Source organism: Lytechinus pictus, chromosome 15 (genome assembly GCF_037042905.1).
Source record: "Lytechinus pictus isolate F3 Inbred chromosome 15, Lp3.0, whole genome shotgun sequence".
NCBI classification, from domain to species: domain Eukaryota; kingdom Metazoa; phylum Echinodermata; class Echinoidea; order Temnopleuroida; family Toxopneustidae; genus Lytechinus; species Lytechinus pictus.
Genome location: NC_087259.1, coordinates 10,250,713 through 10,322,801, shown reverse-complemented (window position 1 = coordinate 10,322,801; position 72,089 = coordinate 10,250,713). Strand labels below are relative to the sequence as shown.

The 72,089-nt window shown below is 38.9% G+C and overlaps 1 protein-coding gene across 1 annotated transcript; it reads left to right on the top strand.

Moving 5' to 3' along the window:
• Positions 1-20,619: 20,619 nt before the first annotated feature.
• Positions 20,620-55,508, top strand: LOC129277248 (LIM domain transcription factor LMO4.1-like). Its single transcript, XM_054913452.2, has 2 exons — positions 20,620-20,882; positions 55,235-55,508. Exons 1-2 carry the CDS (start codon positions 20,620-20,622, stop codon positions 55,506-55,508), a joined length of 537 nt encoding a protein of 178 aa, XP_054769427.1.
• The last annotated feature ends 16,581 nt before the right edge of the window (positions 55,509-72,089 follow it).

Here is a 72,089-nt window from a genome sequence, read left to right as displayed (position 1 = left end):
ATAATTATGAACTATGAATCATAGCACTCGTCTCATCGACGTGTGGTTGGTGATGTCTACATTGGTTGCAAATCGTCTTTCACCTCGAGTGAGTAGGTTAGTAGTTCAGTACGATCTTAGAATGGCAAACCTCAATGCATACTACTACTGAGTAGTATGCATTGAGTGATTCTGGGCTTTGGTCTGTGGAGCTTGTTCTGGTTGAACCATTTTCATGGTCAAATGACGAGATTTATCCCCCTGAAATCGATTCGTGTATCGCATTTTTTAAAATCCACTTCTTCGAAACAATTGTCAGAGTTTTTCTGCATATTCCCCCCTAGTATAAAGTGAGAGACCAGGGCCCCGTCTTACAAAGAGTTACGATTGATTCGATCAATCGCAACTATGGACGGCCAGCAACATCAACATATATTATGCATGTTTGTTCCAAATATTTTCTAGCTATAATGTATGTTCATGCATTCATTATTTTCTTGAAAATTCACTGCGCTTCACTTTGCATACAAAGGACATCTGTGCAAATTTTCGTAGAAAAAATTATGACACTGATGGATTTCCATAGAGTTACGATTGATTGGATCAATCGTAACTCTTTGTAAGACGGGGTCCTGGTCTTCTGCAACAGACGAATTACTGACATTTCGCGTAACAGCATCAGACTCGAGAACATGGAGAAGGCAAGGCAAGATAGCAAAAGCTGCATCATCTGCCTACATTTTAGATCCGTGGCAAAAAGCATGGTAGACACAATGCGGTGTCGTTGCATGGCGTAAGCGCGAAGCGCACCTGTGACGTGAGTGGTAATTGCTACCATTGTGGATTATAACAATGCCTTGCAAGAGACTGTTAGGGTCCGACTGGGATTCGAAGTGTTCGAACCAGGGACTTCCAGATTGAGCATGTTGAGAGTCAAGTGACTGTACCACGATTGTACTGCGTCTCATGATAAGGGCATGGAGTTGATAAGAGGTAGGCTTTACAGAAGTTGAATTCAACACAAAGTAATTACTGGCGCATTGACTACCTGCATTTTGAATCTTCTGATGGATTTATTGGCTCCTGCAAAGAAGCGATTAAAGATATCGATGTCATTATGGAGTTTTCAAGAGATGATTAACCAATATTGTAATGCAGCATGAGGGCACATTAGAATTATGTATATGTAAATGATTCTGCAGCCCCTTACCTTTTAAGAGAAGACCAAATGATTTCCGCCTGTTGACACGATATACTTGTTGGCATACCATAGAAACAATGATTGATCTTTACATTTTTGTCTCACCTGCATAGCAGAGTGAGACTATAGGCGCCGCTTTTCCGACGGCGACGGCGGCGGCGACGGCGACGGCGGCGGTGACGGCGGCGGCGGCGTCAACACCAAATCTTAAAGGGGAATCCAACCCAAATAAAAAATTGTTTTTATAAGGAAAAGGAAAATCAGACAAGTTGATAAATGAAAGTTTGAACAATATTGGACAAACAACAAGAAAGTTATGAATTTTTAAAAGTTGTAAATATTGGTAATCACTGTACCCATGGAGACTTCAAATTGGCCGCATATGGAATGTCATAGTGATGTAAGGCAAGGACTACTCTTCCATGTACTCCAATTCATATTATGGCGAAAATGTGATTTTTCCCAAAAGTTTTATTTCAAATTAATATTTTTCGTTCATGAGGACATAAAACAATATACTACCTGGGTTATATTTAGATTACTGCCCCAAGGGAATGGGTACTTAGGAGAAAACCACTAATCCCTGATAATAAAGTACATGGCCTATGGGAAAGTTGTCCTTGCCCCTTGTCATAATTTACTTATCCAGTTGCCAATTTAAAATCTACATAGTATTAGTGATCTCAATTTTAAAGCAGCTATAACTTTCTTATTGCTTGTCCGATTTCTTTCAAACTTTCACCATTCTGTTTAATTTATTTTTCTCCTTCCCAACACAACATTTAATGGCCAAGGCTGGATTCCCCTTTAACCTGAGGTTAAGTTTTTGAAATGACAGCATAACTTAGAAAGTATATGGACCTAGTTCATGAAACTTGGCCATAAGGTTAATCAAGTATTACTGAACATCCTGCCTGAGTTTCATGTCACATGACCAAGGTCAAAGGTCATTTAGGGTCAATGAACTTAGACCATGTTGGGGGAATCAACATCAAAATCTTAACCTAAGGTTAAGTTTTTGAAATGTCATCATAACTTAGAAAATATATGGACCTAGTTCATGAAACTTATACATAAGGTTAATTAAGTATCACTGAACATCCTGCATGAGTTTCACATCACATGACCAAGGTCAAAGGTCATTTAGGGTCAATGAACTTTGGCCGAATTGGGGGTATCTGTTGAATTACCATCATAACTTTGAAAGTTTATGGATCTGATTCATGAAACTTGGACATAATAGTAATCAAGTATTACTGAACATCCTGTGCAAGTTTCAGGTCACATGATCAAGGTCAAAGGTCATTTAGGGTCAATGAACTTTGGCCAAATTGGGGTATTTGTTGAATTACAGCCATAAATTTGAAAGTGTGTTGGTCTAGTTCATAAAACTTAGTCATAATAGTAATCAAGTATCACTGAACATCCTGTGCGAGTTTCAGGTCACATGATCAAGGTCAAAGGTCATGTAAGGTCAAAGAACTTTGGCCACGTTGGGGGTATTTGTTGAATTGCCATCATATCTCTATAAGTGTATTGGTCTAGTTCATAAAACGTGAAAATAAGAGTAACCAAGTATCACTGAACATCTTGTGCGAGTTATAGTAGTTTTCAAAATCAGCACTGCTGCTATATTGAATCGCGTGATGCAGGTGAGACGGCCAGAGGCATTCCACTTGTTCCTGAATACAGTTTGCTTCAAGTTAGAGCAAATTGGTTCTTGGACATGTTAGAAACTGCATATTCAGTTTCAAATGTTGAACAATATACCATGCAAAGATAATATCTACTCAAAATTATTATCGTCGTACATTGTTAAGAGATTTTGTCATTTTCCCGATATAGTCGGTGTCTCTTTGTTTAGATGGTGGTTACCAAGGAGAATTGCAATTGCATCATCCCATTTGGATCTTAAGTAAACGCTCTAAAACAGGAATGCAACGAGGTAGTGCGGGCATAGAACCAATTGCATTTGATGTTGCATTAGAATGCCCTTTTCCCCCACTTTGCCTTACGGGTGACATTCAGTGTCGACGTTGAAAAGTATTTTAAAATATTTATGGAATTGGACTAATGGCGTTTGGGTGTATTATTACAAACAGAGTTAATGCACCTCTTCTAATGTGGTGTCTCTTCCTCCTGAAAAGCATTGCGATACAGCGCTCGAGTACGCCAATTTAGTCTCGCTTATTAGACCCTTGCAGATTTGAAGCGTCGGCCAGGCGCGGTCATTCGTATTTAGGTCAGGGTAATAGCCATAGTGCGTCATTGAAGGGCGCTAACGGTGTGTCTGGAATATCAACGCGTGTAATGTTCCAAACGTACCTTTCGATTCGACTTTGTTTCATTCCAGGGCTCTTTAATCAATCTCTTTGTAAAAATGTACAAACGTCTGGAATATGATTATTGCTAATTCAGTTTCTCAATCAGTTTAATTCTCATGATTAGCTAAAGTTAGGAATATGATTAATATATATATATATCATCAACTGTCACTTGAATTCAATATTTGGTATTTGTCAATAATTGATAATGATCATATGGAATTCTGTCTCATTTTGTGAAAACAATAGGGCAGAAAATGTGAATTTACAATGCGTTCATGATCTAGTAGGATCCATACATCAAAGCTGTACGAATTATTTGTAAGCGACCCCCCCCCCTCCTTCCACTCCTTTTAATAGAAATAATACCTTCAGAATCCATATCAATATAGGGTAATCTAGTGGTAACAAACTTGCAATATTTTGAACACCTCAAGCTGAAAGGCTGAGAATGAGTTCCGTCGTGGTGGGGCAGTTAGGCCTATATTTTCTGCACACAATTTGCCGTGATCAGCTGGTATCGCCTTTGAGGTTAGAAAGCAGAGACTAATGTTGAAATTAGGAAATGAAAGCGCTCCTTGGCTATCCAAATTGCGCGGTTTACGAAAAAATGAACGTGAAAGCAGCGTTAGGGTCATCCACACATTGAAATATACATTTAGAGAAAATCTCCCCTTCTTAGCAGTGATGGGGGGGGGGGGTGGATATGGCTTTTCTTGTAACTTCACTCAAGAAAAAAAATCTGGTAGTTATGTTTCATTATACCCCCTCCTCTCTATCCCTCTCCGTATCTGTAGAAATTGCTTCATAAAATGGGTCAAGAGTATCAATTGGGTTTTTGTTGATAGACCGAAGAAAGTGTTCCATGTTAATGTCATGTTTCTAAACATGCTAAAGATTACCTTGTGTGGACCGACCTCCATCGGAATGTAGAAGTGTGACAGAAAACTGTTTTTTCTGTTTTCATCAGCAGTGTGAATGCGACGGTTCGGAGCTCACGTGGACCAATTCCCTAATATCATTTATTAAATGAATTCGAACCGTCGCCACCTCGCAATAATGGACACTTACTTAATTCATCGAGTCCAGGCTAAAGTGGATTTTTTTTCGTATAGGGGACGTGCCTTGTCAGAGGAGAATGGCATATAGAAAGAGGTGGGGTTTTTTTTTTTGGGGGGGGGGTTAGAAAGGCCCGGAAAGACACGGAGAATAAAACAAAAGATGAATTTATAGACAGACAGATACAAAAGGCTTTCTTTTTCAAACATCGAGCACTGATGTCGATCAGTATGATGCCCCCCTTATAAAATTTTTATTTTTTCTAGTGTTAATCGAGCAATGTCGGTGCCATATCAACATGATGTATTCTTTCGTGTCATTCTTTAAACATATATATGAATTAATATAATTATAACACAAACTGAAGAAGGAATTACAAAATTAAGGACGCTTTCTTACACAGTAAAAAAATATTATACAACGCTGTTTAATATATGGACTTTACAGTAATTGTTTAAACAGTTTAAACAAGTGTTTAAATCTAATTTTCAATAAATTAAACATGATTGTTTAAACGGTTAAACAAATATTGTAAGGTTCATATAGTAAACAGCGTTGTATAAAATCTTAAACAGCGTTTTTACTGTGTATATAACGTTTTCCTATATAACACAACTTAAATATCTCATTCATTTTATTCGTTTACCACAATACTGATTAATTATTTGAAATGAAAAATATTGTATCAACGGAACCGCACGGGCTTTAATAACTAAACGTGTACCATTTCATCAATTGTTTCTTTGTACATGTGCTACTCCATCTGGATTTGCAGGTATTGTCGTTTATACTGCCTCGAGACGTAATTTCCAGCCGAAACATTTTTGTGATTAATCTCAAGCTTTTAAACTGATGAAGAAGAAGAAAATGAAGAAAGATGTATTCGGAGCGTGCGTCCCGACTACTACATAACAACAATACTTAGGGAATAGGATCTAGATACAGGTATGATGAAAAGCGTCGTAATAACACTGGCATAACCAGGAAAGCAGTGCTAGAGGAGTCATTTGCATGATCATGTGTGGTGGGTTCCAGGACATTTGCTCCGGCGACAATTGCTCCTATTCCACACACTGATTGAAGGACCAACATTAACCATGGGTTTAACAATAATACCCTACCCTAAACCTAACATAAAACCCTATTGCAACACTAACCCTAACCCTACATCATAGACGAAATTAAGCCCGGGGCAATTGTCGCAGGGGCATATGTCATTTTCACCGTATGGAGACATTGTGAAGCAGTATACCATTAACCTTGAAGATCTTAATTAATTTCCATTATGAGAGAGATACATGTATGCTTAACGGGTAGTGCAATCATGTAGTTATAGCAAGGAGTTGGAAACTCCTTGGTTATTATAGTTAGTTAATTTGAAGTTAGTTACAATGAAAGATGTGGTTTCTCCCCTTACCCCTATGGCTACTCCCTGCTGTCGACCTATGCGTACGATAGCAGAATAGGAATGAATGTATGAATTCCCAATAACTGTGCGTGATTAATTTCTTTCTGCACTATTTACATTTGCACAGGCCTGATGAGTTTGGAATTCCTGATTACTCTGCGTTTTTTTTTCTTCTCTGTGATCTCTTTTTTTTTCTACCCCTCATCTCTCCCTCTCTCTTATTCCAGTAGTAATTTCCTCCCTGGATCAATTACCGTACCCATGTTATTGGGCGACTGGACGCAAAGAGCAATCTATCTTGTGCAGTGTACACCCTGTTACGTGTATGTAATCAAGTTCAGTGGCATACTCATTGCTGAATGGTCTCCGATAAGTGTTCGACTAATTTCCGTTCTTTAATTGAGGAAACCAACATATTTCCATGACGTTTATGTTCGAGTGTGGAGAATATAAAATCGAATGTGAACGGAAATTATGTTCCAAATAGCTATGAATTATTACCCTTTTTAGGCCTACGTACATGTAGTTAAACACTTCTTTTTATTAATTTGTTTTTACAAAAATATAGCAAAAATACCACTTTACTAATTTGGAATAATGATTCACAATGATGTTTTGGGCCACATTACATCGTGTATATAAATATATATAATACGTTAGAACGTAATGTACATACAATTGCCTTTTAACGATATATACCAGATCCAGCATTTTACTCCGGGCACTGTAGATCAAGGTAAATAATCTCAATGACATACTCATTTGCTGTAAGTAAAATCACTTCTTTATAACGTAATTATCCATTTCTGGTGCCAACCCGTATATCTTTGCTATACTAATTAAGCCAGGTGTTATTGCAGTAAATATGAAAATAAATTGATTACAAATCAGGGTTATGGACCAAATCGGCCTTGGCTGGGTATACTGTAGGACCACGAGACGCAAGACAAATCTGCCGTGATCCTTTGTTGGGTGGTGGTAGGTTTGGAGTGGATAATGAGAAAAGTAATGAAAAGGGGAACCAAATGCAATTTGCATGAAGTAATTAAATGAAACCAGCTCATCCTGAAAGGTATACCTTATTGCTTTTTTGCGGGTGGTAGTGGGGGGGGGGGGGTGCGTGATGGTAGAAAGTGAGCAATATCTTTGATCTGTGATAGGTAATACCACACGTCATTCTACCTCTCTCTCCCAGACGATTAGCTACCGTCCACATTGCCAAGTTTAGCGCACTGTTAGAGGGACTCCCCGGTTAACCTTCGCCGAGCACACGTGGTAGCTGGTAGGAGGGTATAGGTTACCCCACCCATCATCGTGGCGCCGTGTCGTTAATCAACGGCAGTGAGGAAAGGGGCGTATGGTTTAATATATGGAATCTCTCTCCCACACACACACACATCCACCCCACGTCTTCTACTCGGTTTTAATCAGCCAGCCACTCTGATTTGACGCGATTCCAAAACATTGCGCCGAATTTTTTTCATTAGCCCACTGCTGTCTGCGCCTCGTGCTCACTCGGATTATTAAAGTGTCCAACCCCAGTTTATTGATTGGAGAAGAAAATGAGAAGGCTAGGTAGAAAGATAGAGATTGAGGGAGAAATAGGGAAAGAAAGGGAGAGAGAAAGGGAAAGAGAAAATGAAAATGGTGACGTTCAAGACACGACAAAAAAGGCGGGAAATCCAGTTGATTAAATTTACTCGATTGTGAACGGAGACGAGGTTGGGATACTCTGGCATTAAACTCATTGGATAAAATGATACATCGAGTGCGTATTGCGAATCAGCAAGAACAGATCTTTCCTCTTTCTTTTATTTTCCTTTCCCCAATCTCCTCCGACTCTTTCCCATCCCTCTTTTATACGCCGTTCCGCTTTCGTGGGTGACAAATCTGACGGATGAATTTTCTTCATCTCTGGTTCTTTCATAAATCAGAGTAAAATGCTGTAATATCCTCCTTTCTCTTGACTCGGTTGGAGCAAGGATGTCTTCATTTCCCTTGCGATAAGCGCATCTTCAATGGGTGATCTTTTATAAGGAGAAATACAACCAACTCTGTTGGGAAATCTTCAGAAATGGTTGTCGCCATGTTTTCCAATGTTTTTGCTTATTCCCCCCTTGACACGAAGTCTTTAATTGTACACATGTTTTTCGTGAAGTTGCTTCCGGAATTCAATGATTTATCATCGAGATGAAAACATGAGTATATGAAATTATTTTTCATCTGATCATGACGGTAAAACGATTGAGAAAAAAAGCAATCGTGTCCAAGGATGTGGAGTCTTTGATACCGTTGTTATATTTATCATCAGGCATTTTGTTCAGATTGACTCTGATAATGGAGAGATATTTAATAATAAAAAAGAGATTGATATTTCCGAAACGAAGGGCAATCTAAATCATATCGCCAGCTTACTAACCACTTTAGTAGGCAATATTTGGTTTATGCTTGTAAACTACAATTTCACAGAAGCTCGCAGAATTAAGGTATCGACCATACCTAGTCCCTCATACTGATATTGAAGTCCTTTCAAATGTAGCATTGTTCCATTATTGATTGGAGAACAGGAAATCTCCCAATCAGAATTCTTCGGTCTAATCAGTTTTTCCATTTGCGGTATTAAGGAAGTGCATTAGCAACTGTGTAGGTCTCCATGTCGGTGGAGTGACTATGTACCCTCAAAGAAAAAAAAAAGTAGACAATAAAAACCGACACGAAATAATGTATCTGTAATTGGATACCTGTGCACTTTCGCAAATTTCCCCTGTTACCTCCAGATGTAGAATGTAGAAGGAACGGAAGAATGAAATTTCCCCTTTCGTTTTTTTTCCATTTCACCCTTTTACAATTCGCTCAAATTCCCCTAATAGCTTGCACTCATTTATCAACGTACATTATGTACTGGGCAGCATACTCAACAAATGTTTTTCACACAGACCCTGACAGTGCATTATCCCTACACGTCTCTCAACAATTTTGAATCAGGAAAATATATCTGCCGTGTCCCGGGGAACTCAAGTGTTGATATTTTTCCCTCCTCTCTTTTACTTTTTTTCTTCTTTGCGTCGTATTCCTTGTTTCTTGGTCTGTTCATCGTGATAATACGATCATGCATCGATGCGGTTTAATCATCCCCGTCGTTTCGTAATGAAATTAAAACCATGAACGACATGTTTCAAGTTGGCTTCGCAGCGCCATGCATCAATTGCATGTGTATGCCAACGAGAAAGACAAATCGTTGATTATAGCCTGAGCTCCAGTCTGTAAGGCTTGATGCAATATTCGATGATTTTTTTTAATATGATGACACTGTTATAATGATTTGTATAGCTCTCTCTACATATATGTATTTGAAAATGAGCCTACCCCCTAAATGAAAGAGTGATTTTTTTTCTTTCTCTTTATCTCTTAATGTCAATTTCCGCCATATTGATAATTGATAATTTTTGTGGCACAGTTTAAGCCTTATTTCAAGCCTATGTTGGAAAGGATGGTGCGTAGATCATGAGTAAGGTGGAGACACAGATGGAGTAGGCGAAGGAGATGCATCCATCCACGTGTCTCGGTAGTCTCCATTCCAGACCTCATTCTTTTCATTTCTACCTTAATTCCGCCAAATCTCTTCAATATCAAGAAAGGAAAATCGGCCCCGTGAAAACGGAACATTCCATTCATTTTGTGTTCTGATTGATGCGAGGCTGAAGTGTGACACTTCAGTCCGTGGAAATATTTAGAGGAGAATCAATCCACGGCGTCTCGAGTGACGATTAGTTTGATTAATGTTCAAAGATACAAAGCGGGAAGGGAGAAGCTGTCTTACAGAACGGAGTTAATTTACGCCAACGAAACGTGGAAGAAGACAGACGAGGCGCGAGTATTACCGACCTTCCCAGTCACATTGGAAGGGCGGCCATCTCATGTTCGATGATAACCTAAAACAATGATAACCTAGAAAAGGAAATCCATATACGTCAGGATCAATTTTAGGCTCAGGTAGATTCACCTGAGTAGTTGGTGGAGAATGAGACAAACCTTGAACATGGATAGCGTGAATGTATTAAAGATCAGGTTCAGTGAGGGCCCTGTGATAGTGTCCCGTCACGGTGCTCCCAGATAACTTTCACAAAAAGAACTAGGCCATCGATTTGGTATTGGAAGACAGTTGGTCCTACACTGCATCTTCTTCAATACTTGAGAGTTTCAACGCCAGTTTAATCGTAACGAAAGTCCACTAAGAATTATTTCGAAATTGCCCCAGGTGTTGGAGAAACAACTTGAAATCAACCGGTTATTATGTAAATATGCCAATCTGCATAAAATCCCAATCATCCAATGGTGATTGGAAACATGAAACACGATTTCAAATATCATTGTTGAATTCGAATACCCTGTATCAAACTCGGAAGTTTGTTGGTTCGATTATTGATTTTGCTTGAGTTGCATGTTTTCTTGAGAAAAAAATATTTCCATTAGTTTTTAACCATGTGATAGAACGACCAAATAAACAGGCATGCCATGCCCGTATCACTCAAATCCAAATGCACATCTTTCTCAAGAACACAGCACGTAGCATCACTTCGAAATCGACAATATAAGCATGGACATACGTAGGTCCATGATATACATGATATAAGTGAGTGAATCTTAAGTGTTACCTGAACGTGAAGGTTCGGTGAAACCCAAGTCTTCGTCTTCAGAGATAATGTTTTGTTTCAAGATCAAGATCCGAAGGGGACACTGTTACTGAATGTACCCTGTTACCAGAGATGATATAGGTGATGAAGAAGCCGAATGAAGACAGTGTGAATCTACCTTGTGCTTGGCAAGAAGCATCGGAAACCCCTGATGACTCCTGACAGTCTGATTGTCAGATCATTGCAGATGATGTGTTAATGAGGTCAAGCAACCACCCCAGTATGAACTGTTTAGGAGATGACTTCAGCGATGTCCTCCGATCAGGGAGTTACCAAAATCATTTTTGTTCTCCAATCAAGATAAAAAGAAACCAAAGATTTTCCCAACCAAGGTGACTACTACTATTACGTCCCTATATATTATTAGCTAATTATATACATTCCCGTGACCACGACTACCATTCGAATTCCCAAATGTTAATGTTTATTTATGGAGTAAAACTTAGAACAATCTCAGAGGACCAAAATATAATACCAAATCCTTTTGTAAACAAACCACACCGACTCCTTTCAAATAGATGGTGTGTAACCTTTTAACTTTATTGTAAAATACTCCTTTCTGATCATTAATGTTACTTTGAAATATACTTTGAAAGGCTTCTATTATTATAGATGCTGACTTTAAAATAAAGCTGCACTATGAAAATTAAAGTATGAACGAAGGCAAATCGGAATATGCCAACATGGTCTGAAAATTAGTGACGAGAAATCGACCACTTTCGGTTGAAGTTAGCCACCATTTTATGCGTTAGGTTCTGTAATTGGAATATGATTTCATATCGGAGGAGTTTGCCGTGACCTTCAGTCACCATCTCAGATGTCGGAAATGAATGAAAAGATGGCAATCTCTCACCATCGGCCGGGGAAAACCTTCCAAATTAGCAAGTTCACTCGTTATTATTACCTGCCCGAGTTCTTCGCTCAATCGCTCCTTGAGAGATTCGCAACATTTGTGTCTTAAAAACTGTCGAACAGACGTCATGAGCTTTCTGCTTTTACTTACATTTTTTCTTCTGATTTTTGTTTAATCAGACATCTGTTTAAACAATCTGGTATTACTCTATGTTTCAGAATTTAAGGGGTGGAAGAGAATTACTTAACGTGTAAAGGTTTTCTATTATTATCTATTGATAGCATGTTTAGTGTGATGACAAATTTTTGTATACATGATATGAGACATGTAATACTTTGTATAACCATAGGATCCGTGGTATAACTATGTATGGGGTAGAATACGACAATAATATGTGTGTGAATCTGTGAATCGTGAGACGGCTATAGGGTCGAGTCTTTGGCATGTTCAGAGTTTGAGAAGGGGCGTTGACGGCCTTTTATTTCAATTAAAAGGACACAAAACTGCAAAAATAAATATAGTGATTAAAACGATAATGAACCAAACAAGACCTACATCTTACCTTTTAAACTGAGTCGTCATGTTTATCAAAGAAATGACTCACACAACGTTAGCAAAACATTCCGCATCTAACTTGTTTAATTTATCCATAAGGACTTCTACGTATACAGTTACAGGGATACTAAAAATGGTAACCTTCATGGTTGTGTTTATTGTTGTCAAGTAGAATTTTGTTGTAATTTTTGGTATATTTGGATTACTCAGGAAGCCCCAAAAGCAGACACGCCAAAAACAGGGTCAAGATATTAAAAGATTGTATCTATGTAGTCACATTAATACTAAAAGATATTTATTTCCATATTTGTGCTGCTTTTCCTTATACGTGGTGCATAATTGGGATTTCAATGATTTGGATAAGTGTTATTTTTATGATATTATGCCCTGTATCTACCATTAAAAGAAATAATGCTTTTGATGTAGCGAATAAATGCCACTATTCAGAGAAATATTTATGATACATATACAAGTACTCACATCGTATCCAAATGAATTAAATCAATCTATCAAATGATGGGCAATTGCTATATAAATATACATTTTATATGCACATATTTCCTTGACCGCAATAATGAATAAAGCGAAAACACACCCACAACAAGCGTTAGGTTGACCATATCGAAAATATTTTAGCTATGTCACGGTGGGGAAAATAACCTTCATCATTTACCAATCTAAACTCGGTGTCAAAATATTTCACCATCTTACTGCGGACTCTGCTTATGAACTTTCTTTTCGTATGTTCTTCAAGCGAAAAGCATTTGATTTTGTGAGATAACTTCCCGGTACAGTCACAATTTGTCTCCAGATCTGTCGACAGGTTTTCATTTGGACATACAACCGGTTCGAATAGGGTCCCGCGACGTGTGGAAAGACTTCTCCACGTGTTATATCTTACAAACTTTTAAGACTTCTTGAACACTAGTCATTTGTCCTCGTTAACTTGTTTTTTTTTATTTGTATAATCTTTCCGTAAAAATTAGATTAGATTATTCAATTGTACGTATTTGAACACATGGTAAATCGATCACCAGTCTTGCTGTATTCATGTCGCAGCAGATGTGTAGGTTCGTAACGCCATATCTTTAAATAACTTAGTGCAATGATTGTTTCACCTTTGTCGGGTAAGCCACGCCTATTTACCACATCTTCCAGAACTCCAACCTATTCGTATGTTCACATCTACAGTTGATGACAACATAATACTCTGATTGTGAATGTAACATAATCCTATATGTAGTAAGGACATAATCAAACTGTGTATCGAAGATAATGCTTATCTAAAACATACTTAAAACATCCATTTGCGTACGATTTTGTATCGCCTGAAACATGTGAAACAAGTATATACAATATGTACACATGTTTTTTAATCATAGGAACGATGTTCAATAGCGGAATAATCAGTTAAAATCAATAATTTTATCAGCATATTTTATAATTATTCATGCACGTATGGTATCAACTATGTGACAACCTTCACTAATTAAATCTCAATTTTCCTAATTGATTTCATGCAATACCATAGTTAGCCTTTAATGTGTAATTGCGAGATACACATTTGTTTTTTTCTTTGGCTTCATATACAAGGATACGATGGAGTGTAGCCATTTGTAACGCCAATAACTCTAATCGTCACTCGGGTACAAAAATGCAAATATGACAGAAATGCAATTACGCGTTCCATAATGTTCTAACTGTGGTAAGGAACACCAATCGTGCTCGTTGAGTGAAGTGGGGTTTATTAAAAAAAAAAAATCTTTGTGACAGGCGGCAGCCATTTTGGAAATCATTATGAGCTTTGCTTTACGAGATGGGAATGTGTGATGGCAATGTGGTGGCGTGGTAGGAATGGGGACTGATCCAAACAAAGTTTGGTATTTTAACGCTCATTTTTAATAATACCATTAACGTTCTTCACGGCTAGTCGCCCGCAAACGGGTACAGAGATATTGCATTTTGGGTGATCATTCACCGGGCCTCCCCGCAGTCACACGTGAAAAGAAGAACTAATGGAAATGCCGATCCGGTTGCATGAGGAAAATAATGGAGGCGAATTGCAGAGCGTTAATGATCGATGAAGATTGTGCGAAACTCCCCTCCTTCTGGAAAGCTATTAGTATGGGACGCCATGCGTAACAAATTACAATGATGTGAAATTAATTGAATGGAAATACGATGGCTAATAACGTGTATGATACGAAGGAGGGCAACCCAGCACCCATATCGTACTCCCACTCCGACGATAGAGACGGGGACGTCCATGATGGGGAAGTGGACGTATGCATTTGATGCAATAGAATACAGAAAAACCCACGTATGTCAGAACGTCTGGAGCTACCTTCTAAAAAACCACGTGCTTAATGAGTTTTCATCGCCTTGACAAATGTGATTAAGTGCAGCTGTTATTTGCAATAATAACAGCGTGGATATCATAGCAATACATTTGAGCGGGCTACCAATACCATTCATTTCAAGAGGGGTTATATATAGAAATGCCAGGCTTGGGTTAATTGCTGGTTGTGAGAGCTCTTCGAGCCCGTATTGTTGTTCGATATTACACTTTATGAAGGATCAAACCTGATAGGTTTATTAAAATCGCATTGACCAGACCAATAAAGCTCGGGCTAAAACCATTTTTTGATTCATTTCAAATCTTGGCCATGACGCGCTGCATGTAGAAACAACAGCAACTGATTGGCGATATTGAACTTGAATGCAATAAAATCATTATTACCTGTCCTTCCTGATTGTAAGCAGTGATTGCCGGGGAATCAGTACAATCTATATTGTAAACTATTATTTTGTTTGATAACGTATTATGAAAAGATGAATAATGACGGCAATATCCAGGTGATAAATTTGCAATTTAATGTCGAGTGTATTCTCATAAGACAATCGCATAATTATTGGGAAAGTCGTTATTGGCTCTAATATTTTGGGTGAGATAAGAGAAAAAGACAACATTTTCTTGTATAAAAATATTAAATATTTATTAAAAAAGTATCCGATATTGGGTTTTAAAACGGGAACGCACTCGTTTCTTCGGTGAAATATCCTTTTAAAAGCCATTCATCATGGCTTAACATTTAACAGTCACACCTCTCCACCCATTGGTTAGGTAAACTTTCAATTTGTGTCTAACAAACATTCGAAATAAATATGAAGAGCTCACTTGCAAAAAGGATTAGGTCCATTTTTCATCAAATTTGATTTTTTGGTCTCAATGTATAGATTTTTAGTAGCTCTATAAGATGATACCAAAGAAAAGTTGAAATTCCTATTTAAAAGTGTTCAAAAATGGCAAAGAAAAATCTTTTTTTTTCAAAAAGGGTTATGTCCATTTCAGTTTAGTTGCAAAAGGGATTAGGTCCACACCGAATTTTTGGAAAAGAATATTTAAAAAAATATGAATAAAGGCAGATTTCTTTTATACCCAATTTTATGTTGTCATTGTAGGGAATCTTGAAAATTTAGTTTCGCATAAGAATATGCAATATAGGAGAATTAGAAAAAATGATTTTCTTGGAGTGGACCTAACCCCTTTTGCAAACAAACTCTTCTGAAGAGCTCATATGTCAAAAGGGGTTAGGTCCATTGTTCATAAATTTTATTGTTTTCTGTCTCAAAACCTCTAAATTTTTTGTCGCTTTGATGAAAACAAAGAAAATTTGAAATTTACATGAAAACGTGAATAAAAGTGGCAAAGAAAAATCACTTTTTTAATCAAAATAGATTGGATTCATTTCAGTTTACTTGCAAAAGGGCTTAGGTCCACAATGATAATTTTTTAAAGAATTAATAGAAAAAAATTGAAGACAGGTAGATTTCTTTTATACCCAATTTTATGTTTACATGATAGGGTAGTACATCATGACAATTTAGTGTCTCATAAGAATATTGCAGTAAGTGAGAATAAAAAACATGGTTTTTCTCAGAATGGTCCAAAGTGGACCTAAGCCTTTTTGCAACTAAACTTTTCATATGTTGTTATATCTTTAACATTCTGCATAGCCTATGAATGTCCATTGAAAATATCGATGTATAATTTCAAAAAATTATTGAAGTATAGTATACATACACAAATTAGAGCAAAGGAACACTAATCAAAAGATGAACATGATGAAGGAGATGAAGAAGAAGAATTGCTAGCAGAACAAGAAATGGAAATAGAAATGAAATGATCGAAAATGAAGAAAAGGAAAAGAAAACATTTTTAACAAATCTTCATCAGTTCATCGAAGCTCTTCATACACTCCTCCCTTCCGATCAATATCAAAGTCGATTCTTAATTCATGAATATAGATATCCTCTTTTATGAGATGTCATTTATCTTACTCGAAACACTTATTAAAGGCAACATGCTGATATTAATGTCTCCCGTCACAACGAACTACCTCGATAATAAATTATGGTTTGTATTGAAATCCGATAGATAGAATAAATATTTCTTTTGTCGATGTTGGCCCATGTATGAAATTCAAGGATAAAACAAAGAGAAAACGGTTTCGAGAAATTCCAAAGACTCGAGTCGATATCGCAGTCCTATGAAGAGTTCGAGTTTGCTCGTTACCCCCAGAAAACGTATTCAGCCCGGCATTTCCAAAATTGATAGAAGGACCTGAAATTACACAAGATAAATCGAACCCGTCACGCCACTTTATTTTTCTCTTGATTAGTTCCCACTTCTTTGTTTCAAGATCGTCTGCATCAAAGCAATCGAGGTATATTGTATCGTGCTCTGAATTTCAAACCCTCTTTGATTCGTTTACCTTTTCATAAAAACAATGAAGGAGGTATACTCTCCCCAAAGGTGTGAGCAGCACGCAACGTGAGTTGGTTTGGCGAGTTTTCCACACACAAAAAATAAGTATAAAAGTAATTAGTTTGACTAAAGATTCGGCCAATTCACGCCTTGCGAAGCTGGTCGAAAAAAAGATATAGGACTATTTCTGTTTTTGTTCATCTGAGCATGATACCTGGAGATATCAGTATTACTGTGAAAGTGTAATCACGATTTTTCCTGGACTGCACAACTTGAAATAGTGTGGCAATTTAAATTCAAGGTGAATGAGCGCTCGTCTTGAAGATATATTGGAATAATATATAGATTGGGGGGGGGGGGGGCATTACGAATTTCCGAATGATTATTGTGTCGGAAATATGAAAAACAAATAGTATATCCGGGTTTTTATTATGCTATATGCGTGATTGCGGCAGTCTACTGATCGATCTCTAGCATCGACACAACGATATTTGGACTGGCAAAAGTTCACATCTTATTAACTGTGGTGAGCAAAAAAAACCCCGATAACACGCAAGAATTAATATGAAGCGCAAATTTCATTCCCAAGTTAATTACATCTTTGTCGGTAATATCATCTTGTTGCTACAGGTAGATAAACCAGTCGACATGGTTCGTGCAGTTATATCTTGCAATTACAACAACAATAACACAAAAGATCCAATATCTATAATGACAGTTTTTGAATATCATATATTCTTTTTCAAACGCGGAAATGATAATTTGTCAGGTCTCAATTTATAGTTCAGCCCGGGTATTTCCCGCAAAAGGGTCCGTTTTGTGTTTGCAACGTTGCAAGCCACTTGCCCCTTTTTTAAGTACTAATTTAGTTTAGAATGTCATGCTCTAGAAGTAAGCATGCTTAAAGCGCACAGGAATGGATTTGGACGGGAGAGAGGAGGAGAGAGATTGATGAGTAGATCCTGACGTAGATTGAACTGGGTAGAGTGCATTACGATTTCATTTAATAAATCAACCAAGCGAATTCATTAGAAGTAATGGAGTTTTGATGCCTGATTAAGGCAAATACAATATTATGACGGCCATAGTCTCTTGTCTACCTCGAAAATCACGCTGTCCTGTCGTGAATGCTTTCAAACTTCAATCCCGATTCCCCCCAATAATATCGAAGTGAATGTATCTCACGCGTACCCCTTCGAAATTAATCTTTCCAAAATATCTCATAAAAATACGATCAATATTTTCATTACATTCAGAATTCTACGCACACTCGAGTCGAGCATTATCTTGCCATTATTGAAGAGGGAGAGAGAGGGGAATGGGGAATGTTCGCCGAACATCCTTTAAACGAAAGGCTTAGATCATGTTGAGATATTAATTTTTGAACGGGAAGGAGAAGCATGCATGTAGTCCTTCATCCAGGTAGCTCATTATCTGAGTAATACCCGAGTGATTGAGAAATAAATTAACTCTAAAGCCCTTACGATGTATGGTGGTCGTAAAAAGCAAAGCTCTTCAAATTACTTTCTGATTTGATATGTGTGCCATGCGAGATCGAACTTGTATCCAATGCTGTTACATTTTCTCATTATGACTGGCTATATGTTTTCATATCAACGTGTCCCGGGCAATTATTTTGATTGAGGTTCAGTTGGTTTATAAACTACAAGTGGGATTACTTGGATGAAATTGGTGTAATAATGAGGGGAGGCTGCATCTTGTCTTGCCAAGACGGTATCTTTGCAAGAGAGAAGGAAAGAAAGAAAGGGGTATCTTAATACAGTGTATTTGAGAATTGCACACAGCGCAAGTATCACTTTAATGTATTGGCTGTCATGCGCGTGTGTCGCAAAAAAATTTCATTAGATTGTCACACAGGTATATGTTTCAAATCTCATTATCTTTGTTTTCTCGGTTTCAGCGCAGCAGCATGACGGGATGATGAAACTAATCTTGCCATCTCTCGCCATCTCTCCCCCGAGCCCGCACTTTAACGTGTTATTAATCAAGCCTTATGAATATTCCAATGAGATGGTGATGAATATTGATAGGATGCGCTGGATTTGTTACTTCGGTCCCCGTCACATCTCGCGCCCTTCAGTGGAAGGAGCAGGAGTTGGCACGTTAAATTGGCTGTCTATCTCACTATCTTACACCGTTGATCCCTCCCAAGGGGTTGTCCAACTGTTACCAATATTCTATCGTATATCACCACCATCAAACAGACCTTTGCCTTATTATATCTTCATAAATATTCGGTTAGTTTCAGCTCACCCGACTTCCTCGATCTTGAATTGACTGTATCACCTAGCAGTGGAATCGCCCCTAGAGGCTAGTTGTAGAATTTCTTTAGTGGTTTCCTTTGAAGCGCATTTGAACTTTGCCAGTCACGTCATACCTGAAGAATAGAAGCTTGTCATCGTTTGAAGCAACGGCACATCGTAAAACATATAGAATTCCATCTAAAACGGAGCAAATCATTCTTGTTTTTGTAAGGATATATTCAATAACATTAGTAACTACTTCATGGTTGTGTTGAATGGGATGAAAAGAGGGTAATATAACATGACCTTTCAGGGAACGAATTACTTGTTCCCCCTGATTCTCGCTTTACCAATCGAAGCGCGTCCTGTGTGTGGATGGCTATAAGCATTTCTTCTCCTTTTACCACTGATTTGTTTCCCCGGCAAGCTACAAAATATTCCATTGAGCAGACTTCTCTAAATGCCCCATTTACCCCGACTCAATTATGAAATTAGACGCCTTTAGAAACTCAGTTGAAAATCGATATCTCTCAGACTGTTGTCTGAAGACAAATAAGCCCGACACAGCAGACATGAGAAATGATAAGCACACATTAGATCTTATATGTCGGTATAATTCAAAAGGAGAGTCATTGGAGCTCCATAATACGATCCGAAAACGCTAAAATGCTTTGGTGAGTTTTATGTTACTTCCTTTTATGCACAAACTGCCTCTATGAAATATGGAATAAACCCATTTCTCACGTGAATAACGTCATATACTAAAAGCATTAGGCGAAATGCATTATTACGTTCTAGCTTTTAGCGCGCGCAGGTAGTATATTTGATTACATTTACTCTTTTCTTTCACAGAGCTGACGTGCCTCTGTACCTTTCATTCGAGTGAAGTCGCATTAGCAGAGTAAAGTGTTCTTTTACAAAGCAAGCAGACCTGAAAATGGAAAAGGTTGCTTTTTCCCACCCACCCCCCCCCCATTTTTTTTTACGCTAGAGGTCAGACACTTGTGCGTGGTATTATCTTTGTATTCGAATCAATGTTGTCCAAACGAGTCGTCAGTGATATAGGAAATATAGTTTCTTTGGTTTTATTGAATGACGTCCGTTTCCGATTGTTTAAACAAAGTGTGAACCATGTTCAAGGAAACGTTTTGAAGGTATCGACAGTGGTGTGAACTGTTGAAAAAGAAAACATCTATCTTGTAATTCGATAAAATCGATTGTCATTGCAAACCACCATTAGTACTACCATGGACCCTATTTTTATTGTTTCTATCTGATATCTTGGAATGAAAATTCAATCGTCCATATTCATTCGCTATGTAACCAACAACTCACATGTTCGTTCACAGATATCCGAAGGGGGGTCTAACCCAAATTGTAGTAAGAAATCGTCCGTAAACTGTTTTTTTTAGATGCAAAAATACATTTTTAAGATATCCCTGCAACCTTTAGCCACCGAATCATCAACTCTTTACATGTTTTATTTATCACTTTTATTCATTGCAGCTAACAATATGGACAGCACCAAAGAAAACAGACCTGCACCAACCACGAACAGCAACAACAACAACAGCAACAACAACAACAACAACAATGCTGTACGATGTTGCGCGGGGTGTGGCGGCAAGATCATCGATCGCATATTGCTGCATGCCGTAGATCGATTCTGGCACACGGGATGTCTAAAGTGCTCTTGCTGCAATGTTCAACTTGGCGAGATCGGACACTCGTGTTTCTCCAAGGCAGGAATGATTCTCTGCAAGAAAGATTACCTCAGGTTAGTGAGTACCTTTCACGTCAGGTTATCGATAAGATGGAGGCGACACGGGTGACGGATGGCTCGGGAGTTTCGAGTGGGTGGGTCATTTTGGGGCTGGGTAAGACTTAGAGTTGGGTATTTTTCTAGAAGATTGATTTTAAAACGTTGGCAGTCGGTCGCATTTCTGATGCGATGTTTTATGCGCTCTACGCGCATCGGGTAAAGTCTTGAAAAGTAAAATTAGTATACGCGCATGGTTACTCATGGCCGACCATTTCCATTTCTCATTCCTTGATTTTTTTTCCGAGATCACATTCAATTTGTGGACTCAAACGAGTCGAATCAATTCTTGACTCTTAAAAATAGAATTTCGTTAAAATCTAACCCCCCCCCAAAAAAAAAAAAAATAGTAAACAGTGAAAACGGAAGAGTTATGATGAATGAATAATAACAAAACAACCACAACAAATTATATAGAGTAGTAGTGAAGATCTGGAAATGTTATTGTGGACGCAATAATACTGGACTGCAGGGATTTGTCTAAGACTAAGATTTAAGTACTGACCTCTGAAACACCTGTACTAGGATTTCATTTGTATAGATTGTGCCGTTGAGTGCTGCAGGGAGATAAAGGGTATTGTCTGTCTATTTGTGAGTCATTACCAAGTTCCTCCTTTGGAATCGCAAACGTTCTTAGCAGAAAATAAGTACTTAGTGTTCAGGTCAGGCTGCATTTTCGTTCTCTGGAGTCGGGAACGGTGCCCTGGCATCACAATCCATCTCGGTGGCTTCACCTTGTTGTGATATGCCAAGATTATTATGGAGTCGTGTCAGAACCTCTTGACGAACGGGAGCCAGTGGAGGCATTATCCCTCTTCAGACTGAATGGTTTCACTTCCTGTCCTGGCCCGAGCATCCATCGAATCTCGTCTCTGCCTCGCCTTCTCCTTTTCTTCTCCCGTCATCTTCAGGAGCGAATCAAACTCTCATCCCGTGATTAGTCTTTGCATCGTGACCCCATTCATGAGAGGGATCGCATCAATGATCATTCATCATCTCCCCCCCCCCCCCTCCACATCACAGTCGTGACAGTGGCAATACATTAGGTATTTTATTGCAATTGTTATTATCACGCAATGAATGCATTCCGCATAATTATAGTCTAGTCTTGTAGACGCGTGTGGTTTGGGTTTAGTAGCACGACTAGTACTGTTCATATTGTATTTTTTGATCGATTGATTGATTGATTGGCAATATATGGCTTCTTATTCACATCAAGTATAAAGGCATAATATGGTAAGGCGATAATTGATATACTACTGTATAAAGAGGCAACAGATGAACACAAAGGACAATTTAAAAGATTTAAAATGACGAATAATAGCGGTTATTGGATGTGAGGACCAGCAAAGACAAAAAACCAATCAAGGCTATTCACCTTAGTGAATTTGAAATGAATCTACATACACAAAATAGTGTAAACCCGTGAATAGAAAAATATTCAGGCAAAAAAAGGCCTATTGAATAAACGATTTATTAATAAGAAACGACTTAAATTGGTTGGCAAGTTTCTGTTCGGATTTAAAAATATTCCTTATCAAATGTCATCTGTAATCGATACGATATGAAGGAAATCATAGAAAGTTGTCGCCATTCAATTGAGGTAACTTTAAGCACATTTATACTGGTAGGTATATATTTCATGGCAGTTTTTTTTAACATCTTCAAAGTGAGACATGACGAATAGACGAATTCGGCATTCAATAATGAAAGATAAAAATACAATGCTTTTATATTTGGGGCTCACAAAAATATTCGTTAATTGAATTCTTTGAGGAATGTATTATTCAGAATATATTTAAAGCCAACATTAATGTATACTGTAACGCTGAAAATGAAGAAGTAGCACAAGGGTTAACTAGTAGAGAGCTGCATATTCCATTGTTTTGATGCAACCTTGTTTTGAGTGTGTGCGTGAGGTTGGCATATCTAACATTATCTCCGGATATTATAGGATATTATTAGTATTGACGCCTATGTCCGATTCTAACCAACGATATCAGTGGGCAGACATACGAAAGTTCACGGCATCCAATGTCCAAGGATCCCCTTTAATTTCCGAAATTTGAGGAAGAAGAGATAAATGGTTGATTGTTCGAGTAGTGATCCCTGCAGACAGGTTAAACGACAAGCTATTACTTACTTTGTCCGAATCCGTGAATGAAAGTCTGTTTATGGGGATTGTATACGCAGGCATTTTCAATAACCATAACTCGAGAAGTATTAGAGATTTAGGGGATATGCCATTGCTAAAACTCAGCAGAAATCGGGGAATGAATGGTTTATTCATGGATATTTGAGGCATTCATTTTGATGGTAAATGTTCATTCATCATATTTAAAGCAATTTAAGGGGATTGCTTTGCCTCGAAATGGATCTAGTGTTTGAATGTGGGTGTGGGTGCTGTTATAATGGAGACCTTTTTGGGCGGGAAAAGAAAAGAGTGTCGGGTGCATCCAATAGCAGGGCAGATGGCAAGTGCGTAAAGAGACAAGACGGTATCTCCGAATGTATGACTTGTCTGTGAAATGTCTTACCCTTAATCTAATGCACTCTTTAATCAATCAAGTTACAGTGGATCCTGTTGGGGGACTAATTAATTAAGTCGCTTCTCCTCTGATCAGCCTCTAAGACGTCCATACGTTCTTCTCCCAAGAAGCGTCGGGAAGATCAAATGAAACATCTTCTTGGCATGTTGGAATTAGCGGTGCTGGTGGTAGGGCTCGTTCATGTATCCATAATGCACAGATGTAGAATTCGTAAAGGAACGCGATGTGTTTCTGTCCCAACATTTTGAGCGGTTTTCAAGCGTGGATGACATGGCAGTCTTGCAAAGTTGATCATCTTTAACTAAAGTATCTCCCTGTGATAGCACCGTGCTGTTAAAGTCGTTTGCTCTGAGTCTAAAGGACGTGAAAACATTTACACGTCATGGCAATTTGGCTTCCAATCATGTTATCGTTGACTGTTAGAAATAAAGCTGCCCTAGAAAGATCCATATTCCCTTATGTCTCTTTAGCAATGATTCGATAAAGAATAATTCGATTGGTACACACAAAATTGAATCAGTTGCTTAATGTGAATGGTTCTAACATATTGAAGGCGACGTAAAACCTGTGATTACTGAAGAGATTGTCGAACATCATAACTTAATCGAATGTGACTGATAAGATCATTTTACCACCATGAAGGTGTTTCCCAGGTGTTGAACCACGGGGAAGGAGAGGGGAGTAGACCTTTAGAAAGTTTATGATATTTCCTGGAGTTGAGATATTTCTGAAGTTTCTTGGACTTGAGATTATGTTGTGTCATGAACACGTGAAATTGAATTCAGTAATTGAATCACACGTTTGCTCACAGTCTTCAATCCGCTTATCACAATCGTATGAATGAACTGAACAAGAATGATTCGTTTAAGTCAATATGATTTGAGTAACTAAGTAAATACCAATTGGAATTCTTCAGGCAGAACTTGCAGCATTAAGTAAACCAGTCTACTTTGAAAGTCGCATTTAATTTCATTTGTAGTATGGAATACTATTTTATCGTAAACTGTGACGATCCCTGTGCTTCTATTTTTTATACCACCCAAATCATTGGTAAATGATTCATGCTAATTGGTTGCAGATAAAGCTTTATTATTTTTGGAAATAAGTAACTAGTCATAAAGTTCTGTTATGAATTCATTTTAAATAGTTGTTCCATCCTAAGTAAGTTGAGAATGGAGTTACAGCTCCTTTCGTTGTATAATTAATACCCTTTCGTATCTGAATATGTTGATATTGGTAGCCTCTGTATCCAGAGAGCCACGTTTAGTGATTCAAGCAACTTGCACAGGTAATTGGATTTCTTTCACCTGATATGTGCCTGACTTTACGTGGCATACCCATTCAGAACCAAGTTCTTTGACTGAACATATCCAATTGAGACACAGGCAAACGACAACATTTGCGTAGGTCCAACTAGAAATATATTCACCGCAAAAACCCTAATACCGACTTGAACTAGAGAGCGTACTTGTATCGAACCTTGGTGCACCCGAGCCAATTTAGCGAGGGACCTCTCTCTATAGCGCCCCTCACTTATCGGCCGCAGTAATGGCACCCTCTGTGAACAAGAGGGCTTTTTCGCCCTACTTGTGCACCCATTAGCCACGACGTACTAATGGGTCCATCAAAAAGCTGGGAGAGGAAAGAGAGGCATGGCAAGCTTTTTCTTTTCTTTGCATCACTTGGAATGTAAACACTCTTCTCTAGCAGCTCCACTCGTCATACCTTTCTCTTCTCTAACTGTTATTTATATTCCCATTTGCCCTTCCATCTTCTTCCCCTTCTCTTCACTCTCCCTGTACAGTCATCCCCCAACTCGGTTTATTATCATCGAGATATGTAGCCTGTGTTGGGTCATCTTCCCGCGTATTGATTTCCAAACCATTATCATAATTGCGATGCATTACCACGAGTTAATAAAAACCCCATAAGGAGTTTTGAAGAGCTTCAAAGTTGGCATGGTGCTGGAGGGTGCATTTTCGAGCTCTTTGCATATGGACGTTGACTACTTGTGTACATTTTCTTAATGGGTTTTCAGGAAGACAACCATTCATTCGCCCAATTTTCTTCTATACCCGGACGGACGATGGACCGAACAGTCTGGGACCCACTTTATTCATTCGCATCATGACGTTAGCTCGTTAAGTTGCCATTATGATATTTTTCGAGGATTCCTCCTCATTTCTTTTTCCCGCACGTAGTGTTCCCGCGGGACTACTCTGTGCCGTATCAGAAGCAGTCCCTTGACATAGGTCCTATTATCTAGCTGAGAGTGCTTCTTTTACATGCCTTCCTGTACCCCTCTATATCAAATTCGACTTCTGACCCAGTGAAAGAATTTCATCAGGAAACAACTAAAATACAGCAACTCTAGTCTAGTCAAATGCGAATTAACCTATTCATCTTTATCCATCTTGAGGGATCGACCTTGTTAAATTTGAAAGAAAAGAAAAATATATTGTCTGGGATTGATAGTTGTTTTTGTAATTCTGCCATTGCCACTGCAAAAGAGCGGGGGAAATATGTGACATGGGTATTTTCAGCTAATGTAAAACAATCCCTTCAAAACGCATGACATAAATGCATTTTAGAGTGCCCAGTATTGGGGCCATATGTTTCGCAAATGAAAATATACTGCTGAAGTTTAATGGTATGAGTTATGACAAATGCAGCGTTATCGAAAATGGGCTGTCAAGATGACTTGAGTACGTCTTCGATTGTTTCCAACCGAAAAAGCTGGTCAGAAAAGAGAGACAGGAAAAGAGGAAGGAGAGCGAAAATGGGGCGGAGGGAGAAAAGTTGTTCCATTAATGGTTCTTTGTTTGTACATTTGATGCATTGCCCTGACACGTTTTCCATTTGAAGCGTCACAATCACTCAACGTGGCCAATAATATCGTGGTTGCTTTTATCATTTAATTGGCTGTCGTATCTTTAAAAGGATTACCCTGCTTCAAACGTGAATTTGATAATAATGAGACGCACCCTCACACTCACGCACACATAAAAACGCACGCAGCTCAACCCTCTCACTCTTAATGGCATGCATTAGGTGTTCCGTGGATGGGAGCTCACTGTCTTGTGTCAGAAGACATATTCTTCCACATAAACATGCGTTAATATTCCATTTGCTCGCTTTTATACTTAATGGTTAGCGTTCTTCTTCTATTACCAGAAAGTGCACAAGAAGGCTCCACTCAGCGATGAAGGCAACAACTACGCATGGAACGAAACACTCAGGCGCATTTTGACATGCCAGAAAGTTTATCAGAGCGTACGTACATGTCTTTCATTCAGACAATATTTGATGGCGACAAGCAATGGATTGCCGAACCATAATTTGCTCAGAACGCATCTCAGCTAACTTCTTTAATCGAAATAGATGGACTCACTCTACTTGTATTCTCGCTTTTTCATGCCTCCATTTTCCTCTCTGTTCCAATCAGCTTCATTGCACATCCAGCCCGCCAAAAATGCACGGACATACATGTATGACATATTCAATTAAGTGATGAATGCATTGCATTTTGGAGACCCCATTGTGTATCAATTGTATATTGTGCTAACCATAAATCTCTTGATAATGTGGGCAGCTATCAACCTGCACTCATGTATGTAGTAATAGCTTTATGCATCGTAATATTCCATAGAAATGGCTTCATTCTTTATTTTATTCACTATAGAACGCGACAGATGATTTACATGATAAGATTTAAACAAAAACCGCCTTTCAGACAAGCACCCATTAGCGAGAACTCATAATGTATTCTTGCTCACTTCATAATCACTCTGATTTCATTTTGTGTAATAACCCGTATATCATTAAAAGCGGGGGAACATTATAGATCTGTAAGACACGTTCATCATGTTCATGTTAGGAATTCGTTGACTACATGTTAGTGAACTGAGGGCATCCAACGTACCCTAAAGCACGCCATACAGAACGCTTGCATTGATTTGCCAAATGACCGAGCCCCCCACGGGCTGTCTGTAAAAAGCAATCTTTCCATCCAATACCCATTCAGTTCATTGATCGTTAACCACTCACTTAAAAAACCCGGGATCCACAAAATCACTTAATTTCTCATCTTTTAGGCCCATTCCATTAAATACATGAATACAAATACCCCCACTCCCGTTCGCTTAATGTACTCGGGTAGGTTTTGAAAATCAGTGGGGGAGAGTGGACGGAGGGGTTGTGCAATTTGCGCGCTAAAACGAGCGAATGCGTGGATAGAGAAAGCAAATGAGACATATCCTCGTGGATCGGCGATCGATGAAGAAGGAGGAAAACTTTTTAGAGGATGAATTTCGAAATGACTCGACATATGCTGTGCTGGCACATGAAAGGAAGGTTCCATCTCAAGTGCGAGAAATCATGAGAAGTGAAAATCTAAAGATAGTACAGCGAAAGAAAGAGAGACATATTTCAGAGTTAGAGCGTGCTAGAGAAAAAGGTTTGAGATTTGATGGAGAGTTGGGCGAGAATCTAGAAAGATGGGGTTGGAAGGGAGAGGTTTCGACAGTAAAAAAAGGAAAAAAGATAATTATCGTCATTCTATGAAAATAGAGAATACATACAGAAAAAAGGGAGATGTGTATGTGTGGAAGGGTGTATGTATTTGTATGCGATGGTGTGTTTGGTAAAAAAAAATAGTTAAAGGTATGTGTGTTGGTTTTTTTTTGGTAAAGATAATGGAATTAGATAGAGAAAAAGTCGTATAAGATGTGGAATGCTTTTATGGTAAGAAGCGACAGATATGTTAATAAATAGACCCAGTGAAGAGAACATTAGAGGTGCAAGTTATTCGTTTGAAAACCAGCAAATTGATAATAAATAGTCCATTATGGGTAATTATCGGTTAGATATTGCTGTTAATATCAGTCTAGTGTGTCTAAATCTACCTAAGATAGCCGGAATTTAATGGCTGACGTCATGTCCTCATAAAAAGTATTTGTTTTCACACAAAAAAATGGAAAAAGGTCTCAAAGTTGAGTGAGATAAATTTACTATGAGGTGTTCAGTGTTCCACTCCTCTTTGAAAATCTCTTCCACTATATACTGTATGTATAATATGTCGCCTGTATACATTTTCTATTGAAATAAATTACATTACATGAGATAAAAGAATGAATGAAATGAATGAATGAGAGAGGATGTATTAGAGAAAGTATTGACAAGGATGACTTAAGCGAGTTAATGTGAAAGGAACATGTTGACTACTTTAATCAATGAAAGGAAACATGAGAGAGAGTTGGGGGGGAGATAAAGAAGGTGAGAGTGAAATTGAAAGATGGAGAGAGAAAGAAAAAGAGAGGCAGTGAGGAGATTTAGTTAGTGGAGAAAGTAAATGAATCACATCTAGGCATAATTTGGTGTGAGGATGAAATTACAGAATGAGAATAGTGAGTGCATCTCTCAGAAGCAGACGACATCGTCGAGCCAAAAGGGCGCGAAAGTGAGGCAAGGACGGAGTACGGAAAAGGTGAAGGTCAGCCGAACGCGACTAATTGAACATCAGACGGTCAATCGCTGTAACCGTGTCAATGACCGATTGACCATTGGAATGGTCAGTTCAGACCAGTCGGTCGCAATTACTGAATGGAGAGAAAGTGCGAGTTGGGGGAAGAAGAGGAGGGAGCTAGAGTGATGTCATTTTGCCAACCAAAGTACTGACTATCGCATTTTTGTGAGCTTGTGTGCCATATTGTGATCTTACATATTAGGAACTATTCGATTCTGTTTCATGTCGAAAATAATTATATTAACAATCACGCAGTAATATTAAGTTGGATATTTTCAATCAAATTCTAATGTAACCTTAGGTATATTACCTGAGATATTGTCATGTCCAACAATGACGCCTCGGCTGTCAGCAGCTGAGTAAGTAAACTCGAAATAACTCTTTATTATAATAATAAAGAGCCATTTATGGTCTATTTAAGTATACCGTCCAATACAAATATTTTCATTTCCAAGCTAGAAAACACGATTCTTTGGATTTTTTAAAAAAAAATTAGCTTTTGCTATACTTAAACATGTTAAATACGATAGTAAGTTCTGTTGCGTTTTTTTTTCTTTCTCTCGGTTTTTTTACGATAGTCCTTTTGTAAGATATACACCTTCCTGTCATGTACATGAAGATGATTGTAGAAGAATGAAGTTAGAACCCATTTCTGGCCAGGGGTTACGCAAACCTCCAAGTAACCCGATCGGTTTAACCACTGACAATCTAATATCAGGACGGGTTTCCATTTCTCTGCTCAAGGGCAGGCCGTGCCGGCCTTGTCATTCAATTTTCAATTTTCTCCCATCATCGTCATCTTCATAAACAAATATAGGGTAGCCGGGTATGACTTGTAGCCCCGCTGCGTGCCCGAAGGTCAGTGATCTCGATACCTCTACCCCAACGCCAGCCGTGCCCTACAGACCGAGGTTCTAACCTGTCCCCTAGCTACTAGATCTCATATCTACCGTAGATTTCTAGAGAAAAGTCAGCCTTCTTGCTCGACACCCAAGCGATTAATTTTCAGCCTGGATGACTCGTTCTTACCTATTTGACGTTTGCGCGAGCAAAGGTTCGAACTTATTAAAACTTAAGCATCGCCAGCCTTGCCCCTGGTGGGTTGTTCTCTTGCCCGTTAGTGTGAGGTAGGCGCGTTGGAAAACAACACCTCACGTCTTGGAAAGCCACTCGATTCTGTGGTGGTTTTCTTTTACTTTGTTTGGCTATCACACTGGATTGCCAAACATCAGGACACGCAACGTATGGTAAACGCACCTTGTGAACCTGGTGAATATTCATAGACACGAGCCTACGTCACCCTTCAACTATTGCGTTTCCTGTGCTAAGCGCGCATCTTGGTCCTACCGCGTGCCAACTCAAGAACTCTCCGTTTAATGAAGGACCCTCTATTATCGGATCTCGTCGATAAAACAGTTCCGCTTTTCCTCGCCTGTTAAACTCACAAATCTCCTACTCGGGGACTTGTTGTGGATGGTAATGCCTATTAATGCAGCCCGAGGGACCGCTGATGGAGAGATCAGAGGAGACTAATGGCTTCTTTATACCAGTTCGGATGGCCTGGTCCCTACCCCATATCTCCCACTCCAATATCTCTCCTCTCCCCCCGACACGCCACCGTCTTCAGGTCCTTATGAAAATGAAATGCTGTGAGAATCTTGCTCGTATATTACCACGATTACGAAACCCTTTTCTGCTTATTCCACCAACTGTCTTTCTGCTAATGGTGTATTCCCTAGAATAAAGTAGAATAAAGATGGAACGGCGTCTGGGTTGCTATTAAAGCAATGTAAGCTCACGATCTAATCATTTCGATGACAGAGTTAATGGATTCTTCTAGATCATCATCTTTTGCGCAATGGGAGAATGGACCTCGCACTGCGGAAATGGCCGTGCACTTGTCTCCCCGCTCTTTTACTTTACCCATACATTTTCTTTTCATCGATAAACCTTAATTGCATCCCGCAAGTTGGAGTAATCCCTAATCTTTTGACAGGCAGAGAGAAAATATGGGAGTTGCTATGATGATTTTGCCTTCTAAGTGCATTAATGTGCATCGTCAGGACTTTGCCTAAGAGCTTTTTAATGCATTCCCATTCCTTTTATCTCATCTCATCTAGATTTTTGTTTTGTTTCTTCGCTTTTCCATATTTTGGTCAATCAATGCAAACCTGACAAATAAAAGTGACATGATGAACGGCCTACTTTTATCATACTGTAGTTTTGAAATGTGAGGCCTTTTAAGAATGCAGTTCTTTTTGTTTGTCTTTATTTCTTTATACAACACTATCTTCAGGATTTGATGATCATTAATCATTTTTTCTAGGTAATAGGAATTTGAATTACTCAAGGTTCTAATTATTCTGTTATAAATCCCTCCAGACTGTTGTGATTAGTTTCGATGGTGTTCATAGAAAATGTCCTTATTTGGAATAAGTTGGGATATCAAATGACATGCTTCTCTTCGATTTTGTTGAAGCCCTTGGCTCTCGACCTTGCCTTTCCAGAATGCAAGAATTGGTAGTGTTACATGTAATGAGGATTGTAAACGCGTATTCTCGACCTTGCCTTTCCAGAATGCAAGAATTTGTAGTGTAACGTGTAATGAAGATTGTAAACGCGTATTCTCGACCTTTCCTTTCCAGAATGCAAGAATTGGTAGTGTAACATGTAATGAAGATCGTAAACGCGTATTCTCGACCTTGCCTTTCCAGAATGCAAGAATTGGTAGTGTTACATGTAATGAAGATTGTAAACGCGTATTCTCGACCTTGCCTTTCCGGAATGCAAGAATTGGTAGTGTAACATGTGATGAAGATCGTAAACGCGTATTCTCGACCTTGCCTTTCCAGAATGCAAGAATTGGTAGTGTAACATGTAATGAAGATCGTAAACGCGTATTCTCGACCTTGCCTTTCCGGAATGCAAGAATTGGTAGTGTTACATGTAATGAAGATTGTAAACGCGTATTCTCGACCTTGCCTTTCCGGAATGCAAGAATTGGTAGTGTTACATGTAATGAAGATTGTAAACGCGTATTCTCGACCTTGCCTTTCCGGAATGCAAGAATTGGTAGTGTTACGTGTAATGAAGATTGTAAACGCGTATTCTCGACCTTGCCTTTCCGGAATGCAAGAATTGGTAGTGTTACGTGTAATGAAGATTGTAAACGCGTATTCTCGACCTTGCCTTTCCGGAATGCAAGAATTGGTAGTGTTACGTGTAATGAAGATTGTAAACGCGTATTCTCGACCTTGCCTTTCTGGAATGCAAGAATTGGTAGTGTTACATGTAATGAAGATTGTAAACGCGTATTCTCGACGTTGCCTTTCCGGAATGCAAGAATTGGTAGTGTAACATGTAATGAAGATTGTAAACGCGTATTATCGACCTTGCCTTTCCAGAATGCAAGAATTGGTAGTGTAACATGTAATGAAGATTGTAAACGCGTATTCTCGACCTTGCCTTTCCGGAATGCAAGAATTGGTAGTGTTACATGTAATGAAGATTGTAAACGCGTATTCTCGACCTTGCCTTTCCGGAATGCAAGAATTGGTAGTGTAACATGTAATGAAGATTGTAAACGCGTATTCTCGACCTTGCCTTTCCAGAATGCAAGAATTGGTAGTGTAACATGTAATGAAGATTGTAAACGCGTATTCAAAATCATGCAGAATAAGAGATGCAGGGTTCCTTGCGTTATAACTGCATGGATAATTTTTCGCCTCCCCCCTCTCTCTATATATATATCTCTCTTTCCCTTTCTGAAATTATCAAGGAGGGTTTGAATCTTTGAATGAGCTTTCAGCTTTGCTCGAGAGAGCCACCCTTAGGCAAGACTCTGTTTAGATACATTTGTGCTTTCTTTAAATTTTGTTTCCCCGTCCACCCTGGTTGGACTGTCTACTTGAAAAAGAAACGTTTTAAATGTGAAGTATGAGCTGAGGGATTTGTATTGTTTATGAGACGTCTAAATGATGGCAAATCTCAGGTGTATATTTGGAAGCTTCCCAATTTAACCCCTCGCATTCTAGAGAATGGTATCACATTGCTGAGTAATATGTGGATGGGGTATGGAGGCGAGAACGGATTGATTAAGATGAAGGAAGGTAAAAGCACGTTGAAGTGTTGACGAAAATCGCGCGACTGCCCGCCCTACGCTCGGGGCATGTTTGTTCAACGTTATGTAGGATTACGGTGACATTGTCTGCTCCCGCGATTGACTGAGGGCAAACGACTATCTTGACTATGTCTTATATGAGCTTGAAGAATGCTTGTCCAACAAGCATTTGAAGCCAACTGGGTAACTGACAAATAGACTTGAACGTCGACGCCCATTTACACGTGGTCCAACCATGGAGTTATCGTTGCTGCTGTGTTCGAATGTCGGGAGCTATCAAGTAGCCTTGCGGTGGAGTCCGGGTCGGCGCACTCTGCGATTAGTATCAGAAAGCCTATGATTGGTTAGATGGCGTCGTCTTGCTAACCACGAATCTCATAAATCAGTGGTCTTTTTAATTGGCCGATATTATGCAATCTCGGTGATCAGCACGCCCCGGTGATGGGCTGATGGAACGGCGGACTCAGAACTTTCTATCGCCATCGTAGAGACCGTAATCTCGTCCTACATGTCATACCGAAATCATCGACTCTAATACGTTGGGCGGGACGTGTCTTAATCCGCCAACGAATAATGCATGAAGCCACGATATGAAGATAGTTACATCCAGCAAGTTCTTAAACGTCTTACCCTTATCTCAATCTTAAATCGCTGAAATCTTGTGAAGAAGATTAGGTCAGAGACCCGCGTCCGAAAGTGACATTCCAAAATGGCGCCTAAAAGCATCTTCGGATTTTGTATCTCCTTTAGCAGCCCCATGGGTACATGCACATAGAATATTGAATATTAAAATCCGGGTTATTAGCCTCCATGAACAGGCTTATATGAAGTTTTATCACACTTAATCTCTGCACGACACATTAAACCAAACCTCCTTGATACTTATTCCAACGAAACGACTGTACGCCTGAGTGCGCGAAAAGGATCTTTGAATACGATGCGCAAGATAATCCGATTTTGTCCCTTATGCATATTCAGAAGCATTATTTTCCGTCAGTTCTTTTTTATATAAATCAATGTAGAGAAGCCAGAGAGAGGTGGTTTATGTTTTATATTCACCGTCTGGATTCGCAGCATTCCCTCGCTTTTTTATCTTTTTTTTTTTTTACAAAAACCTTATCCTTGAAAAATAACTTTTCTGGTTTTCGATTACTTTGCTCGATGATGATTGCGGGGATGGAGATAGAGATCTGTCATTCGGAAAGCTGAAGAAATACTATATCAGTGATCAATATAATTTGGAGGGAGACAATTAAGTGAGAGAGATAGAGAGGGGGGCGGGGTTGTAGAAAAAGACATACTTACAGAAATACATATTAAGATAAAGTTAAAAGCAACATTTGCATTTGTTAATTAATATGTTAATTCTTTTTCACTCAAGTTTTGGTTGGCTAAAACGAAATTAAGCTGGCTTGGGGTCAGAATTCGCTTTCAGAATTGTATATACTTTTTTTCTTCTTTTGAGATAACATCAGATCTCATAGAAATGGAAGGGCCTCCAATGTCAATGTCGGAATTCATTTAAAGCAATACATTCTGTTACATCGACCCCCATGTCAATCTAAGTACTGAGAGAGAAAAAATGACAATGTTCAATTTATGATATGGAGCGTGGTGCATGCTCACGTAGTTCATTGAATCGCATACAAAGGGTCTGCGAACCCGGCCGACCAGCATGCATCGCTTCTCACTTACTTTTTACTCACCCATCAACTATGCGCTTCGTCGTTAATTTTTTTCTTCTCTCCATTACCCTATGGAATTACGCTGAAATAGGCTGTGGGTATACATCGCCAGCCCCTAAAGACGGGCTGAGTTTAATGAAGTAATGATTTAACGAAATATCGTCCACGCTTGGTGAAACTCAATTTGCGTTGACAACGCTACAACGCGCCAAGTTTCACAGTTTTAGAAGCGTCACTCATCCGGAACGCGATTGCGTCCTCTAATGTAGCCGAGAAAAGATTGGAATTTGCTATTCCAGAAAACAAGACCCTGTCTAGGAAAATACCACTACAGCATTTTATTGGAGCAAAATTTGATTACTGTGTGTTCTGAGAATACTTGAACAAATGGTAAATTGCATAAATTCTGTTCATTGATTTTTCAGGACTTGCAATTTTAGACTTATTATTTTTTCAACATGTCACTTCGTGTTTATTCATGAAAAGGTACTATTTAAAGTATTTATATAATATGTATTATTAAAATTTCGTTTCGTATATTTAATTCTAAAGAAATATATCTTTACTATCTATAGTGTCCCCCCGCCCCCCCATAATCTCACGGGAAATGAAATTATTATACTAATTTTCTGAACTCTCCCTCCCTTTCTTACACAAACTCACTCTCTCACTCTCCCTCTCTCTATCTTTCTGCAATCCTTTCCCCCACTTCCTTTCCATATTTCTTTCCCTACACCAATTTCACGCTTAGATTGGCAAAAATAATTTTCCCCGCAAAGAAACTCATTCTGCTTGCGTATCAAATTGCACTCATTTACTTAAAAGCTTTAGGGAGCAAAAGAGTGTTATTTTCATATGTAACAGGACAGGAACGGAAGCCTAATTTCCCTTCTCCCACATTCTATCGCCAGAGGGAGTATCATTACATATTCCATTTCAAGCTAGATATTAAATGGCCCTTTTCATATTATGCACCCTACAAAGTGACTTAGAATTCTACTCGCCATTTGGTAACAAATTCTTTATAACCAAGACGACATTGTGCGAAAGGAGAGAAAAAAGTACATTCATAAAGTTGCAGAGTCATATTTCAAATATTCAATCTGGAAAGTTTTAAGTATGCCGCCTATTATGTGTGTAGGTCTTCGTCCACTAACATAATGAACATGCTATTCTTAGTGTCCTCGTGTATTTGTGTTAACTGTTAAGGAATAACTATTGCCAATATACATATAGTCGGTTAAATAATAAAAACCTGTTATAAAGAAAATGTGGATAATGTAGTCAAATCTATATTATCGCCTCACTGCATACAGACTTTAAAAGCTAACATATGGCCCGTCGAGTGTCTATGACGAGGATACTTAGAAGATAATAAATGGATTTTATAATGTCATTATTTGACAAGATATTCTTCGCTTTTTGTCAAATCCAGTATCCCCCTAATGCATCCCGAATTAGCATGCTTAGTCCTAAGTGTGTCGTTTGCCGTAATGGCTGGCGTTATAATCATCTTCGTTCTACTTACCATCCCATATTTCTTTCTAATTTTCATACGTTATGTGTAATCTTCTGAGTTTATATCTCTTCTTTTTATGCTCCAAAGCCGCCCCATCAATTCAAGGCCTGCGCTTTAGTTTTGGTAGTAAGAGGAGCACATTCCCATAGCCAAATCAATATCGGGGCTTTCCGAAGGTAATTTGCATGTGTGTATAGTGATACCACCCATACGTGCGTGTGAACATCTCACAAACTGTACGCACAAACTTGTCGAAATGCATGTGGTGCGTAATGGGACGCACACGCATATTACGATGATCATTGTCACCCGAGCTTTATGTAAGATAAATATAGAAAATGAGGACAAGCTAATTACCCCAACTACAAGATATAATTCATTTTTTTCGTAAGAGCTATATATGTATCCCATTATGCCCATTATAGAAACTTTCATTAGATGCAGTATAATCGCAAAAAATGTCAGGTTATGATTATCGTTACAAAAATACAAAAAAGAATTTCATTTGATGTTCACTTGCTAAGATATTAGAAACGGAAAATTGCGGGGAACAGGGCTTAAAGATAACTATTCAGTGAACTAAAGATTAAGATGATACCACAAAAAATAGAATTAAAGAAGAAGCATATTCACCAGCCAAGATTTGGCCAAAATCAATCAATAGAAACAGAGTTTAACAGACTAAATTTTCATTTGTAGTAAATGAGTTAAATGTCCTTCAAAATGTACACTCTTAAAGGACAAGTCCACCCCAACAAAAAATTGATTTGAATAAAAAGAGAAAAATCCAACTATATAGCATAACACTGAAAATTTCATCAAAATCGGATGAAAAATAAGGAAGTTATGACATTTTTAAGTTTCGCTTGATTTCAGAAAACAGTTATATGCACAAAGTTTTATTTTTACCTGAACATGTGGAATTACCCCCGTTCCACATTTTATGGTTCAGTCAAGTTGGTCCTTCTTGTCAAATTTGTAAAATATTGTATAATCCAAAGAATGAAAAACCAAAGAAATAATGAGTGAGGGACATCATCGATTCTTTCATTTGCATGTGACTAAATTGTGCATATCACTATTTTGTGTAAAATTAGCGAAACTTTAAAATGTTTTAACTTTCTTATTTTAGATCCGATTTTGATGAAATTGTCAGCATTATGCTTCTCTGATTTTTATCTATCGATTCAAATCAACATTTCCTGGGGTGGACTTGACCTTTAAAAATGTTGGGCAACATACTGTCCACACAACAATCGGTTAAAACTTTATCCAATTCTGGGTAGTTTTAAATCAATAATGTGTGCTTTGGGTGAAATCTACACAGTATTGGTTGAAAACTTCCCAGAGTTTGATATCATTTTAACCAATTGTTGTGTGGACAGTATGTTGCCCAACATTTAAGAGTGTATGATATCCTCCATCTCATACTAAATATTCCAATTCTGTTTAAAGGAAGGCATTTAAAGATTATGATATTTTGCTTACAATACATTAAAAAATGCATGGAGAGTAACTTCCACCTGATATCCCACAAAAAGGAATCACTAAAGGACAAAGAATCCCTTGCAACAAGTCAGCTTGTATAAAAACAGAAAAATCAAACTAAGGATATAAAGGCTACTTTAAGTTTGAGAACAACTGGACCAAGTATAAGAAAGGTATATGAGCATTTGAATCACCAATTCTATGGTGCTCCTCCCATTGGCAATGCAACAACCTAACCTTTTCCACGGGGGTTTCATTCTCCGTTAAATAATGAACTTGTTGCCGATTTGATGAGCAACGTGCGATCAATTAAACTTAAGTTAAGGAAGACAGGAAGTCCATCTGTAAATGTCTCTTTCTCCGACTTGTTTAGCAGTGTTGGAGATCGTTAATTAGCAAATCAGCTCTCTACATTAAAACACTGTGCGCGAGGATACCTATTGTTCTACCTCTCCAAAGCATTGCAAATTATCACACCCATGACCTTCCTCTGTAGTTCACGCACTTTCCTACCGAACATTGCCCTCGAATCTACGGGAGCCAATGTATCTGAAAGTGAATTACAAATGTATCATTTTTAGAAGGATATTAGTGTCATTAGATATCAATAACTATGTCTGATCGGATTTTGAACGGAAGGGATCAGTTTGTTATTTGCGAAGGGCATGCTATGTCACGTGTTTTCATGTCGGGATTTCGTTTTAATGCATGTAGTCACGGAAATATAATGGATCACTGATGTAATTATACAGCTATGTTTACACTTTCCAAGGCACTATTTGGCACCAATGCTCAAATTAGTTTTTTTCCGTTACCAGGGTTACAAATGGCATTTTACACATTTTAGTATTATGTATTTTTAACGTATCACGTTTTGCAATGTGGGTGTAAACTTGTAGATGCTTTACGAATAAATATATATTTACCTTACTGTAAGAACACTGTGCAAACACATTTTGTTTCATTTTCAAATTGATATTGAATTACTTAGGAATGTCATTAAGTTTTGGTTATAATTGCTATTACGTGAAAATGTTTTTTGCAGCATTTCCTTTTAAAGTATACACTGATTGGGATGGATGAAAAAATGAGTTATATGGACCTAAATATACGAAACGAAATATCATTTAATGAAATCCTGGTGCATATCATTTTGAAAACGTTGACGGGCTTATTTTTAGCCTAAACTATACATAGCTGGTTTCTATATACATTTCAATTGGAAGTGCATGGAAAGTATGATTTTTGAATGGGTGAAAATACACTATTAAAGTAAAAAAGTAATTTAAAGAAGTGTGACTCGAGTGCTTTTAAGGTGCAAAAAGAATGGTAGTGGTAAAAGATGACGATGGCAATGATGGTTGTAGTATCGCCGAAGTGGCTACCATATCGCCGCTGTTACGTTGTTGGTGATGATGATGGAAAGTGTCCTGGTTCATGTAGAAATTAGCTTATTCTTTCCATCTTTTGGAATTATTCTTAGTCTTGTGTCATACATACTGTATTAATTCTCCACCAAAGACTTCAGTGAGAAGAAGTTTTCTTTTATAGGCACCTTGTAGGAAGACTAGTGAGTGGCATGTAAGTACCCATGTAAACGAATCATTTAGATGAAAGTGCCTCGACCTTGTTGGCTCGCGGTAATTCCCGAGATACGAAAAGAGATTGGAGTTTTAAGAAGACGGAAGGGAGAAAAGACAGAGCAATAATGTTCTCTGAAAGCGAGGTGCAATTTACGAAGGTGTGTCAAGGCTTTAATTTGATTTATTTCATCTCTCCCTCTCTGTCTACCCTACCTCTTATCCCTCCTCTTCACCTCTCTCCCCATCTCACCCCCCCCTCATTTTTTGTGGTCTTTCAACACAAGAGCATCTTCTCGATTTGTCTCCTGCTCCAGAGTGGTATTATTTGAGCGTTTTGAGTGAGGGCGAGTGTCTGATTAAAGTGATATAGTGGAATCGGGCTCTTTAAAATGAAGCTCGGCTCCGAGTATGGTAGGTCTAGAAGGAAAGACGTTAATAGGGTTGGGACTCCCTTAGCCACGCATGTAGCACACCTGCGCAATCACCATCCTCTTTACCCTGTGTTGTTGGCTCTCTGTCACTCTCCTCTGAGCTGACTCTTTTCATTAATGTTAAGGTATATAAAGTGGCGCCGCGCACATCTATCTTCTTGGCATGGATGGACGCACGCGTTAATAGCTTATGCTTTCCATTCGATTACAGAATAGATTCATTTCTCCTCCTTCTCCCTCTTAACCTACTTCAATCGTTCTTCAAGGCATTTTCCTCTTTTCTTCTTTTGCCTAATCCCCTACTCTCGACTCTCTAATAAAACTAGGGGTCTTCCTCTTGTTGGAGTCTCGTGGGTAAAGTTTAATATCTGGCGAACAATAATTGCGAGGGACCTGTGAAGTTGTTTCGAAGCTCGGTTTTTGATGAGAGAGGGGAGCGGGTCGTGGGGGAACCTGTACGATTTCCGGATGGTTAACGGAGAGCGGGCTTATATCGTCAAGAATGGTTTAATTGGAAGGTTTGCAAGTAGAGAGAGGAAGGACAAGATGCCGAACTAGATTATATTAAAGATTTGCGCCCCCCTTCTTCCCAAGCATAAAACTCTTCGTTAAGAATTAAAAAAAATCTAGCGTCATATACCACTTTTAGAATTGACGAGACTATTTTCTACCTTATCATCGACCCAAAATAATATTAGTATTTTTACTTTTTTTCTAATTTTTGAAATTTGTCTGAAATGTTCTTTACCTTTCTTAAATTTGTTCGCTTTTCATTCATTTCACTAGTTTTCTTCCTACTTTACTAATAGTATTTCTGCTACTACTGCTACTTCTACATCTCACCTTATACTTGTGCCACTAATACTCTAAAAGCTACTGTCACTACTGCTGCTGCTGCTGCTACTACTACTACTACTACTACTACTACTCTACTACTAATACGTACTACGAGTACTACTACTACTTCTCCTTCTTTTTCTTCTTCTTCTTCTGGCAAAACCCTTAAATGTCCTTGTGAATGTGATTTGTCTCTGTATAGTGTATTTCGCTACCTTTCTAGCACATCCGTATTATGTCCGATATAAGAAGGATTTAAAAAAGTCTTTATACATTGAAACGTTGCTCCACAACTCATGATCCGATTCCATTTTGATTTCTACCATCCACAAATTTTATGGGAAAGACAATATGAAATTGAGTAATACAAATGCACCCTCTGTTTATAAAACTGTCACACAAGCTCTTCGTCAACAAACGAGCTATTTGTAAATGGGGGTTCATCGATCCCCCTACGACAATACTCGACCCTCTTTTATTCCTACGCTCTTTTATCAAAATAACAATATGAAACCTAGTACTTATAACATCTGTTTCCGTCATATCGCTATCAGTACATCGAGGTCGATTCATATCTTGATTTTTAAACGAGAATATCTTCATATTGTGTGCCCGGTTCGGCCTCTTTTATTTCAGATTTACGTGCAATGAATGAAGGTTAACTAGTTGAATTTGTTTTCAAAGTAATATTTGAATAATAAAAATCATTTAGGAAGATTTGTGCTCTGATATTTATTTCATTATTTTTTATTGATATAGGAGAAAAAAGGCGAATGTTGTTGTGCGTGATGTCTTCAATTTGATTGCGTTTTGACACAGTCACATTGTCGAACCGCAGCCACACCGCCGAAAAACCAATACGTTATCATGGTTATATCCAATGAATAACATCGTTCGGTTTGGAGTGGAATTTTTAGGTGTGACTGCACCATAAAGGGTTAACTGAAAAGTGTGAAATGGATCCGGACCGCCTGATGGCGGGAACAGAGGGGGGAAAGAGGAATTCCTTACTCAAAAGGTAAGTGAAGATGGTTGACAAACGATTGATATCATGTTATCTATCATCACCACCGCTATTAACCGGCGTCACTTTATGATGAGTGTTGTAGTTGCTCCCGTTTCGTCAATCGCACGCCGGGCGAGATGTCTATTTACTATACTCAGTAATAGTATTTACATCAAGGCATACCTTAACACAAGGGAGGGAACGATGGCAGGGTGTTTAGACAGGGTACTCAAGGGGTAACCGTGTACCCCTGTGTCTCTACAACTACACTCTCTCTATTTTCCAGAAAAGTACCAGAAAACGGACATTGTTTCAGAGAAGGTGTTCAAGGAGGAATAGTGTGTCTCGTACATGAACATCGATCTTTTTTTACCCATAAACCCTCAACAATTTTAATTAACTTGATGTATAATGAGGTAATGGAAAGTAATCATTTTAATCTATGCGGAGTTCATAATAGAGTTCTAAAATATGAAATGTGGAATTATTGGAAGTGCGTGTATACGTAAGATTTCATTTTGGTCGAAAGAGGGGTGCAGAACCACACCCCCATTAAGGTACAACTTTGCCCCCATTCCTCCAGAGCGCATCGTATGCCCCTAAAGGGTCCGCCGACCACTATTCAATATAGCACGAAATATGAAGGCATCTCTTCGACTCCATTACAGGGCATCTAATTGTTGTTGTAAGTCTATGGTATTATGACAAAGGAGTGAGAGTGGATGGACAGGCGGGACCTAGCCAAACTCGACGTTCCTGCTTTTCCCATAATAGTCCCATCTTTTACCTGGAGGGATGATGCTTGACAAGAAGATCGGTATTATCATGATTACAGAGTGGGGACATGGATGACACATACGAGGGCTAGTGGCTAGGGAACGATCCTCCCCACTTTTTTTCGAGTAATACGTAAGTGACAGAAATAGGATAATAAGAAAGAAAGAAAGAAAGGAAGAAAGGGGTGTTGAAAATAATAAACCAAATTCGTGCAGCTATGTAGGCCTATATTTTTATTTGGAGGGGAAAAAAGAATCACATTTAGGCCGCACATCGCATCTACTTGATGCTACTCCTGGGTGTGATAAGGGATGGCTTGGTGGCCTAATAAAATGATTGCCTTCTTTGAGAAGGATTTTTTGTGTGCATTGTTTGAATATTATCTCCCAATCCCAATCTCGTTTAAATTTCAAAATTTCAACATCAAAGTGATAAGTCAATATTTTCCGTAATGAATTATGGTTGACAAAAACGACAATGCTTACGCAGTTCAGGGAGAAGACACTTATTTTACACTTTATCGCAGTAATGAGAATTTGTTAATAGGTTTCGAAATTTCGTCAGGCAAGTTATAAAAGACCTGATTTTGGTGATTGAATGTGTACTTTCTGATCTGGGGTGTTTAAAAAGAAAGAATTACACGTTGCTTACGAGTGCATGCAGTATTGTACATCGTATTGGTCAGATCGTGATCACGTAACGCGATTGAACGCGTAATCACCAGATATACGACAATCATGCGTTAAAAGTATGTGTACGAACGCGTTACTACAGGTCGCACTTAACTCAGTTTGAAACACCCGAACTGTAATTACGGTTATAATTATAGTCCATTATAATTTTTCTTGCCCGTCAACGCTTCCTGAAGTGGAATAGAATATTTTTGGTTCTGGAGCTGCGTCAGCATTATTTCATGATTTTCTGAATATATTTTTCAATCGTTAAACCAGTCGCTTGAAGTTTAATTGCCTTTTTATTTTAAGCTCTGATGTGGCAGCTTGCGAAACTAAAACGATATCATATACTCTTCTTGTGATCATAAACAGGCGATTATGGACAGGACAGTTCTAATAATATAACTTGCTCCGGGCAGAATTTAGGTTTGACTTTCACCGCTGTTTATTATTGATAACCGAGGAATATCGCATTGTTTCAGACGTGTGGTTAAATAGGTTTTAGTACTTTCGAAGACTTAATGGATTTGTTCTGCAGTGAACTAATTCCCACCTTTTCTTAACGAGTCCTGTTTGTTGCCTAGAGAAGAAGGAAGTCACATGAAGAACGATAAGCTTGATAACTTCATAAATACAGGCATGTATGAAACCTACCTTGCGTTAACCAATTCTCAGCGCGTCACGTAAAAGAGACACATCGAAATCATGCCACAATAAATTACCGTCTCTTGACGATCGGTAAGCGATAACAATGATCTCTTAAACGATAACAATTTTTGCTTCGCGAATCAACACTAGTTGTTAATTGGCTGCACATGTCTTGTGACATAGTCAGGGGGAGAAGGCTGAATGGGATGTCTGTGTTGCTTTCAAACTTGAAAACAAACATATCCTCTTCTTAGGAGTTATTTCAGCGATGAATTGAATATCAAGATTTATTTCGCAATTTTGGATTTGATGTTCAATGTCTTGAAACAAGTTCCTGCATTTATGAATGATGCTTTAGACATTTGAGAAGACGTGATGATATTGTCTTGGAACTAGACTACCCCGTGCAGTGATTCATTCGTCAATTTCGTATCAGATTCACAATATGGACGCGTTGTGACGTCACTAATTGCGTATAATTTGAATTTAACGTCTCGCCTCGACAAAACGGTGCCTTCGGCGACGAAAGTAAGACATTTTGGTCTTGCGTTATCAATTAGTATTGACTAGATTCGTTGGGACAGTTTTAATGGGAAATTCGATTTGAATATTAGGCACTTTCGATATAAACAGGCAGGCTGCAGAATATGGGATGCGGGCGCAAGTAATGGGCAAAATTTCTTCATGGAGATTTTTTTCTTCTTCTTCAACGTCTTCATTTTTCTGCCGAGCATCGGGTGTCTGGCTTGAATCTATAATGTTCATATCACTGATCTAATAAAAGCCTAGTTAGCATTTTACGATGAACGAGGGACTTTGAAATGGGACATGGGAGGGGAAATACATCAAGAAAATTAGCATTCACTCTGCAGGAAGGTTTTTTTTTTACGTTTTGGTTACTATCAAGCAAAAACGTCAAAGACAATTATCACAACCGGCATCTGCGAAATGAAACCAAATTATGCATTTCCATATATTTTTTTTTCTTCATGCTATGTCATTATCTATTACGTGAGACAATAATGGCTCTGTTTCCCCCTGTTAATGATGTCATTATAATTCACATTCATCTTTCTTATGGATCAGAATTTCAAATCAACCTTTTTTTTCAGGAATTCCTTGCCTCTTTACAATGATGCAGTATTTCCCTTTGATTTTTATGCATTTTATAACAATCCTATGATATTTTCAAAAATAAAAATAAATGGGGGCGCTAATGACAGGACGTAATGTATTCGCTTTGACATCAACAGAATGTTACACTCTTAAAACAAATCAGTCAAATTGACCAGACCAGTAGTCAGCTGTGTGCAACTGATATGACAATCACTGATAATCACATTTCTGACATATATTCTAGTCAGAAATAACTAGTAAATGTTCTAGTAAATACGACTAGAAAATTGTCAAATATGACTTTAAAAACAGTTGCACCGAGCTGACCCTTTTAACTAGTAATTTTTACTGATTTGTTGTTAAGAGTATAAAATTGCTCTATTAGATAGAATTATCATGATTATGCTATAAGATAATCCCAATGCGTGCAGACCTTGTCATTAGAATGATTCCTAAGATAAACCTTGTTCATTTTTACGAGTGTTGATTGATGTTGATCGTTTTGAACAGATTAAGGAAATATTACTACGAAAGAGAAATTAGTGTATGGGTGTTTTTGTGATTTTTTTTTAAAAAGGAAAATGTAATATATCATAAGAATTAAAGCCTTTTTGGAAAAGATGTGAGAACTAACGTAGGCATGACAAACATAACATGGACGGATAAATAACGAAGGACTAAAAGAAGTACAAAGGAAGAATTTTAGATGCCACGATACTCGAGATGAAACCATTAAGAGTACACTTGACAGAAAAACCAGCATCTGCCAAACCTCAATCGATTTCTTCCCATCTCCTTTCACTCTCTTTGACTCTTTCTGTCTCTATATGTCCCTCTCTTCCACACCTTTATATGCCTTTAATACATCTATTTTTCCAACATCCTTTATTTCCTCTGGCGACGACTCCCACCCCCCCCCCCCCGTCTCATTCTTTCTCTCTCTTTCTCTCTTTGTTGATCCTTTTCCCTCTATTTGATTTTTGTGTCTTTCACCACTTTTTCCAATCCTTTTCCTCAATCCTCTTCTCTCTCTCTCTCTCTCTGTCACTCTCTCGTTCTTTCCCTCTCTCTCTACGACTGTCTTTTCCCACCTCACGACCACCTCCTCAATTGCTGTTGACAGCCATGATCTCAACTAGAAATCCTAACACTTTTCTCCCATCATTGCGGTCCAACTGTGTTCCATAAAGATTTTTCACCTGTTCCATCCGGCCCGTTGATTCTCCCATTCTCATTTTTGCAATCTTCCTCTCAGCGCACTCACCGTTTTCTTTTCTATTCTTAAGGTTCTGCACTCACAACATTTTCCCTATGATGATGCATTTCCCTCTTTTTTTCCACAAAAACATAACAATTGCACCCCTGGGCACGAAGCCGCCGCGCGATCTCGTTCTTGTCATAACGCTCTGTCTCGAATAATTGTCCCGCGAGGAAAAGCAGCGCGGGCCATTAGCCCCTCCGCACGGGCGGCTATGCAGTGTCGACTCGTCCATGCGCGCGTAATACGCGGGTGATGGTGCGCGCAGTGATGAGCACGGCAAGCAAGTATGTATCACCCGCAGTGCCTTTAAGGCAACAAACCGTGACAGCATTGCAAATGTTGCTACTCTAACTTTACTGTCATCATCTTAATTTCTCGCCCCTCCTCCCACTTATCCTTTTTTCTTCTTCTGTTTCTGCTTGCTTGGATTTCCATTTACATTCATCGACTTGCTTCTAGAGTGACATTGATTCACCCTTTGGTGAAAGGTGTCGGGGAAATTGCACCTGCGCATGTGGGTCTTGGAAAGATAACTGTTTTATTTATTCCACAATGTACACTTGACAGCTAGGATGGTGTTCCACAATAGGAAGGAAAAAAAAGAAAAAAAAATAGAGGGAAACTTTATAAGAGCGGGTCAAGAGTAAAGTTTCCTAAGGCAGTTTTTCCAATAGATCATTTTACTTCTGCTGTCATCATTTTATGTCTGTATTCAGGGAAGTTGGCAGTGTTTCCCAACATCTGTAAACTGTAACATCAGTCATCACTTGATCGTGAGGATTCACTTCATTTTATAAATGCTAGATAATAGACTATTACCTTTTCTCGGGTCGAATAATTTTTCTTTAAAAACTAGCATGCACAATTTTATATTTTTTCACTTTAAAAATCATAGTGACATATTGTACAATGTGTAATTTCTTATTTTTTAACGGTTTGCCCCCTTTCTCGATATCCCATCAGTCGTACTTTCAAAGTGTTATTCAATCAGATCCGACGAGGTGACTTCTCTTCGTACCCTTCTTGTTCTACAGAAGAACAGCAAACGTTATTTCAAAGTAAATCAATTTCTCTATCTTCTGTGATCAGGTGAACGGTGTACATACTTAACCCCAGATAACTGATACTTTCTTTGCGTTAGACATGCCAGATAAGGACTTGGAATGAAACGGGGAGTGAAGATGTAGCTCTCGTGTTTCTTTAGACGCTCCGTGAAATCTTAGCCAATGTGATTTAACGTTGAGGGTGTGCTACCAAGTCGATGGGCACAACTGATGAGAACGCAAGACCCCATTGCCCATTGGAACCTGGTGGTCCATGTACAAAGCCTGTGGGAATTAGAGAACCCAGTAGTCAGCAGAGTAAGATGTTCATGTAGCGCATCTTAGAGAAGGATTCGTAAGTTCATGATGTGTTATCTTCTTTGCCGTGTTTGCATGGAAGATGATCATCTTGGTCTCACGACGTAACTGCCATTAATCAACAAGTATTTGGGTCTATTTCATAAAGACTCACGACTATCATCATGGTAAATTTGCCATTATTGTAACTACCATGGACAGATGAATACCTTGATTATCATTGCTTGCCCTGTTTCCATGTTAACTCCCTTAACGGCAATCTTAGCACAAAATTGCAAGCACTAGGTCTCTGATGTCCGAAAGCAAATTTTGTCTTCTGCTTGAATCGACTATCTTTTGAAGTACTAGAGCAATTTTTTTCCGGGACCCAACTGTACTGCTTTCTTTGGCATGTTTGGGCACAATATCCAAATCTTGGAGATGCGAAAAATTGGGTGAGTTTGGATGTCATTTTCGTTTTGCTTTCTTGTTTAACATGATGAAGAAGAGACATTAACGTGAGAATTCCGATTTACAAATGAATAGTGGCTTCTCTTGGTGGTATTACCTTCGCGTGAAATTTGGTTCACGTGTGAGGCTCAGGGATGACAAACTCGTTTATCTGCATTTTCTGTTTTTGTGGCGACATTTCACGAGCATGAGGAGTGGCAGTGAAGATAGGGAACGTGTCTTTTTCTGTCATCCTGCGGTGAATACGTCCGATTACCGTCAAACTCGTTGGAAAGCATCAGTCGTCATGGTCGCAGAGAAGTCGGCTGATCGAAATGGACCATCAGTGTTGGTCAGGTTTCCAGTAAATCACCGCAACTTGACTTCTCTTGAACTCGATTTGTCCAAACTTCACTCAGATTAGCCCGATAAACCAGGGCGAGAAGAGGAGCAGATCAAAATGTGTCTTCGCAGTGCAAACCCGACACTGTCAGGGCTATCCTTGAGGCAAACCGAACTCTCTCCTAGGTTCTGTTTCTTACGTTGTTATTTGAGCACCCTCCCTTTCACGTCAATCCTGATAGAATTTTTTTCTGAATTTTCCGGAAGTAGCAATACATGTTAGGGCATTTCCTCTTCGATTTCCTCTTTGCACTGATGATCAAGAAAGGAGATTTTTGTAAAGATTGTTTTGAATGGACAATGAAAGAAAATTTGATATTGAAGCTCAAGTGGTTTGCTTGTCATTCCCATTATAATCTAAATATAAATTGTTCTCTGTAATTAGTATCTAAAGTGTACTCATACTCTGCTGACTACGATAGTCGGAAAAAAAAAAGCGCAGCATATAATTATCAGTAGATAATTACCTTTAACCGATTGTCTGCATGATCAGCTTGGGAAAATATCATGTGCTGTTATTTTGCTTTAAGATGAAACGAAGTTGAGCATATACTGAATAAAAGTATGTTATCATTTCGTAATTTGAGAAGAATACACAGAGTGGAGTACTTTTGAAAGCCTCATGTTCGTCTACAACTAAACGGTTCTGATAACCGATTTCCGACATTTTGACTACTCAGGACTTCAGCGATTATACGAAACCCCTCTTGGATTTATTGCCTAAGCGAAAAGAAAAACAGAAAATATCATTTGGTCTAGTTCGAAAATAAATCTTTATCTGCATGTCCTAAGAAAGCAGTGTTATGGATGGGAGGGAAGTGCGATAATCAAGACTTCTCTTCTTTTGCCTTCACCAAACAGAGATATCAATCCAACACTTATTATTCTAAAATTAGATAAGTAGGACTAGTTTTGATTCGGTAGATTGCACGGAAGCTAAGTAGGGTAATAATTGTCAGGGGCTATGCACTTCATATTGCAGGTTAAAAGGAAGTAATCGAGGTTGGAATTACCGAATTGAAAGTACGTCATTGATGTCGATTTTATTGTCAGAACTAAAATAACGAAAAGGTCACAATTACTTGAAGGGAAGAGCCTAGGCCTCCAAACGACCAGTTGGTTGCGAGTGATTGGTTACGAACTGACGAGAAAAAATGTAATTAGGGTGGATTATAATCGTACAAAGAGATCATAACGTCAATTAAGATGTAATGGATAATCTCTCATGAGTCGCCCAGTTTTATGTAGACTGTCTTCGAAGTAGATGGGAGAACATAGCGACCTCTTTTTCTTTATATTTCTTTAGAGCTATGTGGCGCCGGTGTTTTCCTGTTAACGATAGCAAACTCTTACACTGTAAAGGGAAAACATGATTTGGAAGGCACGCGACACCATTTAACTCACTATACCCGGGAGCAATATACTGATTTTCTTTTACTTATTTGCTTGCTTTCTTTACCACTGAGCATGGATGCTACCCGTTTCTTTTTCCTTTTTTTCGTGTGCCTCTTTTCTGTCTAAAGTATTCAAAATTACTGCGAGTGAACTGTATAGGTGATTGAGGGTAGGCAGCTGAAGTTAGCGACAAAATTATCGCGGCGTACTTCCCCTTCATCTGTTGCTCCTAGAACCTATGTATAAGGCTGGTGTGCACGCTTTGCAATCGATTTTGTCCCCTAAGGGCCACCATACATTTCAATTTGAAGGTGTCGCGTCGTTGTCAGACGAGCGGGTGCTATCATTAGAGAGCTGCTTTATCAACCCCATGTTGGGCAGGCGAGCTCATAACCGAGCAACCCCTTGGTTAAAATATCTCTATTTATTCGTCCTGTCAATCGTCTATTGTTGCAGACAGCTTACATTGGTCCGTGACAGAAATGGGCAGCAAACACCCGTCTGTTTTTTCCTCTTTTTCACCCATCAAATTTTTGTTTTCATGGAAACAGGAAAGAATGTGATGAGAGGAGAAATCAAAAAGAAAATGTTGAAAAATTTATTCCTCTCCTCTCAAGAATCGCTATCACCTAGCATGCGAATGCTTACATGGTATTACTCTCTTAGATAAACGATAAGTTGAATAGTGAAGATTACCCCCCCCCCCGTCTCCCCTCTCCGCCTCTGTCCCCCTCTCTCCTCAGGGAAGTACGAGAGACCTCATTTATCTTAATCCAATTTTTTTTAAGTTTTCCATGATCCATCGCAAACTTGCAACGAAATGATGAGAGAGTATTTCCTTTTAATTCTCCTTCCACAATTACTATGGCAACGCAGCTGCTTCGAAAGCGCGGGTATATTAGCTTCGTGAAGGCGGAATGGGCTGAAATTGGCGCACGCCGCTTTTCAGAAATGAAACCATTACGCCAAATAAAGGTTTCAAAAATTTAGCGTTTTAATCATCGTAATTTCCACTAATGGCTTAGGGACTGGGGATGTCGTTGTGTCGATATCACTAATATAGAATGGCGCAAACAGCAAAATAGAAATGGAAGCGAGATGACGATGGTTGTTTTGGGGGTGTCCGCCAAATCCTGAAGAATACTTAAGTGATTTATTCTGGATGATAGTAATGTCAAATCGTGCTATTTTCTTGAACTTGAGCTGTGCTTCTTAAAAAGCTTTCAAATAGTCTCTCGTGTCACGAACATGTCTCGCAAGGAAGTGATATCCCATTATTGCCGTGGTTATCGCATTATGATGACTGCCATGAATAAATTCAATATGGAAGCTGATTTTACTCCGGAATATTCCTTTTGAGGAGGAAGAAGCTTTCTGTCAAATTAAATCTCCCTCACTTCTCCTCCTCTCAAATTTCCATCTCTTTTCTGCGTCTTCTTACATTCTGCTTATTTCCACCTCAACTTCCATTTATTTTTGTTCCCTTTCTCTCGCCCTTGCTCTACCTCTATTTCTCTTTACCTCTCTTCGACTATTTTTCTTTCAATTCTCCCTTGATCTCTTTCGCTACCTCTCTCTTCGTCATTCTTTCAAGCCATATATTTCCTTTCGTATCCATCCCCCTTTCTTTTCATTTTCTTTTTCAATATCATTATCGTCAAGTTCGTCACTCTCTTGTTGCTCTAGATTCCTTACCTTATCTCGATCTCAAACATGTAACCATCCTTTTTTTCAATTTATACAGAAGTATAAACACCTCCCAAATCCTTTGTAAATTACTGCAGGGCGGTTTCATAAATCTCTTCGTAAAATTACCCTCATCTCTACCTGTCTACGAATGACTGGTTCATGTAATGCCACTATTGAGTTGAAAGTTTTTTATGCCATAATTGCAAACTATGACTTTTTTATTCTAATGATTTTGATTATGTGAATGCAGAAACCATACTCTGCCCTAAAAACTAAGTATTTTCGTCACAATCACTTTACCTACAGCCAAGATTAGATTTTGTGTGGGGGGGGGGGTAGCAGAACTATTTATCAGCCTATATCAACTTCATTCGTTGGTGCGACCTGCGCACACATTAGCTTGCTATATCCAGTTGTTTGTAAGTTTGTTCGTAACTTGAAGAAAAAAAACAGTTTCATGAAACTATCTTCAGATGAGCTTCTTATCCTCTCATACAGCACCTTAAATCGGCCTCATTTTACTTGATCCAGGGCATTAACATGATTAAGCTGTAATTTCGTCCCATGTATCCGCATCTCAATTCCTTCTAAAAGAAAAGTCCATGAATATAATGAATACATAATTCAGAACAACAATAATTATTTTCATATAATTGTCTGTGGCTCGTTATCCCCCCAAATCTAAACATTGATTGAAAATTCCAACCCTAATTGCCCTTGAATAAAAGGAAGTTTTCTTTTTCTTCTTATTTTTGTTTCTTCGTATTATTTGTATTTCTTCGGTTAGAAGAAGTATATGTTATAATATCATGCATCACAAGGGAAAGGTCTGGTCGGATTCGAACTTGTTATTCCTACGAACTTTTAGTGGCCGGGGTTGTGGTATGAAAGCTATATGTCACATCATCGAATTTTCCTCCGGTTTTCGTGAAGAGGGGGCTATTATCTAAAGAGAGATGCCATTTAATCGATCGGGAACCGATTTAGATTTAGATTACCAGGCGTTTTCTGGATGATAGCTGGGGACATATTGATCAGATAAGTGACAAAGTGCGCTCATGGACTCTGATCTGATAATTTGAAGAGAGTATTTCTCTCTTTAAAAAAAAGAAAAAAAAAACGCTCGACCTTTTCATCTCGTCACCCTTCTTTCTCATGTCATATTACATCCCGTCACTTTTCTCATTTTATCTCATCCCCCTCCCCTCTCACCCTCTTTCTTTCTCTCTCCCCCCCCCCTCTCTCTCTCACTCTCCCTGTCTATCTCTCTCTCTCTATTTTTCTGACACTCGCCCCACATTCTCTATCTTTTTCTTTGAATCGCCTTGTTTCACCCCCACCTTTAATTAAAACCTTTTAAATAGGCATGATATTATAAGAGGGTTGAATTAGACAGATCTCAAAAGTGGATAAGCTGATAAGTATTTAGAGCAAAAAATGTATATAACACTGAAATAATTAAGAACTGATACACTATAAACGCCCATTTACATTCTAATAAGGGTTTAAGACGATTTTACAGGAGATCTTTACTATATAGCGTTGGGAAGTGTGTACAATTTCCAGATATAGAGGAAGGCGAGGAGATGTATGTAAAACTTATCACCGAAAATGATACATGACTGTGATAGACACAGCGCATTTCAAGACGTCTACAAGTAGTAGATCCGTACTAAACATGCTAAAGGCGATACATTTTTTTATTTACGGTTTTCTTTTTTATGAATTTCAAGTGTCATTGAAAAAAATGATAAAAGCTGTTGACAATCTTTACTGCAAGCTATTGTCGAGGGTATTTCTCCTTTGAGTCGCTGGGTCGTCCGCGTCTGGATCACTTTCAGTTAATTTGAACTTTTTTTTTACTGCTCCATTGCCTGATATTATCATGATTATGTTTCGTTTTGTCAGTTCGCATTTGAATTTATCACCTCGTCACAAAGAACCATTTAGGCCTGTGTTTTATCCGGTGTGAATGTTCAAGTGTCAAAGGCTTTCTCAACACATTTTACATGTTTTACCAATCATTCCGCTCGCGTTTAACTTTATGGTCCCATTCATACCTTTTTGTTTGTCTCCGACTCTCTGTGCAGATTTCGATGTCGAGATCGTATTCCGATGTTTCTTTTTGTTCGTCGCTGATGAATTGCTCGTTCGATGAATGGATACAAACGTGGTAAAATGAACACGTTGTAATGTTTCATATTGTTTACAGTGCTTTCGTAGATTGGTGGGAAGTTTCGACCACTGCCATTGGTGTTGCTACCAGGTTGTTAGCGGTAGAATGGCGGGGGAGGTCGCGGCATAATGGTGATGAGTTGTCGATACCCTTAGCACCTCTCCCTTTCAGCTTTTATGTTCGATGCTTTTCAGCTAAAATAAACACCTTTTATTTCATGTTTTCTCTCTTATTTCGTCTCTTTCACTCCCTTTCACCATCTTCCTAGATTTCCTGTGGACATATGTCTTGTTTTTATCCTATCGCAAATCTGCAGATGTAACAGTTGCTCTTTCTTTTGATAGGGCGCCGCTCAATTTGAAAGTGATAAGGCCTTTAAAAACATTATCTTACTTTGGATCTATCTTCGTGAAACAATAACACACATTCACTTTCATTTCGAGAGAGACGAGAGAGATAGAGGGAGCAGTGAACTTTCTATTCTCCTCTTCATAATGCCAAGAGTATAAACACTGTTGATTTGGCTGTGATTTTGTTTTACTTTCAAATTTATGGGGAAAAACAGGAAATCAGCTTTGATTCAAACATGTTTTTGCTCGGGTTTCGGCGTCGAACTAATACGGTAGTTATTTTTGTGGTATTATATTCAAATCATAAATATTACTTTAAACATGTTAATAGAACCTGTTGCAATCTTTTTACCGATTATTCGAGTTACGGGTACGAAAGTATATCCGAATGCGAATTTTCCCCCTAACTATATCTGTCGCTAGGTGGGTCAAACATGTTAGTTTGCTCAGCCCTACATCATGCGGTGTTACTTTTCATATCTTCCAACAATTTTGTATTTGTATTCTCTGCTGTATTATGTTTAGTAAACTTTTCAAATTTTACAAGGTTGGCGCCATACCGGGCAAGGGAGCAAATGACTCCATGGTTACCAAGCGATCAACAAAATATAAGAAATGGATCAAATATAAAGTCAGAATAAGGAGAGAGTATGGAATAGTATTGGTTTAATGGTAACTCTTTTTTATTTTAAGAAATCAAAATCTCAAATCTAGTGAGAGTTTCGGCAACTTTGCCCAGTCCATCAAAATACACTGGCACCTCTCGCCGCTGCCTCTTCTTTTTGTTCATATATCAGTTGATATCTCGTTATTGAACTACAATGCAATGAACCCAGTCTGCAAACACTGCTTGTTGCTAGGCCTGGCAACACCCGGTGAAGATCAATCACTTCAAACAAAAGAGATGTATTTTTGTAATTTGAACAAAGTATCTCAACGCATCCGTTACTCTTTTGTCTTTGTTCTGTGAAGTTATTGACCTATTTTATGTCGGACCGATCACATGATAAGTAATAGAACTTGCTCCATTACTCTTCTCCTGTAATCAAGCCATGACTCGAGTCACATACCAGTGACTCGAGCAGTATTCCAAGACTCTTTCCCATAGACATCTGGACAGTGACTCGACTGACTCGACTCAACAAACTCTAAAAGAGTCTCAACTCGACCAAAAATTGAGTGACTCGTTACAACCCTACTGTAGACCTAAGATGTTTTATCCTTTGCTCGTGATGTATTGATTAATACTTATTCTTGTTTTCTCTTTCTATATTTTATTTTTCTTTGCAGACTATTTGGTACAAGCGGAGCATGTACAGCGTGTGGGCAACAGATCCCTGCTAACGAACTCGTGATGAGGTCTCAAAACCGGGTCTATCACCTCAAGTGCTTTGCCTGTAGCTCATGCCACATACAACTGCATACTGGGGATCGGTACACGCTAGTCAACGGCAGTATCGTCTGTGAGAACGACCACAGCAAGCTCTGCAAGTCAGCGGCGCATCACGCCATGGCCTCCAGCCACGCCCCCGGCCTGAGACCGGGTAATAGAGTAGGCACATAACCATCTCTGACTCATTGATATCGCGTTCTAAAGTGTATCCAAATCTGTTTTGCTCGCCCTTTTTTATCAGAATAAACATCATTCTTTAGTAACTGTATCAATTTTTTTTTTTTTTTTGGGGGGGGGGGGCTCAAATGTTCCATTCAACTAATGCTTAGGATAAATTCAAATATGAACATTTCTGGCGATAGTTCATAGGCCTAATGATTGATAACTTGATAACAGCCACAAAATTTGGATACAATTTAGAATGCTCTTACTATAATTGGTCTTAATTTGTACTTCTGTCAGTAATCCTTAGTGGATAATTTTGCATGGAATTAAAACAATAAAATAAAGTAATGGCAATGTAGGTTCTTGTTTAATTTACAAGATCGGGGAATATACTGTTGGGTCAATAGCTCTGAAAATGTTGAAGGAGATGTAAATGTGGTGGCGATTTGAGTTAGGTAATAAAGGATCCGCATGATTTGGGATTGTTCATTGGTAGGGCCGTTATCCGTCATTAAGAGCTTCGGATAATTTGCATTGGAAACCAAGATGAGACAGAAATAAACACTTTCATTTGTTTGGGCTTGGATGACTTTTCATGGCTTTGCTAGGTTCCTATCATCCTTCACATTTTAGTAGGCAAGCTTTCATCCACTTACTCATGCCCAATGGACTTTAACAATAGAAATGGCGCACAGTCACGATGGAGGCCACTTACTCGCTGCGCTTCTTAAGACCTCTGCTTTTAACTGCTTAAAGCCATGTTGGAAAAGATGTCGGTTGATGGACATTATATGCTAATTAGATTTTAGGGGCTTGAAAATAAAGCGAAGGCATGATGTTTATTGCTATTATCAAGACCCGTCTGATGACTGTCTTAATCGCTTCATTTCCCGCTCATCATAATTGCCAACACAATCCAAAAAAAAAGCAAACCACTTGCCATGCTTACAAGGAGGAAACATAACTGGGGAGAGATATTCCCCGTGGCGGTTGAGCTCATAAGGCTTGTAGCTGTCAGCCGAAGTTCCCCGAGGCATTACCATTACAACCCCGCTGCCAATCTTTGGCGCAAATCCTCCTTCAGCCGTATACATTTTGAGCGCGCCTTTTCTCTCATTGCGTTTTTGTTAAGACGAGCACTTCTCCTCTCCGCATAAAGATGGAACGGGATTGTAATACCGGAAGGTTTATGCCAGAGTTAAAAGCCCTCTTTTCCTAGGGATGGGATGGGCGAGTGAAGGGGGTTGGAGACCTCGATGGCCACTACTACCCAATCTTCTTTTCGAAATCTGATACTCCTCTCTAACATACACTCTTCCTATCGGATCCTCAGATGTCAAATTAAACAAGAAGTTGGAAAGCATTTTCCGTTATCCCTGAAAGCTTGACGAGAGCGGGCTGTACATGCACGCCTTAAAATACAATTTACCCTCCAGACATACTTATTTTTGCCGACTGCCATAACAGCAAAAACGCTAAGACAATCCAAGGTACTCTCCCATTTTGGGGGAGAGATCACAGACCGAGCATCGACCCTTATTATCTCATCATCTTTGGTTGTCATGGGAACGGCTAGCTATTAGTCAGCCAGTTTTGTTTCAGATTTGGAGAGGTATGTCAACTTGTTACAGGAATATGGGTCTTCAAATATTTGAAGCCGGTTCTATGTATTTCAGTCATTTGTATGGGCTCGTCAAGTGGAGATATCCTCCGATATTGTTGAATGAAGAATGGTTTGTCGAACTTCAATACTCCAGGGCCTAGTCTTACAAAGAGTTACGATTGATCCAATCAATCGCAACCATGGAAAGTCAGCAAAGTCGACATCTAAAATGCATGTTTGTTCAAAAAAAAATTTGATATGAATGTATATCCATAAATTCATTGATTTCTTGACAATTTGGTGTGTTCTCCTTTGTTTAAAAAGGACATTGTGCAAATTTCCTGCAGAAAAATTATGACACTGATGGATTTCCAGAGTTACAATTGATTGGATCAATCGTAACTCTTTGTAAAACGGGGCCCAGGGGTTTCATTTGGAATGTGGTGATCCTGGATGGTCGTCAATTCCTCTCTTGAAATAAAAAATGAATGTCCATTTCTACCTTAAATATTCGCTGTGTAACAGCCGAAGATTGTCTTGAGCTGAACAGATTCCACATCTTTAAATGAATTGTAGAGAGAAACTGGCCGAAATGGTTGCAAACGTCGTTTAGTTTTTCAACAGTATGAATTCACAATACACGGTTTTTATCCTGTGAAGTGAGTTCAGTCTCGAATGAAATAAAGACAGTTTTAATTCAAAGCAGGTCCTTGCCAAAAGAGAGGTGACATCCCCCACACGCACACGCACATACAGTCTCACCCACACCCACATACACACACTCACGTCCTGTATGGTTGTACCTTTGCGAAGAACCTGTACTCCTTGCCTTGAGCATAAACATTACAGTTTTTGCCAGATAAGCCTGTACCATATCTAAATCTGACTAATAATCTGCACTCCAAATACAACCTTACTCTATCTCAATAGACTTGGTAGAATCCTAACTAAGATACTTTGTAGTTTTTGCACCCCATTTGATATTTGGCATGCTGAAACAGTGCGTCATAATATGGATTTCGAGAGGGCTGTTCAATTCCTAATTTATATTGGTGGCTTTCGATTTTAGAATGATTACAGTGATACAGATGTTCCAAATATGTCTGACATGTCAGTATCATTATATCGGATAGCATTAGGTTTTCTCTGGGTCGCTCTGTCGGAAACATCGCCTCCTTTTTACATCACCGCGCACTCCTAATATAACCTTCCACCGATTCAAATTGGGAATGGGGTTTGATTGAAGGGTTTAATGCTTTGAGAATATAAACTACGCACTCACCGCGCACCTTGTTCGCTCTCATCGTGTACACGCATAGAGCAGTGAGAAGCCCCCCAAGTAATTGTTAGACTACTCGACAAGGAGATGATGAAGAGGGAGAAGTATAATGTCCTACCTTCCCTCCCTGCCGATAATTGCCTATCAAGCATCGGCTTGAGGAAGCAGAAAAGGGCCAGTCTTATTATTGCGTCTCTGAACATCTGAAGAAAAAAAAACGGGGCGTAGGATAGCGTATGAAAGACGTTAAAGCCTGCAATCGTCGGGAGCTAAGATACCTTTTCCCCCACGGCATGAATATCGTTTGCCCAAACAAAATTTGTCGTCCAATATATATTCAATACTGAATTGCACACTTGTGCTGAGTCGGACAAGACAAGAATCCCCTTTCGGATAATTGCATTTGCATGGCAAGAACGAGACGCGTGTGGCGCTTCAGCGTCAACTCTCTTGATGTAGAGAATCCTTGTCTTTTTTAATTGCATATTTGCTTCGATTCGGTAATGGGATATTCTGCATAAATGGGACGACAGATATTAGATTTGTAATAGCATTATCATGTTTATTGGAGCTATCTTTATGAGATGTATACGATGTAAACGAGAATCGTCAATCATCTCATAAATCCTGTCATTCTGGGCTTATTCATAATCCTGGCAATATCGAAGGTTTACCAATGTTGAGAGAGCGGCTGTGGGGACAGATAGTCACACGAAAGAACATTAGACGAAATCTATTCAGGAGTCAAATATCATTGTGAGCCATCGTCAGCATCGTTGCCGTTGTTCTATACCGATGTGAAGAGGGAAGGGGGGCGAAACGATCAGAACGTTGGGGGCGAGTTTTATATTGTTGCAGGGTTTGGGGTCCGGGTCCAAGGGTCACACCTGATGTGATCCCGGTTATGGAGCGTTTTATTTGAGGCAAATAACTTTCTGTGTTTTGAACGAAGAAGAAAAAAACCTTAACACTGTTACCTATGGCCATTGGCATAGAGCATATCCAGTGGCACAAGCCATCTTACAGGTTCAGTGGACATAATTAAGGAAATTAAAATGCTTCTAAAATGTGGAAAATCGGGCACTGAATCTGGAATATAAGAAGACGCCGTAGTTCGTTCGCACAAAGTACTATAGTATCAGGATTTTGGTCTTGGTTTCACGGTCAGGATGCCTGAATATGAATGAGAGTAAAAATTGATCAAATCGGAAAAGCAAGGGAAATATTTGGAGTTGACACTGTTATAGGGATGTAATAGGTGTTGGGTTGGTCAGTGGCGGGGTGAGTGGTCCTATATAGGTAAAAAGGAATAAACTAGAGTCGAAGAAATAGACATAGAGCCTGAGTTTTAGCTCACAGCTAGCAGACTAGATGAACCTGTGCGGCAGAGGACACGAGTCAAACCAATTAGAGAGATGGTAGACTTGACCTGAAATGACCTTTCCGATAGCCATGTCCAAACAAGCTGTGATATGTAGGGCGCGACGGAATTACGAGTGCAATTACTGAATGATGGTTCGGTGCGCTAGTAGTCTTATCCAAGCACCCATATTGGATTACTTCCGTGACATATTGCTCAAATTTTGCCCCAGAAATACAACTTGACCTAAATACTGCTTCCAAAAACGACTCTCTTGCGTTATGGTCATCTCGCGTAAGTCCCGCCAAATGTGTGTGGTATCGAATTAAGCGAGGGGTTGAGTACGATGAAATTACATGCCTTTAAAAAAAACCATAAAATGAAGTCTGATATCCGATGATGTCTGAAAGGAGACCAAGGGCAGAGAGACAACCGCTGATTTTCGTGATCGTGACGAGCATTTGTGGGTATGGGTGAGATAGGTATGAAGATTCCACGTGAGGTGAAGACGAAGACAGACATGTTTGAATTAACCTAGACAGCTCGCAAATCCAGAGTCGTTGGATATTAGCAGACCAAAGAGTATATAGTTTTCAGACAGCGAGGGTTTGAAATGTTAACAATGATGATGTTGTCGAAACGGGCCAAGATCTTACGCTTAAATAGTCAAATAAATTCATCGAGCGTATCATCCCTAGACAGGTTTTATTACCAGTGTACCAGTAATGCTGATTAATCGAGCATATTTACTGTTCATCTTGAAACATCGAGGCAAACCATAACAGGCTTGAATACTGGCATTTTTATTTTATGCTCAGAGGAACTACTGCATACTATTTCCAAACAGTTTTTGCCATGTTTACTAGCAGAAATGCTGATCAATCAAACATTATTTGTGTCATAGTTTTCAATGGGAAAATCTTTGATATAAATCATGGTTTACATTGCCTGCCCTCTGATGCTTTCGTCAAGAATATGAGCCCCTGATATTTCGCTTGATGTTAAAGAAATGCGACAGAATCTTGTATTGCGAATGACACAGTCCCACCGTTAGAACCGTCTCCAGACCGACCACATCTCTTGCAATATTTTCAGTAACATACCATCGGTCGGTTTGGAGTCGGTTTTGCTGGTGCGACTGTAACGTACAAAATCGTTGGTGCCCAGAACCGCACTCATGCCCGGGCGAAGTTTATGCTTAGCCCAAATGGTAGCGTCTATACAAGTTTGACGCTCAATCAGATCCACAGTCCTTGATGAAACCCTACGAAACTGTTGTGTGTTATGTTGTTTGTTGGTTGTCTGTTTTTTATTATTAAAACGAATACAGTCGGGTAATCATCGACAACCTCATGTTTATACATGTGATGGACGAGGAATTGGTGTTCACATTGTAAAAAATGAAGTGCTATTTTAGCACTTACAGTGCTTGTATAGTGACTGCACTAGGAGTGCTGATTTTCTAGTTCAAATTTAAACTAGAAAATCGGCACTTGTAGTGCAGTCATTATACAAGCACTGTAAGTGCTAAATTAGCACTTCATTTTTGTACAGTGCACATTGTTTCTGCGGAGAACCCGCCGTTGATGATATTGAAACGTTGGCCTATATTCCGAGGTCTAGACTTCAGCTTTTGACACCGGTGTTGGATTCACACTGTTCCACACTCAATGGTGTTATAATTACAATAACATAAACCCCTTGGTGCGATGTTGACACCTTAAATATGATCTGAACACTGGTGTTAAGCTTAACATCCGGTTTATGCGGTGAATTCAAGGCTGTGGGCTACACTATACGATGGCACTTCTTGCTTCAAGGTGTATGAGTACAAATTGCTTCGTAGGATTCATCAAAGAATTATAAAGGGGGTGAACTGTTTGTGTAGTGAGTTTTGGTCTGCTTTCTTTCCACCTTGAAAGAGACTGAACCCCCAAATAATCCCGAATCCAAAATCTTTCTCTAAAACATTATCCTAAGGGCACCACCAGCACGGCACACTAGTTAAGCCATGTCATATCGATATCAAATCGGGGATAACATTCCTATTTATTACACAGATTTCCTCTTTGTCATCAATTAAATTGGAATTCCAGATTAGCAGAGTCTCTCATTTCGGTCCCATAGTATTCAAGTCCGTGTTTGCAATTTTTTGCGTCCCATTTATCAATCATGTATGAATGAGAAACGACATGAGGAGCGACATGAGAGACGATAAGTACGATCCAGAAAAGTCTTGCCCTTTCATTATTATCGGAAACTGCAACGGGGAAATAACAAATTTCGCTTGCTTTAATTGGATAAGGGAAGCAGGCGCTGTCGAATTTCAGGAGGAAAACAGTTCAATTTGATTCCTAAATCTTTTAAGGGTAAATTCTTTTTTTTCTTTCCCTCCTCTCATTTTGGCCCAATACACCAAGCATCCCCAGTCACTCATTAGGCCCAGAGCTATGGATATACATTCTAAATGCCGCATCTTTTTTCTCTTCCCATGACCGAAATGCGTTTCGCAGCCAGAATCATCCATAATGTTCAATTTTGACTTGTGTTGTATTTATTTCCCCCCGACACTTTCAAATTAGCTCGAATGTGAGGGGATACCAAGAGCGCCGAAAGCGCCCATTAATCTACGACAGCACCAAATCCTGACAAATTAAAAAAGAGATCGGTTGTGTTGGGGTGGGGTGGGGATATAGGGGGGGGGTAAAAAGTACGAGAAGAGAACAAACAGAAAGCCAATCAGTTCAAAAACGGGAAAGAAAGAATTATGTAAGTAGGAAATTTGACATGCGAGGTTGATTAGTTCGTCTATAGGTTATATAACTAGAAACTCTGCAAGTTCGAGAGGCCATATGAACGGTGCATGTGGATGTGGTGATCATAACAATCATGATATAAATACCAAATAAGATTGAGCTGTTATCAGTTTTCTATTCTCCTTGACAAGACCTTTGCCATTTTAGCCTTTTATATCGAGCAACGGAGTTCCTATACAAGTTGAAAACGTCATTTTCTATGAATTCTAAAGCATTTTCGTTTTACCTTTAGCTAGATGATTTTCACTGATAAATTTGCTGTGAGCAAATCAGATGCAAAGATTTCGGTAGCTTATAACAAATAGGCCTAGTCAGTGAATAATTACTCTTTCGTGGGACATGTGGGATGCTCCCCTAAACGCCGTATCTGCGAAAGATCATTTCGTGTGTTTAAGTCCATTAAGAGGTCAAACCTTGGCCAACTTCAGACCGAGAGATGGAAATATTATTTTCAACGATCCTGCCCCCACCCACTTACCACAACTTCCTCATCTTCACCTCAGCTTTCTTCTAGATGAGTGTCTCCAGATTATTATCCAGGTCAATCGCGTGAAAATTATTTTTCTTTTCTTTTATTCAATTTGTAAGAAATCACTTTCTTGGTCTGTAGGTTTTACCGCTTCCGTAGAGATATTTCCCTCAAGTATGAAAATGAGGTAGAGTGCAGTCTAAAGGAAAGGGGTTGATAAAACAAATGACAAAGAGATAGGAAATGATATGATTTTAGCAAACCCGTAATTGCGTTTGAAAGGCTATAATTGAAACGTGCAGAACTACCAACGGTGAATACGTTTGTCATAATGTCTTATTTATATTAAATTATTCCCCATTCAATACATCGATTCGTTTGCCTCGAAGGTAATTGAAATTGATTGATTTTCACTTTAAGTCCAATTGTTCAGTTGAGGATGAAAGGCAACATCTAATGAGGAAATTATTTTTCCGTTAAAATGAGCAAGTTTGTTGTGGTTCCATTAGCTGAATGCCTTTGTCATGGGTCTTCTTTACTAATGAGTTGCGGTATGTCCATCATGCCTTTTGTCGAAAGGAACCGTTCTCGGTTTGGTTTCACAAAACTGTTCGAAAATTTACGCACGACGTTATGAGTAATTGTTTTTAAAGTGCCGAAATGAGAGTCCATAGTTTCTAATGAGATTTTACCAAACCCTTTACTGTATCTCAAAATAATTCATTTGATTAATTATTTATGAATGTACGTTGCCTTGGAAATGTGTTTTTATGTTACCAACCGCCTGCATAATGAATACAATTAAGGTGAACATCTCGCTTTTCATATAGTACGGACGTTGTCAGGTCACGCATGTTGTGCCTAACTTCACGCAACGTTCTGAGAAACAGTCCCTCACGGAGGTCGTCTTTTCTCCATTTCCTTCTTCGTACCCCCAACGCAAGTCCCCCTCCCCTATTCCTCATTTCATATTTCACCCCCTCCTACATCATCTGATCTTCAGCCTGCCTCCTCCGCCTCTAGAAGTCTCCCCCCCCCCCCCCTCTGCCCCTTTCTGCATCTCACCATGGAGCTATTACAATTTTCTGTAAATTTCTCTCCATCTATTTCCCTTCCCAATCGCATGGCTCTTATTTATTCACTCGATATCACGGCGGCACCAATTGTGGCAATTAGTGGCTGCTAAGTGATTGGGTTCGCTACCGATAGAATATCCCCTTCCTTAGCCTTTCCTCCCTGCGGACCCAACCCCGGCCGTGACCTTGGTTCATTGTGCCTTTCGGAAGCCCCCCCCCCCTCCCCTGCACCCCACTCTTTGCCATCCTCAACTCAGGTTATTCATGTTTTAGATGGACACCTTCCCTCTAACTACGTGTAGAGCTGAGCAATTCATCAACTTGACAATGACTTTGTTATCTAAAGGAATAATTTGTTATTCGATAGTGAAGTAGTATTTCCTGGACATATTCACGATATGTAAAGGAAGCTGAAGAAAGTGGGTAGGATCTGTAGAGTTGGTACAGTGACTTTAGTAATTTGGTTCGCGTACATGGCGTACGTCAGGTTTAAGAAAGGAGAAATCCAGGTGAAGTTTTCCGCCCATACCATTTCCCCCTCTCTCTCTCTCTCCATTATTTCTCCAGATTGTCAATAATTGGGGAACAGTAATGAGGGGTAGAAGAATAAGTTTTGATTATGGACAGGATGGTAAGAGGTCGCCGTCCTAATGACGATATAATCAGGCCGAGGTTGCGTTGGCAAGCCTCCTAGAAGTGCTTGGCTTTACACATGTTGGCAAGCAGCAAGATGAACTTTCTCTGCAGGTTTCATCTTTTCACTGTCTGTGATAATAAAGACGATGTTAGCTCTTGAAACTGCTGGGAGATATGGCAAGTGAGGGGTTGGTGCAGTTATGGCCCGTATTGTGATCCAGAAAGCGGGAAGCGATGGGTCGTGCATGAGTCGGGAAAAAAGACCGGTCGACTCTCGGCGCAGGATTAGTCCACCGCCTCTCTCCTGAACAAACAGAGTTGTCAAAAAGGCCAAGGGTATGTATCCCAAACCCTTCATGTCGTTGATCATTTAATAACAAGAAGCTGCCCGGTAAAAAGGGAGAAAAATAAGAGAAGAGGGAAGAGAACGGTTTGTTTAATAAGGGCATCGTTTGCTGTGGGGAATTTGAGTAATGATAATGTAATTATCTGCTTATCAATTATGCGTCGTGATGGGTTCGAATCGATTGGCCTATTTTGACAGACTTGGTCCGCAAGGCCGCCAAAGTAGCAAGAAGTAATTCACGCTTCGCCACAGCTGATGCAAGGTGGGGCCGGTTATGGAGCTGAAGCCGAAACGACTCAATTTCCTTCGACAATGCTCTTGCTTGAATTGAGGCTAGTCAAGTGCTATGACACAGTTTTGAAGCTATTATGCCTTGCATCTTGAGTGAAGAAGACTTTATTGAACCGTCTCAGTTACTTTTTTATTCATCTTATACCCATCTCATTCGATAACTTCCAGGGTCTTCAAATGAAGTTTTCGTCTAGGAGCTGTTTTCATTTCAGCTTGCGAGAGCACATCTTTTTTTTCTTTTTCAGATTAAGCCTCAATGGCATTCAGAGCGAGCGGAGAGTATACAAGCGCGCGCGTTGCGCCTGCGAGCCAAAAGACTTCATATCGAAAAACGGTCGTAATTAGTTTTAGGGGCGCGTGCGAGGGTTCCTCGATATTCAATCTATTGTCCGCGCTTCAGCCGAGTGTTCATAATTGCTTTTCGATTGCTATTATTAGTATTAATTACACGATAACGACGGGAAGAAAAGGGTGCCGTTTGCATTACTAGATACTAGCGGTTACAATTTATATGGATCTTATGCACGGTGACTCAGAAAACCCAAAAGGGAGCGCAATGAAAAAGCCCCGCGCGCCGAGAAAGAAACCCCAAGTCTCCTGCGCAGTGCTTGATTGATTTTGCTTATTAATTTCCCATTCCTTAAATGCCGCATTTATAGAAGCACACAAAAGGGTGTCGTCGTCTCCTCGCGTTAACTCGAGACACCATTCGGATGTTAAGCGATAGAGGCTCTTTTCTTCCGTTCGCATGAAAAGACGTCGTTCTCTCCCCCATAACGAAGTCGCTATAAGAATGATTTAGTCGCGCATTAATATTTTCGTCCCCGTGCCCGTGTTTACTGTACCAATATTTGCAGGCGTATCTATGTACGTGTGCGCGTTCATGATCTGGCCTGCACTCAAACATTACACTGAATGAGCTTTAATTTCCGAGCAAACATGAGATTGCCTCCAGATTAGTTCTTAACTCGCATACGTATCACTACCCTTTAAAACGAAGCCATTTTAGATCCATCATTCCATGTTGTCACTAAGTGGCGTCGATAAGCATTCACTACATGATCAGATTATGTAAAACGTTCAATATATTGAATTACCGAATCGTTTTCGGATTTTTAGGTGGTCTGTTGGGTATTGAACTTCTTAAACATTATCATGATGATGATGATGATAATAGCAAGCCATTGTATCTGCGTAATTGAAAGATGAAGTAATTACCCCGTCCACATTATCCCGCCATTAAATTAATGCACCAAAACGCCGACTCATTTGCATAAGGAGAATTCCTAAGCGAGTTCGCTTACAATAAAAACCCATTTATACCGAGGTTATATAGTAAACATTTACTAAAGTGAATTTGGCAAATTTAATTTTGGCCTGGCTAACAGCGAGAGATGACCTTACATGGCTCCCAATCAACGAAGTAAATGTCGAATAAATTGGACCCATTGTCGCCTTTGTTTGGGGCTATTGTGTTGTGTTTATCGAAGGAAATTTAGGGTAATTTCTCTTTTCAAACGCTCGATTGGGGGATAATTTTCGTTTAATTTGAGGAGAATTGCTCGCTATGTATTGGGTAGGCCTCTGAAATGAATTGCGGTGGAATTATTAATAATGTTCTTATTAGGATCAGGTCGTATCACTTCCCTATATTTTTCACTGACTCGCCGAAACATGATTTGATATGCGTACTTTCCCGTTTTGAATGCCAGTATAGATAAAATGCGAACTATATATATATTAACTTAATCCATACCTACTTTGACTTATCATCATGTCCATGTAAACTGTTTTTGATTGTTTAATTATTTCGCGATGGTATGTTATCTTGCAATAATGCTCGTCATTCGTTACCCCCCCCCTCCACCCGGGCGCCCCCCCCCCCCCCCCTGTCATGAGTTTCCCAGTGTCATTTTAGCCAATCCTACCTCTCAATGACAAATCATTTTGTCGTTACTTTTCTCATTATACTAGCTGTCTATACAATCTACTCATCTCGTACCTCGCAGTATTTACCCATAATCTACTTTGTATCATATAGGCATTCTGTTGGTCAAATTACAACTGTCACGCAGCGGAGAAAAGCGCTCCTTTCAAAATGAGTAATAACATTGTATAGGACCTCGCTATTGGATTTAACAATAAATACTAATAAAGATTGTCTACTGCATTGACAGAATGCCTATATAATGATAGAGATTCAATAAGCATTCAAAACGCCACGGCATATATCATATTTCAGGGTTATTGCGGCTGTCAAGTACAATTACATGGGAATGGCTGGATGGGCACGGATAATTATAGCTGTCAATTTGGGGCAAAATCATGTCCCATGTTTTTAATTAATTTCTCGAATGAAATGTATTTTGCAATTATAGCAGACGTTCCATGATAAAACGGTAATTCTTTCTCATTTTGTTTTCATCCTTTTATCTCTTATTGTTCTTGCTACAGGTTTGCTAATTAAGAGTTCTTGAACGAGCCTCATCCCTCTCGTTGACGTATCCTGACACGGTGACGATCTTTAGATTGGCAACGCTGACAGGCATTGAGACATAAAAAAGGACTGTATATATTCACGCCAAAGGACTTATGTATGCGAAGAACGGATGGAGATGAAATGTCGTGACTTCAAGAATTGTGACCTTCGACACGTATGTCGTTGCTATGGACGCTTTGAGACGGCGCACTGAAAAGATACCCCCACCGACGAAAAATCAGAATTCGTCCAGGAATGTACAAGAGCAAACATCCAATATTCATTTTTTCAAACAAAAATAAAATCGTCGGGGAAATTAAAAATGATCATCAGATCATGGATCGTAAACGCCACGTGACTCTGTGAACTAAATGAAATCACAATTGCTATACAGCATCTATGGACATTCGTTTTATATTTAGTGTTATCGATGTTTTTCGCACTGTTTTTGCACTTATTATATAACAGTTGTGGCAATTTGCATCAAGAAGGTTTAAACCAGGGTGCGGTTCCTGCAGACATTGGAACGGGTAGCTCTGGGAAGTATGTTTGCGCAGAAACTAATGATGAAATGTAGCGTTGAAATTTTCAAAAAAAATGTATTTTTAGCCGTCCTGCTTTATAGCTGATGCTTTGCCATTGTCGTCTAAACTTGTATGGCAAAAAAGACATTGCTTGATGTTGAAATGTTCGTGTTTTGTTATCCATTTCAATTTTCTTCTGCACTGAAATCACTATAAGCTTCATCACCATTAAAGCTGGAGCCACCTGAAATGGATTGATCGTTCAATGGACACCATGATCATTTTTCGTCATTTTTGAGTGTGTGGTTCGGCAGGTTGGTAAAGCAACCCACTTGTTTGTGAAGCATATTTCATACCCCCCTCAACTTATATTTTTAAATGAGGAACCGCAATGTGTATACTGCACGGACGGAAAACCGAACTCGAGCGATTCTTATTGACAACGCACCTCATACATAGACGACCATGTAATAATGAAGTGTTGGGGGGGGGAAACGCGATCATTCTTCATTTGGCAGGAGCTATTAATGGACGTGTTTCACTCTTCATAACTATCGCCTCTCTTTATTAACTACTGTCAAGAGACAAGATGCTCTGGTAAACCCGGGAGAGCGAAATTAATTAATTTTTTCTTCCACTGATCAGTTTTACTCGCAACCTATATGTTTAATATCCAATAGAACCGGATCGTTTTTATTAGAAACACTTCGGGCAATATACAATCGTATCTAATTAGCCTGTCTAACCTTCGAATACTTGGAAATTAATCATGTCTGAGTGGGAGAGGGGGGGGGGGGCGGGCGGTGGATTTGATATATCTCAATTCAAAATGGCGACCCCCATCAGAGGCTGTCCACTTTAATGAAATTGCGCGCGTAAAGTTGATAGCGAAGTTCGTCTGCTCTAAGCGACGGGCATGTGTGCAATCCGAAAATGGACTTGAGTTAATTGATGAGATTGTGTGTAGTCAGCTGCTGGGTCCCGAATCTTCCTCTCTCTGTATCTCTCTAGCTATCTCTCCCTCAGTCCTGAAAAAAAGAACTTGATTATATCTGCTTTTCTGAGAGCAAAGCTCACCTTCACAAGCCCCTCTTCCATTTGCGCCATACCTCGGTTAATACCTACCCCCATCGCCACACAACTCGTTAAAAAGCTGATTGTTACTTAGCCAAAGCCGCCGGGAGATGTCAGAAATGTAGTCGAACATAGTGAGATAATTTTTGCGGCCACCTTCGGGAGAGGCGCTTTGTTTATACAGCCCCCGTAAATGGGCCGAAGAAATCGTCTCTTCACTTTCTCCCTCCCTCTCTCCCACTCTTTCCACCACTCTTCCCCCCTCACCCGCAAATCACTTAAAAGCTCCACAATGATGCATTACATCTCGTCGTGATAGTCCACCATCTTTAAGTGATGTTATGGCTATTTTGTTTTTCGTTCTTCATTCTTACAAGAAGTTTAAATCAATTCGATTTTACATTATATTCACCAGAAATGATAGGAACACAATTACACAATTAAGTTGGCCCACACTGATTCATATCTTGCATAATGTCTGTTTTCTTTACAAAAGCGGTCCCGTCTTCAAAGGCAGCAATATTGTTCATGATGTTTTTATGACGTCACAGAACAAAATCTTATGACGGATAATTAAGTGCGAGTTTTGTATTAACGCATTAGTCTTATCCGTTTTATTTAATATCCCGTCTTACATTCGAATCTCCCTCTCCTTTGGGTTGAGAGACACATTCAGAACGACCATGAACCTTCAGCTTCTTGTAATTAGACTCTAGAGGGCAGTCTTTTATCTTATTTAAAATCGAGATGTCCCAAGATTGCCGTGCCCCGTGCATGTGGATAGGGCGGGAGTCTGGGCTACCCATTCAGTCATTCTTGGTAGATCTTACTCCAGTAATATTGGTAGGTAAAATACCACTTGGTCTACACCCACTTTGCCTACTTTCCATCTCGTCTCACCCACATGGTCTAATCCCAGTTCGTCTACTAGCCATTTGGTCTAATTGCGATTTAGCCCATTAACAATTTTGTCTACAAATTGTCTATTATCACACTTACATTTTGTTGTTGTTGAAATTTCTAGTTAGGCTATACCAATTGCGTCTGATACCCCCAAACCAGCCGTCTTCGCTCCGTGGGGTCATTTTGAAATAAAAATCTGACAAAATGTAAGATAATAAGTAGACTAAATTTAAACTAGACCATATGGCCACTAGGCTAAATGAGGATTAGACTAAGTGTGTTTTAGACCAATTATAGTGTAGATCAACTGCCCAAACGGCAATTAAAGCAAATTGGTAGTAGGTCAAATTGGTTTTTCTTTGTATAGTTTATATGAGATTTAGACGAAATGAATATACACCCATCCTGCCTCCTCGTACATTATATTTAAAGGTCAAGTCCACCTCAGAAAATCAAACAAGCGTTATGCTGAAAATTTCATCAAATTCGAATGTAAAATAAGAAAGTTATGACATTTTAAAGTTTCGCTTAATGTCACAAAACAGTTATATGCACATCCCGGTCGGTATGCAAATGAGGGAGCTGATGACATCACTCACTATTTCTTTTTTATTTTGTTATATGAAATATTCTAATTTTCTCCTCATTGTCTTGTGAAACAACGTTTTTTTTTTCCTGAACATTTTGAATTACCATTGCTTAACCATTTATGGTTCAGTCAAGTTGGTCTTCATTGTCAAATCTGCAAAAATTGAAATAATGTATAATTCGAACAATAAAAAACCAAAAAAAATGGTGAGTGAGGGACATCATCGATTCTCTCGTTTGCATGTGACTAAATTGTGCATATAACTATTTTGTGAAAAATAAGCGAAAATTCAAAATGTCTTAACTTTCTTATTTTACATTCGATTTTTATGAAATTTTCAGTGTTATGCTTGTTGGATTTTTCTCTTTTTATTCAAATCAACTTTTTGTTGGGGTGGACTTGTCCTGTAAGTAATATTTTAGTAAACCTACATTTAAACCGGTCATGGCTACTGATCTGTAGTAAATGTATTTGTATGGAACACGGTTGAAGTTTTTTTTTTTCGCATTACTTCTGATGTTGACCAATGAATTGTCGTCGTAAGTTATATTTTATACTTCATATTACTTTTCACTTTAACAGAAATATTTGATGATATTCATGTCGATGGGGTTGTGAAAGAGCGGTTCCATATCTTGCTCCTCAGATATGTGACCTACAAAGGAATTCTTATATTATAATATGATGATAGTATGTTGCATAATTATTGTACAGTAATATGTAACGCATGTTGTTTATGAGAAATGAAATACGAGGAAGATTTTATTATCATTACATTTATCATTATTATGTTCACTGTTCATGTCTTGCTTTTCTTCTATTTGTGAATAGTCGGAGAGTATTTGAAAAATGAAATGCAAGAAATTGATATTAAATTTGTGCACGTTCTTACTTGAACACGGAAACTGTTTTTGTCTCTTTTTATTCTGTTAACAAACTGTTCGTGTTTTTATTTCTGCTTACTGTTTGAAAGTCATAGATAAATTTACCCCCACCCCCGTGCTGCCGTATAGTCTTGTAAGATGTACGTTTAGCAACCGTTTGTAAAAACGAAAATGCTGACTGAAATGAGTGATGATGATGATGATGGTGATGATGAAATGATGAGGATGTGGATACTATGATGATGATGATGATGGTGA

What these genes read in the sequence shown, in the direction of transcription:
- LOC129277248 (XM_054913452.2), top strand. Translation starts at nt 20,620, where the DNA reads ATGGACAGCACCAAAGAAAACAGACCTGCACCAACCACGAACAGCAAC. An exon ending in TGCAAGAAAGATTACCTCAG is followed by an intron (nt 20,883 to 55,234) that starts GTTAGTGAGTAC and finishes TTTTCTTTGCAG; the next exon opens with ACTATTTGGTACAAGCGGAG.